General features: G+C 40.8%; 3 protein-coding genes across 3 annotated transcripts; all 3 read left to right on the plus strand.

Annotated features, from left to right (window-relative positions):
- Positions 1–5,217: 5,217 nt before the first annotated feature.
- Positions 5,218–11,352, plus strand: LOC308308220 (nectin-4-like; the record flags this gene model as incomplete). The annotated part of the gene is made up of 5 exons (XM_080753584.1): positions 5,218–5,336; positions 7,160–7,507; positions 8,438–8,753; positions 10,569–10,729; positions 11,327–11,352. The coding sequence occupies exons 1-5, from the start codon at positions 5,264–5,266 to the stop codon at positions 11,350–11,352; spliced, it is 924 nt and encodes a 307-aa protein (XP_080609710.1). The 5' UTR covers positions 5,218–5,263.
- Positions 11,353–29,291: 17,939 nt separating this feature from the next.
- Positions 29,292–52,808, plus strand: LOC308308221 (high affinity cGMP-specific 3',5'-cyclic phosphodiesterase 9A; the record flags this gene model as incomplete). The annotated part of the gene is made up of 14 exons (XM_080753585.1): positions 29,292–29,379; positions 30,132–30,293; positions 30,375–30,426; positions 31,154–31,256; positions 32,085–32,233; positions 32,386–32,445; positions 38,201–38,378; positions 39,322–39,444; positions 40,257–40,349; positions 40,447–40,514; positions 40,939–41,041; positions 41,448–41,552; positions 51,941–52,087; positions 52,587–52,808. The coding sequence occupies 14 exons, from the start codon at positions 29,292–29,294 to the stop codon at positions 52,806–52,808; spliced, it is 1,653 nt and encodes a 550-aa protein (XP_080609711.1).
- A 1,831-nt stretch (positions 52,809–54,639) lies between these two features.
- LOC308308318 (OX-2 membrane glycoprotein-like) lies at positions 54,640–59,765 on the plus strand. The gene is made up of 6 exons (XM_080753710.1): positions 54,640–54,725; positions 55,567–55,905; positions 57,642–57,938; positions 58,043–58,081; positions 58,934–59,004; positions 59,514–59,765. The coding sequence occupies exons 1-5, from the start codon at positions 54,671–54,673 to the stop codon at positions 58,990–58,992; spliced, it is 789 nt and encodes a 262-aa protein (XP_080609836.1). The 5' UTR covers positions 54,640–54,670; the 3' UTR covers positions 58,993–59,004; positions 59,514–59,765.
- Positions 59,766–60,948: the final 1,183 nt, after the last annotated feature.

Here is a 60,948-nt window from a genome sequence, read left to right on the forward strand (position 1 = left end):
GAGTCTTAAGCTCAATTAAAACAATGCTTTTTGAAAATTAAAATTATCATCTGAAAAATGTTTAAGTTTTTTAATTGTTAATTAAAAGAAGTGAGCATGCAAAGTCACCTTTCTTATTCAATACCTTTGATCTTTACAAGCTTATCCAACGCAACCAAACTTCCTTCCTCGAAACTCTCAGTCATGTTACCTACCGGTACCAGCATGAACTCTGCAGTTTCACTATTACTATTTTTGCAGTCATGTCTAACAGACTTGCCAAGGAAGCTCTACTCTCTGTGCATGTGCTGTCCATGGTCATCTTAATGCTCAACAAGTTTGCAGGTAGAGAGAGGGTTTCTATGTATGTGTAAGCTTTTGACGCAAATAATTGAATGCATTCATCATCATACAGATTATTCTTTTCATACCACTACAATTTTCTTCCATTTTAGGGTCTGCTTCTGTTTCTGAGAACAGAGATGCAACGGCATCCATAGGAGACTTTGTTATCTTCAAGTGCAACGTTTCTGATCCTCTACAAATCAACTGGGACAAAGACGGATTACAATTTCTTGCTCACCATATTTCAACTAATAAGACTGTGAGAGCTGAGAATGTTACGTCACACAGGGTTAGCATTAATCATGATTATTCAGAGCTGAACATTATTAATATCCTCCAAGACGATGCAGGGGTCTACAGCTGTAATGTGACTCATAGGAAAGGTTACTGGACAATAAAGTGGAATTTAACCATCACTGACCGTGATTTCACCAGAGGCAAGTAGTAAAGACTAACTATTTATATGTCCACTCCAAAATGTTAAACTTAAAAAATGTTTCGGGTTTTGAGGGGGACAAAGCTAACTTCAAAGGTTTAGTCCAAAATGAAACTGACATCAGCACAAGGCAACATTTAATATTGTTTTCTTAAACTTTTCACAGGTCGGTGGTTTCTTCCCTCCATAGTTGCTGCTGCAGTTGCTGTGGTTTTAAGTGGCATAATCTGTACAGTCTGTCTGTATAAGTGAGTATCAAATGATGCTGTCTTGTTCTTGGAACTGTAGCTTCATAGTAACAATTAGTGAGATTTTGTTGAACAATGGAGAACCCTATAATGATATTATCGTAAATAAAATAAAAACTCAATCCATGAGCATATATGATTGATAGTTCAATGAATGTGAACAAATATGAATCAACACAAATATTCCAAAATGTTATTGGCAAAATGGCAACACTTTGCTAATCTTCTCTATTGCTAACGTAAAATAAACATACTGTTTTTTTATGTATTTTTCTGCTAAATTGGCTTTTCTTCTTCTGGAGAAAAGATAGGACCACCAGAACGAAAAGCTGGTTTGAGTGCAAAAACTCTAATATTATTAGTCCACATCTTTTGACACTGGTTAGAATTGCAATATTACCTCAACAAGGAGCTAATTATGTTTTATAGTCTATGTGTAAATACAAATGAAGTCGTCATACAACATCTGTATGTTCTCTGCAGAAAAAGCCGGCATGTTCAGGCTCCTGATCACAATGAGGAAAGAGGACAGGTTAGTAGAATAACACATTTTAATTCTCTTTCCATTTTTCTGCAAAAGATCCACACACTGACTAGACTCCTGTCTGAAGGACTACAGTGACATTTTAACCACAAAGCTCACCTCCTCAGACAGGAAGTCTGAGGAAGAGGTTGATATTAGACATGTCTCTGTGTGCTATGTGCACCTGTTTGAAGACTTTGAAGTGTCACATGGAGTGTGTGTGGATCTATTTATTTAATTTTGCAATGAATTTTATTGGTGCAGAACTTTTCTTTAGTCATAAGAATGTGCAAGTCTGTTTTTGTATTCTTTCATGTTTCTGCCTTCCCATGACAATGAATGCAATACAGTAAGTATTTTGCTTCTCATGTCTGCAGGATATCACCATTCAATCTCTGGACAGCACAGACAGGAATAGAAGGATACGTGACCAGGGGGGGCAGTATGTTGAGAGACTCAATTCAATCTATGGACAGATTGGACACGTATGAAGAAGCAACAAGACTGCGCGTCAAATGAGTCAATGTTGGACATGCTTCAACAGACAATGTTTACGTGCACAGGGAAGCCACATTGATGTTTACAAAAAAGAAAAGAAAAAAAATAATAATACAGTGAGTGGAAGTTTGTGATACAGTAGAGTCTGATTTAGGCTATACTTTCAGAACAGTCACAGGCATCACATTAGAATAGAAGATTGTTAAAAGCCATTGATCAATATGACAGCTGTGAGATGCGAATGGAAGTTAGGAATTCTTTGTAGGATGAGTGAACTTTCATATTATCAAAATGTGCTCCCTCGTTCCTGTCACTATAACATCATCATAGCCATCTCCTGCTTGCCAAAATCAATTAGATTGATTTAGGTAAAGAAAAGTGAGCCCTATATTACTGGAAGATGATGACCAAATAATCTATGAGGTTTTACTTCACAAAGCACAGATGATTCCATATAGTTAAAATAATGTGAACAAATATGACTCAAAAACAAATATTTCTTTATAATCTGCTCAACCAATAACAGTAGTAGTTTTTTTATTTCTCTGGGAAATTGATGCATTTTCTTCTACAGAAAGTCACAAGAACCAAAAGCTGATTTGTGTGCAAACCCACATCTTTTAACATTGTTAATGTACTGTGCACAATTATCTCAATAAAATGTTTGTTCTATAGCCTTTGAAAATCTCCCTTGCTTGGTTTTGGGGTATGTTGTCATGTTTATAAATGTACTGTATATGTTGATGTTATATACTGTATGATAGAGTGATGTATGTATGTCACAAAACTCAGTTCAGTTCTGTTCCATTGCGTGCGTGAGATCACTGGTTACTGTACGTATATGTGGAAATATACACATTATAGTACGATATTATATTGCATCTCCCTATATTTATTACATATAGAAATTCTGGAGGGTAACAGCAAGATTCTTTCTCATGTTTTATTGTCTATTGCTACATTGAGCGTTGAGCTCCAGGTTGTTCTCAAATGAGAAAGTCTATTCTGATTCAGTTCTTGCAACTCAGATACAAAATGCTCTTGTTTCTGTTGTTCCATATAAAATATTTCTAGTGGATATGAATCACCTGACACATCTTATTTACATAATGTCGAACTTGTAGATATTTATAGAAACCCTAGTGGATATATTTTTATACTGAGTTTTCAGACCAGAGATACAAATGTTTTAAAGTTCCCATTATCATAAAGGTCATACACTTTTATACCTGCTCTCTGACATGCAATGTCAGCAATGCATTAATATTACAAAATAAAATGGATTACCACCACTGCACCACAGAAACAACACATGGGCCTAAAGGGGGAGACATGATCATTTGGGGAGGTTGAAGACAAAGCAGGCTGCAGCATTCTGGATCATTTGGAGGGGCTTCATGAGCATGCCAGGAGGCCAAGAAGGAGGGAATTAGTTAGTCAATACTGGAGATGACTGAGGCACAGTCTGGATAAGGAGTTTAACAGACTCCCCTGACTCCCCTCCTAAGGAAGGGTCTGTAAAACTACAGGATCGAGTGATCCACCACTGAGTGCCTTGAATAACAGCTATAGCTGACTATCCTAGACAACACCAAGGCCCTTGATTGATTGAATACTTTATTTTGGTATGAAAGTAAAAGTCAGACCCGATAAAATACATCTATGAAAAACATTATATGTAGTTACAAAAGAGATGAGAAATGTACATTTGCCTCCCCTTGTGGTCTCCTAATAGATGTTTTTCTTTTATTTTCTTTTATTCTTTTTTTCTTTTACAGGCCAATTTCAAAAGATACCAGTGTTACACATCCAGTTTAATCAATGGATGGTGTCAGGGAATTCCACATTTTGGTGGCAGAGTAGTAGAATGAAATTTTTGTTTGTTCTAAATCTGGGTAATCATGGTTGCTCCCTCCAGTGTTGTGGCTGTACGTGTGTCACTCACATTAGACATATAGTCCATGGGCCATACGAGTTGTCGGTATCAAAAAGGTGGCAAAAGCTCTATATCTGTGGATTATATTTTGGTATGATAACCCTTTCTTAGACACAGCTAAAACAACTTTACATTACAGGGAAAAAAAGCTAAAACTTAATCTGCTTTAAGTGGCATAGGGGGGGGTCAAACTAGGGGGTTTTCATGATGCTGAATCCATTGCAAGCATCTGTTTTGCACAAAAAACATCCGTGGGGTTAAAACGCCCCCCACAAAAGTGTGAAAAGTGATGACTCATCACTTTTCATCACTAAACCATAGTCTTGTGGGACAGTTTTTAGCACAAGGAATGTTTTTTTTGCAAAGCAGATGCTTGCAATTGATTCAGCATCATGAAAACCCCCTAGTTTGACCCCTCATACGCTACTTAAAGCAGATTAATTTTTTGTTTTTTTTCCCCTGTAATGCAAAGTTAATGGGACAACAAATCTAGCGGCTGATAACACCAATTTAGCTGTGTCTAAGAAAGGGTTATCATACCAAAATATAATCTACAGATATAGAGCTTTTATAAAATTAATGCATGGTACTAACCTTTGCCACCTTTTTGATACCGACAACTCGTATGGCCCATGGACTACTACTATAGACCCTTTGCAATCTTAAATACCAATCCCATTGATATTTGACCTCTTGAACCCTGAGCCATCCTACTAGCAAAGTGTGTTGACATTCGATGGGTCATCATGGGCAGTTGGAACTTTGAACAGTTGGAACAGAACCAGGCCAGGGAGTTTTGGGTGGAAATGCAAAGATCCTGCAGGGAGCAGGACTTACCTGGGAAGAAGAGAAGCATGTGATGGGAGTGAGAAGTTAGCCAGGCATGCAACATCAGCAGCAATGTGTACTTTAACCTGTATGGCAGAGGCACGATGGTGCAGGATGTGTTATTGCTTAGTCAATGGCTCCACCCTGTGGACAAAAAATAATAATAGGCGCTCCTCTTCTTCCCTATAGGCTATTTGCTATTAATGCACCTGTACAAACTACGTGAGGGATGGCTGGGAGCCTGGGATTCCCCCAACGAACGACTAGTCTCCTCGCAGCTGGCAGGCTGGGTGGGAACGACGCTAGTAGTGTTGGAGTTAGCAACTTAGCTGACGAATATTTAACGTCTCGTTGGTTATCTGCGAGAATATCTATAATTCTCGATGAACCGGGTGTGCTTGGCAGTGCCATATGTACAGGCAATCCGGCGGACTCTATTTGTTTTGATAGAATTCTCTGTGTCGGACACAATGCCATGCATGTCTCGGAACAATAACGTCATCATACTGCTGTGGCTGCTGATGCTGAAGAACACAGTGGAAAGTATGCAATGTTTATTATATCATTATCAAATACCTACTAGTTTGTTTGCTCTTTAATGCAGGCCAGTAGCCTACTAGTCTACTTTTATTATTTATATAGTATTAGCAGGGTATTGGCTAAAAGTAGCCTATATCTAAAACTAGGCAAAGACATATAGGAAACAGACAGTTAGCCATAGCTAACTGATTAGGCTGCCTATAATTATGGTTTCTAGGCTACGAGTCAGTGTCACTGTCACTGTCAGTGAGCTGAATTTAACAAACACGCCTAGCTGTCTGGCTGTGGGTGGCAACAGCCAACATCTCTCTGTAATTATTCTCAGCTATTTTCCACATTTATAGCCTACTGTAGTGTCATACTATTACTATTGTGTCACAATGCCACTGCCTGTGTATGCGTTCCAGATTTGATGATTGATTGATTGATTGAATACTTTATTAGAAGTTTGCATAGTTTTTTCTTTTTTTTCTTTTTCTTATTGGTGCAATCTAAGAAAAATATTGGCATACCTGCCAGAAAGGCGTTGTTTTCAAGATTGCTGCCTGAAGCATTGATTGTTGAAATTACATAATAAACACAAAACAGTCAAGTAATCTAGTAGTCAACCAGGTTTACCATCCTCCAACCCCACTGGAAGAAACGTATATAGATTTTCACATACCTCAAAATGACACAATCCACAAACAGTAGTCAATAGTCACAGCCACAGCGGAGAGAGCAGCGGAGAGTTGTGCAGACAGTGGAGCAATTCCAATGAATGACCTTCAAGAGACTGTCTGGACATACATTAAATGAGACAAACTTAGATTATCTTGCAGGTTCCTTCCAGCCCCAGTTCATGGCATCCATACACTATTATTTCCCCATCCAGTTCATGATCTGGTAGTATGCTCTACTGCAGTGAAGTTTGGTAGCAGATTCAGTTGGGGCAGACGTTCATGTGTTACAACATCAAAGATGGGAAAACCTTTTGCTGAAGGTGTTAGATTGCATTGCATTTTTGCACTTTCCACCAAAGGACAGTCATTACTTGGCACCCAAGGTCATCAATGACCTCTGTGGCCTGGTTTGGAACAGTGAATACATTGGTACAAGGTGAAAGGGGGTGACTTAGTTCCCAGAACTTTCCACAGGGGTGACTTCAGTTTTCAGCTTCATCCAGCTGCTGGCTGGGACTCCCACTCGCCAGTCCAACGCACAACCAGTCGTGCTAATAGGGCTGAGCCCGATTAGCAGGACTGTTGTCGCTGGTTCATGGCTGGGTGCTACATTCACCCCCCTGGTCTTTTGGAGCACGCCCGCCGCACACGACGTGGCACTAGTCCCTCACGCGAGGACATGACGCTCCTCATCCTGCCGACAACGCCAGATGTAGTGATACGCGGAAGCGGGGATTGAACCCGGGACTCCCACTCGCCAGTCCAACGCACAACCAGTCGTGCTAATAGGGCTGAGCCCGATTAGCAGGGCTGTTGTCGCTGGTTCATGGCTGGGTGCTACATATACTAATGCAGCTAACTAACTGCAGTATATATCCCCACCTTGTTTTAACATGGGTGGATTGTTTAGCTGTGCTAGGCTAGCTCAGATGGTTCACAGAGCATTTAGGGGGAGCGGTTAGGAATTAAGTACTGTATCTTGCTCATGGAAACCTTGACACATAGCTAGGTGGAGAATCAAACCTGGGACCTTCTGTTTCCCAAGCGGCCTCCCCACCCACTCAGCTATGGCCGCCTGGTCTCCTATTACAAGGTTGTTTGCACTTTGCAGACACTGGAAATCAGATAATTAAATCTTAATAAAATATCCTTTGTGTTGTGCAGGTATCAAGGTGATTGGAGGAAACCCAACAGCAATACAAGGACAGAATGTCTCCCTTCCCTGCACGCTGACTGAGATGCCTGCAACTGATGAAATCTCTCAGATCTTCTGGAAGAGGAAAATCGGACAAAACATGATATACAGTGACTTCTTCACCATTTCACCTGAGTATGGACCGGAGCCTGTTAATGGTCATGACATTAGATTCAAGTTCATAGGGAGTTTAAATGAAAACAATGGATCTATCCATTTATCTAATGTCACTCTGTTGGATGAAGGAGTCTACAGCTGCATCTTCACTCTCTTCCCAAGTGGATCCTACAGGACAGAGATGCCCTTGACAGTTCTTGGTATAATACACCTTTTTATATAATAGGATCAAATTGTAACTTCTTTTTTGTTATTGTTAAAATTGTGATTTGCTCACAATTGTGTTATATAGTAGTAGTAATACTTATACACCTGAGGCTGTGATATTTTGTATTATATCATGGCTCCAGGCACAACAACCATCATTCTGTGAATTTGATTCTGATGTGCTATACAGTGTGTATATGTGTAGCAAAGAAAAAGACCACAGTCATCTGTATCCATATGTCTATGACCTTGTGAATTTACCAGCATTTCACATCAAAGGAAACTGCTTTTTCATATATAGCTGGTAAACTGATGGTAAATAAGATTTTTTTGAAAATGAAATTTGTTTTCCTTTTTGTCACAGAATAAAGATGTGGGTGGATAACAATATACTAATCAAATATGCAACCCATTTAGGACGGGAACCTCTTTTGGGATTTTTACCTTTCAAGACTGAAACCCCTTATGCGGTATTTGTTACTATACAGTAATGGCAACTATAATCTTTTGTAATCTTTCGAATAAATATTAAGTATTTCAGAAAACTTCAGGATGTCAGGATTTAGAATGCATTTTGAGAATCGGCCTCAGTCCTAAATGGGTTAATATTGAGTACAGTATTTTCTGGACTATAAGGCGCACCTGACTATAAGGCGCACTGTCAATGAATGGTCTATTTTCGAACTGTTTTCATATATAAGGCGCACCTGACTATAAGGCGCACATAATAGACGCTACCGTTGCGTTATGCATCCAACAGATCGAGCTGTGCTAAAGGGAATGTCAATGTCAATGAATGATCCATATATAAGGCGCACTGGACTATAAGGCGCACTGTAGTTTTTTGAGAAAATTAAAGGCTTTTAAGTGCGCCTTATAGTCCGGAAAATACGGGTAGTAATTTGTTTGTGCTCTCTTATTAGTCCCTCCAGTTACCAGCCTGAAAATTGAAGTTCCTGTTCCTGTTGTGGGTGAAGATTGGGTCACATACGCCAGCTGCACAGCTGCTGGTGCCAAACCTCCTGCAGAAGTGACATGGGACACTGGGTCTTCTCAAGAATTGCTGAGGGTCGTCGTGTCCAACTCCACTCAACATGCCAACGGCACCACCACCACAACTAGCCATCTGGTTGGCAAACCAACCAGAGATCTCAACCACCTCCTTGTACAGTGTGTGGTCAAGCAACATGCCCTGGCAACAGACGACACCCTGCCCTTCACCATCGAGGTCCACTGTGGGTATACCGTTACCTCTTGCTCTGATAGCTGACACACTTTCATATTTGTTGCAAAAGGACGTCAAAATTAAAGTAACAACAATGCCCCCTTTCTTTGAAAGATAATCCTTTTCATACATCATATTGTGAAATCCTTGTTGAACCACACCTCAACACTAGCTGGAAGAATGTGTGTGTTGTCTCAATGAGTAGCGCATATTTTCCACAAGACATCACAGAGAAGTAATTGTCTTTCATAGCACATAGCCACAGGTTCACACGTGTGGGTAGATTCCAATTTTTTCCTGCCGACCTCAGTCATGCTCACCGCGCTGACCGCTCGGTGGCGCGGTTTTTGGATACTTGTAGGCTATTTGTTTTACTGAGGATAAGATGAGAAAGTTAGACAGTTTATAGTTAACAGCTAAGTGAGCCAGCCACTGCAGAATAGGACCTAAACTCCGTATAAAATAGCTACTTATGACATGAAGAGTGGTGTAAAGTAACTAAGTATATTTACTGATGTACTGTACTTAAGTACAAGTTTGAGGTATTCCTTTTACTTTACTTGAGTATTTCCAATTTCCAATACCTTTACTTCTACTCCACTAAATCTTGGATCCAAATATTGTACTTTTACTCCACTACAATGATTTGAAAACGTAGGTTTCAGAGACAGTACTCGGCTTCCTTGTGGATATTCAAAATAAGCAACAATCTTTAAAATCCATGTATCAGAATGTGGGTGTTAGTGACATTTATTTATTCGTTGGCATTTTATTGACAATGATGCTTATACAGGAATATATTTGTGCATGTTTAAAACACAGAAATGCTTGACGGCTTATTTCCACTGTGGTCCTTGGGTGCAAAGGTGCCATGTACTTTTGGGAGCGGTAGACATCATTCTATGCTGCCTACACTGTCTACTACTAACTACCTACGCTGACTACTACTGCCTACACTGCTATGTCCCATCTCATTTTCATTCTTGCAGATGCACCCCTGTCAGTGAATATCCATGAAACATCCAAAGATGTGTTTGAATGTGTGTCTGACTCAAGTCCAAAAGCTAGATACACCTGGAGCAGGTAGTTTCAGCAAACAAGTTTAAGTGCAAATGTTAAGTCTCTGCATACATACAGTACACACACACACACACACACACACACACACACACACACACACACACACACACACACACACACACACACACACACACACGCGCACACACACACGCGCGCACGCACACACACACACACACTATATATTTACATCACTTGTGGGGACATTACATAGACTTCCATTCATTTTTATGCAACTCCTGTGGCCTTACCCTAACCTCTATCCCTAAACCTAACCCCTAACCCTAACCCTAACCGTAGTGGGGACCTACTATTTTGTCCCCACACTGTCATAGGTCCCCTGCAGGTGACTGTGTGAACATGCGTTTAGTCCCCATAAGTATAGCTAGACAAACTCACACACACACACACACACACACACACACACACACACACACACACACACACACACACACACACACAGACAGAATGTTTTACATGACGATTTCTTGTTTATTTTGTAACCATTAACATAAATGTAACCAAATGCACACCACTTATGCTAGACTAGACTGACACACCATATAGAAGAATGGCTGTGTTTAGATGTTCCATGTTTTCATTGCACCAAAAGCCTATTTGAACCCTGGAAACACTATAGTATGGCCACTCAATATTGTTTCTTTTTCTCCAAAACATATTTGTTTATCATTTTCCCATCCTTTTCTGTATGGGATTTACTCATCCTAAGTTTTGCTTTGTCTCTGTTCTAGAGTGAGCCAGTCATGGCCCAGATCTGGGATCAGTGCAGAGGGAGGCACATTGCAGTTCATCAGCCTCACCTCTGACCTGGGAGGCCTCTATGTCTGTGAGGCATCTAACCCGTATGGACGAAAAGATGTCTCTCTCTATGTGTACTATGCCACAGCCACAGGTGAGCAACATGCATGCACTCTGTCCGTCAAGATGACAAAGTTCCCTGGACAACAGATACCAAATGGAAGGTCAAAGGAGAGCAACAAATATGCACTGATAGCGAGAGAGAGAGTGTGGGTGTTGTGGAGAGGTGAAGTGGAAGTCAATCTTGTACTGTATTTGTTCTAGTGAGAAAGCACATGCTAGCACAAGAAAATATACAAAAAAGAAACAAATATATACAGTAGACGTGGACATGGTTTTCATGTGGGCAGAGGTGTGGTTGTGATTGATGGCAGTCTAATGTAAGGGAAGGGGAAAGCTTCCAGGATCAAAATTGTGATTTATTATATAACGCAATCAACATAGTATAATAGACTGCCACTGCTCCCAATATGTACAGTAGGATGAGTAAATGCAGAGGAAAATTCTACATTATAAAGGGGACACAATTATAATATTATTATTATTATTATTGTGAACCGTAGGGAGCATTTTACTATCAAAACCAGCAGAACCTTGACTGTCATTGAGTCGGTAGGTACTGTAGGTAACGCCTCAATGTCAATAGCTGACCTGTTATGACATCACATTGTTGACTCAATGACCAAAGCAGCTTTACGCCTCAATGTCTATAGCTGACCAGTTGTGACAACACATTGTTGACCCATATTTGGCAATGCCCATATATGGACGCTCCATGTATGGCCAAGACAGAATTATTTTACAAATGCCTCAATGGCTTTAGCTGACCTGCCCATATATTAAGATCCCTGATGTCATCAATACTAAGCCCATAGCTTGGAATGCCCATATATGGACATATTGTGTGAGTCTCATGTGGTCTATAACATAAGACATCTATGATGTCAGACGTCAGTCATATCCATATTTGGGAAAATATTTTGTCCAGATTTTGTCCAACTTAAGCAACCAACCGCAACTCGAATCCCACTTGCAAATGAATCCGTCCTGTGCGAATTCCGTCCTATGCTTTAGGGCGAGGTCGCTTTTCCCCCTTAGGGCGTCTTACTGGTTATTATTATATATATATTTCCATGCATAGATATTTCAGTCGGCCAACTCATGTGATTATATGTGAAATATACTTACATTGTTGATATATGATGCATCTTTATGGTTTTCTGCTCTCATCACTGGTCAAGCAGGGAGAAATCAAACCCTTAAGTGCTGTTCGGGTCATTTTGACCCGTTTTACATTTTCATTTGGAAAAAAAAGGTAGAAGTTGAAAATGTTTCCACCTGAAACTCACTGGCCTTAAAGATTCTTCTGAGATGAACATGTAAAAAAAATATTTTTGCACTACACCCATGCTACACCCCCCTCATAGTTTTTGAACCTTAAGTGCTGTTCGGGTCATTTTGACCCGGAAGCACAGAAATACACAGTATTATGCCAAAACACAGACACACAGTCACCCCCACTTCTAACACCCCCCTTCCGAAGCCCCATTCCGAACCCTCCCCCCCTTCCTATAAGCATGAGCAATATTGCCCAGTATTAATTGAAGTAGTTTTTTTTACATGGATTTCAGCTAAATCAGTAAAAACGCCTAGCTCTTTCAGTGTTTAATGTGATATAGCAAAGCAGAAATGCAAACATTTACCAAATATATCATATTAATTGTTTGGTATTGAGTCAAAGTCAATGTATCATGATGATTTGTTAAGTTAAAATTTATATTAGTGTTGTTTTTTTTAAACCAAATATCCACCGGGTCAAAATGACCCGAACAGAACGAAGGTGTAGTGAATCTGAACAGAACGGAGAATGACAATGTTTTCTTTTTTACTTTTCTGTTCCTAGGAGGTTGCGTTACCTGTTGGACTGTATTAGTTTTTAGCACGATTGCGGTTGCTGTTGCTGTTGGTCTTGCCTTGTGGTACTACAAGAGAAAATATGGAGTTTTTCCCTGGTAACTATCAGCACATAGTATTTGTATTTTAAAAGATATCCATCCAAATATATTGTCGTTGTCGGGTGGAAACCTCGTATCTCCAAGTTTCAAATGTGTATGTTCTTTCGCACAAAAGTAGTGAAAACAGCAGATCTACAAGCACACAACGCCTCGCGGTGTGAGGCGTGTGCTTGTAGATCGGCTGTTTTCACCAGTTTAAATCATTTTTAAAACAAAAAATGAAAAACGGTTTTGGACATACAAAGTTTTCACCCGACAACGACAATATTATATTACGTCATGATTCCTAAAACAGGCGAGAAGAAGTGGTGTTTCAGAGGCCTCCTGGTGATGAGAACCAGGTTGTAGAAGAAGAAGAAGTAGACGAGAAAGAAGAACGAGAGACACAATCGTGTAAGCCATTTTCATCTTTGTCACGTACACATGCTTTCTATTTGTAAGGAATGCATTTGTTTTGTTGTTTTATTCAAAAGATACGTTGTTGGCAGTTTGTCCAAAAAAAAACATGCTTCGTAGACAGAGAGTTTCATTTGGTTAATGAATGCATTCATACAAATCTTTTGAAACATTTACTGATTTATCTTAGAGATCGCTGGAATGTCTAAAGAGATGAAAGAGAGGGGCCGTGCCTGGGCAGATGTCAAGGGAATCAGTCCACAGTTGGTCGGTGGGCAGCAGAAGAGGAAGGGCTTGGCCTCATAACACTGCATTATTTGAAGGAATCTGGCACCCACCTGGAGCCATATTCTGCTTGAGGCTTCTTCTTGTTAAAGGGAGTTTTATCTGCTTGGTTCTATAGCAACGCTATAACTATTTATTAATAATAATGCATTCCTTTTCTACTAAGACACTAAGACACACTATTGTTCAAAAGTGTGTTTTATTCAGTTGTTGTGGTTTTAGATTTGTTTGGGTCATTTTATGCTTTATTTCAGATAGTTAAGTGTAGAGAGACAGGAAACCAAGGGCGGAGAGAGGGGAGAGACACACAAGACAAGATGGTCTGTAACGTTTTAAGAGATTTGCCAAGAGGGTTATTTATTTTAACGGAAGGCCGGGCTTAGGTACTGTAAATCTGAATGTTGACAATGCAGCTCAGAACCGTTTCCCACTATTGTGGAATAGCATATATATATTTTTGGGGGGGGTGTATTAAAGTTTGAATTATATTTATTTTATGTTTTTAGTTAGTTTAGTTTTTGTTTAATTAATTATAGGCTGTGTCCATTAATTAATTATGCACTATGGCAGGCTAGTGGCTCAAATTATTTATTTGGTTAGTATTGTGCCTCTTAACTGGAGAGCTAACTGTCTTAAGTTGTAAGTTTGTTGTGTTAAGTTTTGGTCTGTTTGTTTAGAATTGTGAAGAATTACCTTCACCTATTGTTTTCTTGTTTTGTAATATTTAGGTTTATGGATTCATGTTATCCTTGTCCACCACTGTAGGTGGTTGGTAGTTTAGGTTGGTAGCAGCTTGAGATGTACTTGTTTTATTCATTTGTGAGGTGTCATGTAGTTATGTAAGCATGTCAGTGTGAAAGCACCCTTTTGTATTTGTTAGTTGTATTACTCTTCTGCTGTTTTTTGCAGTTCTGACTTAACGCTGCAGTTGGCTATCTCTTTCATTGCCAACGGACTGTGTAAACACAGCTGCAATGGAAACCTTTTCTCCCTCATGAGAAGAGAGACAATGTTTTGACATAAAACTTGATTTGTGAGAGTGCAGTTTTCCTAGTTTACCATTATCATTTCGTTTTTAGATGGAAATCCCCCCCCAGAAAACACTGTGTGAATAGCAACAACATTGTTTCATCCTTCATTAGGCCTAGGCTACTGCTTTGAACTGAACCCTCCATGTTCGTGGACTTTGAAATTGTAGCCTAATATTCAGGCCTTTGTTAACTTTAGGAATTTTGAGAAGAAAATCCAAATGCAAATGGTGTAGTAGAGACAGTAAAGGTCGATACAAAATAAAACTAATTCATCAGACTTTACAGTATGTTAAAATTCATGTAATATTGATAATAAAACAGTGTTTTTGGTATTTATTTTATTCTCCATTGTATTTTCTATTCTACATTAAATGACAGTTTCGTACAAAGCTTGATTCATGACGTTTGACAGGCAGTTCTCATAAGTGTCTTCATGGTGCTCGGGCACCACCTACACAAAGAGCAGATAGAACAAGAGTTGATGTTAAGTATCCATAATGTGTCACCAAAAAAATAATAATTATAAAGAAAGGGAGGGCAATAAATATAGTTGTAAATGTCACATCAAGCTGTACAGAGCATCATGTTGCTAACTTCTGATATTTACCCTTTCTGTAGAAGGAGGTGAAATGTCATCACTGAGGAAAAAGATAGTGGTTGTGGTTAGTGGGGGTTGGTATCTGTTTCAATATCACCAATCTGGCCTCTGTCCTGATAGTATCAACACTATGTGACTGCAGAGAGGGCGACCTGAAGCACATTTTTGTTTACTTGTGTCTGTCGGGTTGTTCCTGTGTGGTTTTGTTTTGCTTTGCGTCTTGTTTGTATTATTGAAGAATAAAACAAATGGTGACACCACATGTAAAAACATCCCCACTTAATATATATATATATATATATATATATATATATATATATCTCTACACGACCAGTGTAGAGTTCAAGAGGTCATGAGGCTAATAATAAGATGATTTCACTGTCTTTCTTATTATGAGTGCTGCTTAGAAAGCAAAAAATCGGTTATTTTGCAACACCGTCGTACAACAAAGTCTAAATTTTCCTTTTGTTAATCAGTGAGATTGGCAGTCAGCCTGTTTTGGGTGTCAGAGTGGAGAGAACACAACATAGGATCTAGTACTCACCCCGTTGGGCGGAAGCCGCTGCAAGGTTGTCTGTTGCAGGAAACCACAGTGGCTAAGAAGATCAGCAATACAACAACAGCTACGACCACCACAATCACCACTGTCTTGTCAGCTCCTTTTGCTGCTTCAGCAGGCCCTAGGTCTTCTCTATCTGCAAAAGTGTAGTTCACAATTTACAGTAGTTCATAAATCACTGATTAAACGTAACCCTACTAATTAACAGTGTCTCACCATAACCTAATTAAACCTCACCAACTCATTGCATTTAAACCTAAGCCTACTGACAGTGGCTGAACAAAACTAAAAATATATTAGTTAAACCACCAAACCCATGGCTAAAAGTGATCATACAATCAGTGCCTAACCCTAATATGCATACCTAATGGATGCATTTTGCGCATTTTGTATTTCCCTCCAGGAAGTTAGGGGTCACTTTCACTGCCCATACCGCAAACATAACCACATGCTTGATTGTATGTTTCAAAATCTTAAAAAAAGGAAAATAAAATATATTTTGCACGTGCGTGCAGAAGTATAGCATCATGGAGTTTGGACATCCTTTCAAAGAAGCTGAACGAGGCTATAGTCATCCTGTGTCACAGAATCTGTGTCTCAGTTCCTATTTCAAGCTCCCCTCCAGGCTCAGTAGAACCTGATAACAAGATATGCCAAAACGCAGCTACAATGGAATCTTACTTGAGTTGAATTTTAACTCTTTGCATGCAGATAGTAACGCACACAGTAACACAGCACAATACCAATGGACATAAAAGTCATGTTGGTAGGCCGACTATCTGTATAAACACTGATAGTTATTTATTATTCAACGCTTTGAGATTTGTATCAAATAGAAAGTGCGTTACAAATAAAATAATAATATTATTATTGTTTATGGAATGGATGCATCTATTTGTGAGGAAATTAACTTGTTTTGTACTTTGATCACATGCCTCCTCCACTCAACTTTAATCTATAAATAATGACTGATGGTGGTGTGTAAATCTGACTAAAGTGAAAACACCTATAACATAACATTGTAATGCCATTTAGGATTTCTTTCTTAAGTCAGGTTATTTTATGCCAGTTAGTTGCAGTCACATGGCTCATCATGACCATAGCATACCTGTGATAAGAAGCTCCCAGTTCTGCTCCAAGAGTCCTGTCCTGGTAGCTGTCTCACAGGTGTAGTTACCAGAATCAGAAATGGCCACTCTCTCAAATACCAGTGGATACAATTGAGTGGCATTCAGAGTTACTTTGAGGCTGGCACCATGATGGATACTTGAGTTCTTCAGCGGAGAAAAAGTGAACAGGTTAACCCCATTCTTCTTCCATACGAGCTGAACGAGGTTGCTCAGTGACTGGTTCCTGCAAGGCAGTGTCACTGTGCTTCCAGCCAGCTGTGAGATTGTCTTCCCATCTGAGAGGAAAAAGGGGTGTTTCAGATGATAATGACTCACTCAGAAATTGGAAAGTGAATAAATCATTAACATTACCGTTAATAATTATTATTATTGAGTTAATACTAATAGAGGTTGTTGGTAAACAAAAGACTGCTCAGATCTGTAAATGGCTTTTACCACTTGGTGAGAAGATCCAGATTATGATGAAGCATAAGACAGTCAGCGTTGTGTTCATGGCAGTGGATCTGGACCTCCATACCTTCAACATTACTGCAAGAAAGATGTCAAACTTTTTTTGAAACAATTAATTTGAATTGTCATTTAGTGTAGGCCTAGTTGACACGATTAATATTAGTGTCAACTGCCTTGTGTCTGTTTGCTTAAAGAATGAATACATATATTTGTTTTGGTCAAAGAATACATTAAGCTATATGTTTTAGTTACTTACCAGAATTGCTTTGTAAATCTCCCATTAATGCTGTCTGAAAAGCCAAGATCTTCTCTTTAGACTCAACCTTTGTGATAAAAGATTCACCACCTCACTACTGACAGATTTATAGCTGTTTCTAGATGTGAATAAATTCTTTAGATCCTGTCTAGCCCACCCACCCACAGACATGACATACAGGAAGTTCATTTTGAGAGGGGAAACTTGTGTGTCATTTTTGTTGTTGAGATTTGCTGCCCAGGGCATGTAACCTTTGGAGTGTATATGCAGGCTAGTTATCCCCCCATTTATAAAATAAATTATTCATTCAATAACAATTAATTAATTAATGAATAGCCTATAAAAAGGCTTTAAAATTAGTTTTTAGGTGCCCACTATTCTGATTACCAATCCAATAGGACTGGATCACCATACATTTAACAGTAGCCTACTGCCCCTTAGTGGTGAAAAAGAACAAATGCCATAGTGTGTTGAAGTATAGGCTAACTGATAATATTGAATTTGAATTGCCAGTAACTTGTACCATGAAGTGAACCTATTCAGGGGTGTCACAAGGGGAGGCAGGGAAGTGGGACTGAGTTACTAGGCCCCCTATGAAGAACATTCATGGGGGGGCGCACAGTGAATCCTTGTACTAAGGGCCCAGAATGTGGAGCTACACCCCTGAACCAAGTCGTAAATCATACAAACAGTATAACAGTGGCCTGGATGTGTAATACAACTAGTAAGACGCCTCAGGGTGACAAGCGACCTCACCCTATTAACGCACCAGCAACAAGCAAGGTAAAGCGGTCAGCAAAAAGTTTAACTTCCCCTCTTAAACACAGAAAACTTCTTCCTTTCATTCATATTCAGTTCCCACGCAGGTGAGCAGCTGTTTCTTTTATTTAAATAATTACTCCTGTCCTCACCAACACCTTGTGACTCAAACCCACATGGTGAAAGATTGTGTGACCATAACAATCCATTCATTCAACTGTCTCATCAGTCTGCGTCTTCCAAAAGTGATTGATTGATTGTTTGATTGATTGAAGACTTTATTAGAAGTTTGCATAATGTAGGAAAAGGTATGTGACAGTAGCCTACAGTTCACTGGTACAAGGTCAAACCCCAGAACAACAAGAATTGACACACAAGAATTTGTCTTTGGTCTCCCATTAGAACATGGGATTTAGAATCTTCTTGGATGAAGTTCGTCAAGATATGGAGGAAATCTGCATGAGAATGTGTTGATCTGTAAACATTGGTGACTATCAAGTTGTTTTTGTATCTTTTGGTAAAGTTTCGATTATGAAATGTGACAAGCATTGTACGCGTGACAGCATTACATAGAACATAGCAGGCTACAGCCAACGTCTAAAGTCAAGGATGAGTGGGTCTGGTTTTTTAATAGTGTGGCCTTGGATTTTGTGGGCAGTTGTAGCCCATACTAGTCGAAGAGGGAAATTGATTGCAGTGGCAGTTGAGGCGCTTCCTTTGTGGATTTGGAATTCAAATTCGACTAGTGCGATGGCAGTGGCATTCATTGATGGATAGTGGGTTTCAAAGTTTAGGTTTTGTCTTCTGTGTTTTCCTGAGTGTGGGTTTTGAAATTGTACCATAACATATTGTATTTCGTGGAGTGAATTGTATTGGAAACCAAAGTAGCTAAACTTTTTCGATAAATAGAAAAGTATTTACTTAACTTAACTTTCATTTCCCATCTTACAACATAATAGGTGGCCCGTGCTCCATGGCTGATGTGTACTGTAATACACGGGTGGGGTTTGCCACCTTGTGGGGAAACATGGGATAGAGAATGGCAAGAGCTGGTCAAAAACACTATAAAGTAAAAAAAAAAATTACAAAACACGTAACTCACAGAAAGAAAACGTAAGATATAGCCTAGTGCCAATACTTATTATTGAAAACTCTGCAACCACAAACTTGCCAACCAGTAGTATAACTCAATCAAAGCTTTTTTTAAACTTGAACCATCGACGGCTCCAGAAAATTTGGACTGGGGGGTCTATGGGGGGCTGGCTTTTTTTAGAGTGGGGGCTAACCCCCCGGCTCCACTGGGGGCGTCAAACGCCACGTCAGCGCCAACACTCGGAACGCTCCCGTTTTAATTAACGAAGGGTGCTCCACTGGTGACATTGCGCTCGGCGCCGGATGCTCAAATTCGCCCCGGTTCATTTTTTTACGCTGGGACAACGCAACACTCCCGGTGGAGCCCTAGCCTAATGAATTTTGGCAACAAACAATAATGAATAATACTAATACGACAAACGCAGTTCTCTCGCGTAGGGTATTGATTGTGGAATGTACTGTAGGTAATATGGTTTTTGTGAGTCTGAAGACGCTTTCCAGCATAGTGACATGCAGAACAAACTGTCCATATGGTTTACATAGAAGTCAGTCAGTCAGTTGTCTTTCACATATTAATATTAGGGCTTTCAAATGATTACTATTTTTTTTATCAGATTAATCACAGCTTAAAAATATATTAATCATGATTAATCACAAATCAAACTATGTCCAAAATATGCCATTTCTTTCCTTAGCCTATATTGTTGTGGGAATAAGGCATATATTTATCATACAGTATGCATGTATTATTATTATCATTATTATTATTAGGCTTGATATTCAGGATGAAAAATAAAGTTGCCCAACTTTTACTTATTAGGGTGCCCTCACACCAAAATACCTAGAGTGGAATCCGCCAATGCATTTCAATGAGAATGGAGCGTTTTTTGCAGAAATCCTCTACTGGCAAAAAAAACAAAAAAAAACGCTCCATTCTCATTGAAATGCATTGGCGGATTCCACCCAAGGTATTTTGGTGTGTTGGCACCCTAACAGAGTATTTCTATATTGCAGTATTGATACTTTCACTCAAGTAAGACATGTTAGTACTTTTTCTACCTCAGTATAATTCCATGTCAGTGAAATTAATTTACATCAGAGCAAACAATGGCCTATTTTAACACAACAAGAAGGCATATATCAATTCAATTCAAAGGGCTTTGTTGGCATGAAAAAAAACATACGTTTACATTACATATATCTCAGTTGTAAAACTAACAAAAGGTTTGAGGTAAATACTTTGCAATCCATAACAACACACATGGACACCATGTGACTACTACATGTGTGTTTGTTTATTTTTTGTGTGGGCAGAGTCTAGAGGGAAGAACCTCCTATGGGAGGGAATTTTAGGAGGAGTCGAAGAATGGTGATATGCAAAGCATTCTGGGAGTTGGAGTTGACTTAGTCAAACACAGATGTCATGAAATACTAAGATTTCTAAAGACACATTTTGAACACATAAGAACCCCAGGAGTATGTTTATTGTCTCACAAACAACATTAAAATAAGTCTAAACAGTCTAAACATTAAGGTCTAAACATTAAATGTTTAATTAATGAAATGCATATAACACTGTATACATTATAATTTCAGTTATAAGCACTCATGTGTTCAATTATATTTCTGTCATATAAAAGTTAACCATTATGCTATTTCTGCCAGATATCCATGCACCAGAATGCATGATGTCAGAACTAGCATTGTGGTGCATGGATTTCTGGCAGAAATAGCATTGTGGTGAATGGATGTCTGGCAGAAATAGCATTGTGGTGCATGGATTTCTGGCAGAAATAGCGTTGTGACGAATGGATGTCTGTCAGAAATAGCATTGTGGTGCATGGATTTCTGGCAGAAATAGCATTGTGGCGCATGGATTTCTGGCAGAAATAGCATTGTGGTGAATGGATGTCTGTCAGAAATCGCATTGTGGTGCATGGATTTCTGGCAGAAATAGCATTGTGGTGAATGGATGTCTGTCAGAAATAGCATTGTGGTGCATGGATTTCGGAAAGAACTAGCATTGTGAAGAATGGATGTCTGTCAGAACTAGCATTGTGGTGCATGGAAATGTGACTAATAATAATAAAAGATAATAAAAAGACTTAATTTAACATACTCGTTCATGAACCCTGTTAATTACTGCCAGTGATAAAACAATTCTAATTAAGCAGACTGGCTAAAGTGCTAAATGTTTGATTAATTCCCCCACACACAATACTTAGGCTGCCTTGAACCAAATAAAAATGTCAAAGCAATAGATTTCAAATATATAGCAATAGATTAAAAAAAGGGGGGGGGGGGGGGGGGGGGTCCCCGGCTGTCCCTCGCCACTAATATTTAATATTAAAAGTTATTAACGTTTTCTTTTTTTGTAATGTTATTTTCCAGTGTTGAATAATGGTTTGAAGAGGAATTTTCGGCAATAAGAATTAATGCAATACTGTTATTTATTATTAAAAGTTACTTTTCATTGTAAAGAAACGTTTTATTTTCTGTGTTCAATAAACCGCCGGATGTGCAGCGCCAAAAAGGCAGACAAGCCGTGGAACGCAGCTGCCTCTAAGGTTTTTGACCCTGTAGACTTTCCGTTGTACCTGAGACGAGAGGTCTGACAAGAAAGATATGCTGAGAGAGGTGACTCCACCCCTGCAGCCATACACTCTTGAAAAGGAAGGAAGGCAATCAGGAACTGGTTGGCTACTAGTGTCTGAATATCAGGGACACCAACATCATGAGGCTCAGAGGCTTTGAACATGTAATTCGTAAAAAGGTATTGCTGCAGTACAATTTGGATTTAATCAAAACAAACTTGTTTCATGTGTGTCAAAGATTGGAATACAAACCTGAGTAGTTACACTTCAAGTCTGAGAGAATAACGAACACTTGATATATGAAGGGTTCTAATATTATCCAGTGCTGGAGAAGACAATCAAAATGCTGATTGGGATTTGATTGGATAGGATGGCATAGTGTTTTGAAAGAGAACTGAAATGCAAATTTAGTGACAGTCATGACAAATTTGCACATGTAAATCTACAGTACAGCATAAAAACAAACAAAGTAGTGGCACTCCAAAAAACACAAATGCAAGACCTTTACTCAGATGCACTTTTTTTTATTTATTCATGCCTCTTCATCAGAGCATAGCAAAAACCTGATGGTATACATGGCATGCTTCTTTTAAAATTTTACAGTCATCCCTATCTGTGTAGGCCAGGGGTAGACAAGCTGTACTTATGATCAGAATACATTCACCAGTACAACATGTAGAAGAATATAGAAAAATAAGATCAGACAGAAGATAGGTGAGATACTCAATTTTAATCTTTTTTAAAACATTATTTGACCAAAGTCCTCAATACATTTGCATAAGGACAAATGAGAATATATACCACAATGATGGAATTAGTTGAATAGGCCTATATGTGAACTGGGCACTAAAATGAAGTGAACTAGGCACTAAAGCAGACTGGGGCACATGAAAAAAAGGAACATCTACTCATGATAAAATGTTCTCCCGCCTTTTTTCATTTCAACCAAACGTGAACAACGCTTCGCCCATGTACTTGTAAGAAACTGTAAGAAATAACTTGGATTATTACCCAGCATGGTTGAATGCTTGATTCTGATTGGTCAAGCGCTGAAATCAGCGGTGAATTACAGCCGCATAATGACCGCTCCGCTCTACTATATAACGGACCGCTGCCTAATCAAAGGCTCAGAACACCTGCTGCACTCAGGCTGCACTGTGTGAATTTAATGCCGTATCCAACATGTCAGCCAGGTAAACAAACGAAACAAACACACAATTGTGTCATTTACAACTAAACGTTGCTCTCAAGAATGTTTTTCAAAACATTTGAGGCGAGAAATAGACGACGCAGTATCAGAAAATGGATTCTATTTGATCAGCACTTCCTTGTTTTCCAAGGCGACCGTGTTGCGCTGGGGGGGACGCCCAGCGCAACACTTGTGGAACACTTTCAGCAGTCTGTAAACATGGAAATACTTTGTTTTGTTTTTAGTTTTGAGTCAAATTATTAATTTTATTGAGCTATCGCGTCGGTGGCATATCAACCTGTTGGGCTCTTATCACTCGATAATCACCTCTGAGCGAGATGTTATCCCTTACATATTATTTCATTTTGGAAACAAATTGTAATAAATACCCAATTGTTCCACGTACAACCTGCAAGCTGTTTAAGTACTCATAGGGTTAATTGTACCCCTGGTAGCGAACCAGAGCCACTGCTGTAGAAGGTGGTATGATGACACTATAGACTTGATCCTGATCCATAGTGGCTGGTTGGAGGCCCTGATAGATGGTGTCTGGACCTGAGGGCTGGCAAATATAGGAGAGGGAAAAGTTAAAGATAAACTGGTTAATTTGTACATACCCAGAATTTGCCATCTGCATTTTAACACATCCTAACTGTCAGCAGTGGGAAACAATTCACCCTTTGTCAAGTCCCGCCCATTGTCCTGCCCCTCTCCACACCCATTGGTTGCTTTGACTTGGAGGGACATTCCATCCACTGCCATGTTAATTCAGTTGCTTCATATTGTTATTCTGTGTGCTCAATTCTAATTTAAAACTTTGTTTCAGTCAATTGGAGCTGCTCAGTGGCAGCATAGTGAATCAGCATGTTTTTAAATGTTTTTATTTCTCCAAAAATTATGTTTTAGTTAATTCAACATAAAAAAGGCGGAACCAGGACGGGACAAGGCAGATAGAGCCTGCTGGTTGGTCAGTCAGGGACCAACCAGGAGGCTAACAAAGGGTGATCCAGAGACAAGTTAGGGGTTCAGTGTCTCAAGATGGTGTGTCTCTTCTCATTCCCTGGCAAAATGTCTCTGCTATCATAATGCCTTTAAGGGTATGAAACCACAGGCAGAGAAACAACACACATTGATGAAAATGTAACTGCAGAATTAACATGCTTGTCTCTCAAGCTATTTTAGTAAACCATAATAATTAATAGAGTGTGATGTTGAATTGATTTCATAGGGAAATCGATTATTAAAATATATATATATATATATATATATATATATATATTAGAGCTGTCAGTCGATTAAAATATTTAATCGGATTAATCGCATGATTGTTCGTAGTTAATCGTGCGATTAATCACAAATTAATCGCATATTTTGTATTTGTTCTAAATCTACCTTAAACAGATATTAATACTCATATCAACATGGGAGTAGACAAATACTTGCTTTATGCAAATGCAGCATATTTATTATTATTTGGAATAATAACAAATACTGTCCATAATAGGCCTAATCTATGACTAAAAGCTTGCATTTTATTTAACTGAAAATAAAGAACATGATTTTGCACACTTTTGAGTGTGCAGAGGCTCCCTTAAATCTTTCATTAGGACAGATTTAAAATAAACGTTTATACTTGGCATTCAATCACTAAACCCCAGCATCCCTATTCTAAGGGGATATTCACCAAAAGTAGCAGATTTACAAGCTCACTACAAGATGCTACAAGAGCTTGTAGATCGGCTATTTTTGGTGAAGAGAGTTGGTGTGTGGAAAAATAACTCAAGTACAGTGCAACTCAGGGGTGTTTTACAAAGCAAGCATGAGGCATTAGAGGGTCTAAAGTGGTTTAACTGAAGTAATATTGATACATTCTAAATATTATCAAAGTATTCTGAGGCACCATGGACTGGTGTTATTGGGCACCCTAGTTCACTATGAGAAACCCAGCTGTTATGTTATGATGTAGAGACACTGTGATGACTTGTTTTTCGGATTTGGGCCAGAATCGGGCCAAACCTGTTTGCTATGTGGGTTCTCTGGCCGTTGTGGCATGCATTCAGTGGTCACTGTTAGCGTGTTGGTGCGGGGGTACTGTATAAAGGACATAGGCTACTATTTGCTCGTGTACAAGGTGGAGCCGCTCATATTCTTGGGAGCATGTGTCTGGGGCTCGCACTGTCTGCAGATGTGCCGTTTCAACGCGGTATTTGATGCGCGCGACTCCGGTAATATTGTGGGTGTCTGCTGCTAAAATCTCCGCTGTTCTGTCTGTCTCACTAGCCCTGCTGCTAGCCGCATCTCACACTGACTGTCTGTTGTCACTCGCAGCCATAGAGTTGCTCGCAGCGCATTCGCTTCCTCACTCTCTATACTACGGAGCGCACCGAGGCTCAAACATCAGCTGCGTTAATCGCACGTTAAAAAATATATCGGCATTAAAAGGATTTTGAGTTAACTAGTTAATAGCGCGCTAAATTCGACACCTATAATATATATATATATATATATATGTTACGGTTAGTTTGGGTAACTCGGTTAGACTGTGGTAAGAGCGCTTGTTTTGTCGTTCACCACACACCAATCACCACCAGATGGCGACGACAGACATTCACTAGTGAAGGCGCTGACGTCACTCGTTTGCGACTCTCTTTCTTTATTTACTAGCCTAGCCTAGCCTAGCCTAGCCTAGCCTAGCCTAGCCTAGCTTGCCCAGGCCTTACGGCCTGGGCATAAATATAACGATTGCATTCACCACGGCCATTCACTCGCGGCCACTCGCGCCTGCGGCGCTCGGGGGCGAAGAGCAGGACCAAGGTCCGCTGGCCTTCGCGCCGCTTGCAATGTCGTGGACAATCGAGCGGCTCCGCCTGGAGGACGTTGTTGTGGCGACCGCTTGTTCCGCCCCGTGCCGCACGGCAAGCGCTCCGTTTCTCTATCTAAACGTTTCTCTATCTAACCGTGACATATATATACAGATCTACATGCCATGTCAAAGAGACCTGACCAGTGTAGAGTTCAAGAGGTTATGAGGCTAATACGATGATTTGATTTTCTTTCTTATTATGAGTGCTGCTTAGAAAGCAAAATCAGTTATTTTGCAACACCGTCGTACAACAAAGTCTAAATTTTCCTTTTGTTAATCAGTGAGATTGGCAGTCAGCCTGTTTTGGGTGTCAGAGTGGAGAGAACACAACATAGGACCTGGTACTCGCACCGTTGGGCGGAAGCCACTGCAAGGTTGTCTGTTGCAGGAAACCACGGTGGCTGTGAAGATCAGCAATACAACAACAGCTCCTACGACCACCACAATCACCACTGTCTTGTCAGCTCCTTTTGCTGCTTCAGCAGGCCCTAGGTCTTCTCTATCTGCAAAAGTGTAGTTCACAATTTACAGTAGTTCATAAATCACTGATTGAGGTGTGTAAATCTGACTTAAAGGGATAATAGTCAACTTTTTCTTGAAAAACTGTCGCTAAAATAAAAATTACGTTTCGAAAATATTTTATAGAAAAGCTTAAGCTTCATATTTGTGTTTCTATTCAAAAATGACCACAAAAAGCATAAAAAATGGTAAAATAATCATTTTGGCCAATGTCATGCCGACTTTGTTTACATCCCTTATCAATCCATGCTTTATGTGGTCATTTTTGAATAGAAACACATCTATGAAGCTTAATCTTTTTTATAAAATATTTTCAAAACATTCTTTTTATTTTAGCGTCGGTTTTTCAAGAAAAAGTTGACTATAGCTTGTAAAACACATATAACATAACATTTTAATGCCATTTAGGATTTCTTTCTTAAGTCAGGTTATTTCATGCCAGTTAGTTGCAGTCACATGGCTCATCGTGACCATAGCATACCTGTGATAAGCAGCTCCCAGTTCTGCTCTATGTGTCCTGTCCTGGTAGCTGTCTCACAGGTGTAGTTACCAGAATCAGAAATGGCCACTCTCTCAAAGACCAGTGGATATAATTGAGTGGCATTCAGAGTTACTTTGAGGCTGGCACCACGATGATGGGTATGGACACTAGAGTTCTTCAGTGGAGAAAAAGTGAACAGGTCGACCCCATTCTTCTTCCAGACGAGCTGATGGAGGTTGCTCAGTGACTGGTTCATGCAAGGCAGTGTCACTGTGCTGCCAGCCAGCTGTGAGATTGTGTTCCCATCTGAGAGGAAAAAGGGATGTTTCAGATGATAATGACTCACTCAGAAATTGGAAAGTGAATAAATCATTAACATTTCCGTTAATAATTATTGAGTCAATACAAATAAGACTGCTCAGATCTGTAAATGGCTTTTACCACTTGGTGAGAAGATCCAGATTATGATGAAGTATAAGACAGTCAGCGTTGTGTTCATGGCAGTGGATCTGGACCTCCATACCTTCAACATTACTGCAAGAAAGATGTCGAACTTTGGTTTGAAACAGTTAATTTGAATTGTCATTTAGTGTAGGCCTAGTTATAAAAATCCAGTTGACACGATTAATATTAGTGTCAACTGCCTTGTGTCTGTTTGCTTAAAGAATGAATAGATATATATTTGTTTTGGTCAAAGAATACATTAAGCTATGTTTTAGTTATACTTACCAGAATTGCTTTGTAGATCTCCCATTAATGCTGTCTGAAAAGCCAAGATCTTCTCTTTAGACTCAACCTTTGTGATAAAAGATGCACCACCTCACTACTGACAGATTGATAGCTGTTTCTAGATGTGAATAAATTCTTTACATCCTGTCTAGCCCACCCACCCACAGACCTACACAGACATACAGGAAGTTCATTTTGAGAGGGGAAACTTAACTTGTGTGTCCTTTTTGTTGTTGAGATTTGCTACCCGGGGCATGTAACTTTTGCAATGTATATGCAGGCTAGTTATCCCCCCATTTATAAAATAAATTATTCATTCAATGACAATGAATGAATTAATGAATAGCCTATAAAAAGGCTTTAAATTTAGTTTTTAGGTGCCCACTATTCTGATTACCAATCCAATAGGACTGGATCATGATACATTTAACAGTAGCCTACTGCCCCTTAGTGGTGAAAAAGAGCAAATGCCATAGTGTGTTGAAGTATAGGCTAACTAATTTTAATTACCGTGAAGTGAACCTAGTCAGGGGTGCCACAAGGGGAAGCAGGTAAGTGGGACTGAGTTACTAGGCCCCCTATGAAGAACATTCATAGGGGGGGGGCCCACAGTGAATCCTTGTACTACCGGCCCAGAATGTGGAGCTACACCCCTGAACCAAGTCGTAAATCATAAAAACAGTATAACAGTGGCCTGGATGTGTAATACAACTAGTAAGACACCTCAGGGTGACAAGCGACCTCGCCCTTTTAAATCACCAGCAACAAGCAAGGTAAAGCGGTCAGCAAAAGTTTAACTTCCCCGCTTAAACGCAGAAAACATCTTCCTTTCATTCATATTCAATTCCCACGCAGGTGAGCAGCTGTTTTTTTTTAATAATTACTCCTGTCCTCACCAACACCTTGTGACTCAAACCTACATGGTGAAAGATTGTGTGACCATAACAATCCATTCATTCAACTGTCTCATCAGTCTGCAAAAGTGATTGATTGATTGATTGAAGACTTTATTAGAAGTTTGCATACTGTAGGAAAAGGTATGTGACAGTAGCCTACAGTTCACTGGTACAAGGTCAAACTCCAGAACAAAAATCCAAACAAAAATCCACTTGTCCTAGACAATTCGCCCTCCTGGCCCCCAAACTGTAGAATAAACTCCTTGTCGCACTTAGAATGACGGACTCACTCCCTAGCTTCCGCCGTGACCTGAAGACTCACCTTTTCAGACTCCACCTAGCTAATAGCACGTACCATAGCACTCGCCTACCCTCAATGACCATACATGAAAGCTAGATAGCATTTTTAGGTGTGTGTGTGTGTGTGTGTGTGTGTGTGTGTGTGTGTGTGTGTGTGTGTGTGTGTATGTATGTATGTATGTGTATATATATATATATATATATATATATATATATATATATATATATATAGTTTCATGAACAATTCAGTAAAACAGGAAACACATTAAATGGGGATTAAGAGCCAATTCCCCCAAAATGTAGACAGTTAGATAACATTATTGATTTCAGAAATGAACGTGGTCAAAGTAAAATAACTCATACTACATTTGGACAAACACAACCTGGAGAGAGAGGAGGGAGGGGGTGAGAGAGGAGAGGAGAGGAGGAGGAGGAGGAGGGGGTGAGTGCTGAGCGGCGCTGATGCTGTCACACAGTCACACAGTCACACACAGACCTCCACTGTGTCTCTGAGATGGCAACCAAAACCATCTACTTCACAGTGAACGGACGACCAGAACAGGCTGAGTTCCCCGTCGATTGTCCTGCACAGGATGTCAAAGGTAGGACAAACATTTTCCTACAGTTTACATTATCGAGTCAAACAAATACCTCACAGACACACCTGATGTCCTGAAGTCCTTTAAGAAAGCAGCGTTGCTCGTTAATTGCATGGCATCAGTTAATGAGAGCAGGTGTCATTGTTTTATGTAATGCAAAGCTTGTGATGGACAACCTTGTTTTGTGTATGTAGAGGTGGGGTGGATACATAATGTTGTGTACAGTCTAGTATATGCCCATTTTACGGGGGATACTGATGCAGATATAAAGGCATACCTTATGCCTTTATATCTGCAAATCTGCCTATATTTAAATCTGCTAATTATTCTAACCTGTGTAAACATGGTCAGTCCAAGTGTAGAAGGCCCCTCTACTGGTGATAGATTGCACATGATAGCTACAGATATAGATCTATCTATCTATCTATCTATCTAGAAGTGGACACACTTGTGTTGTGTTTGTCGAGCTGCACCTACAGGTGCTGCTGACAGATCTTAAGTGTTTTGCGTAACGTTACTAAGGTTTCTCTTGAAGGACTGTGTGAGTCAAAAGAATGGATCATGAATCTCATGAATAGAAAGTACTATTGTTGTTCGGTTGTTCAGGTCTGTGTGTGTGCGTGGACGTGTAGTGTGCGCATGAGCGTGCACCCATGCGTGTACGCACGCATGTGTATCACTTTGTATTATAGTCACTATAATAGTGGTTTTAAATCTAAAAAGTGGTGTTCAAATAATTTGTAATCTTCCTCCAGATCTGTTCCGCTCGGCGGCTGAGGCAGGACCCCATGACATTCTGAAACTGTACAACCCCAAAGGCAACATCATCAACATCTCACCTCGGCTGGAACCAAACAATCCAAGCTCCTCCTACAAGTTGGAGGTGGTCGCTGCTGACTGCAACAGTGAGCCGTTAGGTATCTCCAACATGGCATTGTGGGACAATGTGCACCACAGTTTAGTTCTGTATCTTTGATGGTCTCTGGTGTTTTTTTCAGGTGTGGGGCTTGCTGTGGCACTAGGATTTGACCTGTCAGCCATGGAGAAGAGGTAGGGTGGAGAGAATAACGCTTAACAACTTAAGCCCCCTCGTCATATGACAGGGAAAATAGACATTCTACAATCTCAGTGGTTCTCAACCTGTGGGTCGGGACCCCCAGGGGGCGGCCGGTCACCAAATTATTTTGGGGGGTCCCCTGATGATTAACATAATGTGCAACATTGTTTTCTTACTCAACAGTAAACAAACCAACATGCGGTATAAGTGTATATAGAGGGTATCTGCACATTTCCAAAGTGGCAATTTAAGGACTTTTTAATACCTCTAAAATGACAAATTAAACAGTGGCCAAATTGTCAAATATTAGAGGCAGAAATTGTGAAATTAGACGATCTACATGCTGCGAGGCGTTGTGAGCATGTAGATCTGCTATTTTCACAATAGAACCGTGTTATACAAAATCTAATGCCTCGACTCCAAGTGCTCGTCAGGGTGGGGTGGGGGGAGGTCCCTAGTTCAAATATGATTATTTTGGGGGTCGCAGCGTAAAAAGGTTGAGAACCACTGTACTATCTCATTATAGTACATTACCGAAATGACATACCCAAAATAGGCACCAGCTGGGTTGAATGTTGTTCATCTATACTCCATAGAGAACGACAGTGTCGCTTCTTTAATATAACAAGATATTTTTGGCAAGTGAGACTGTGAGAGTTGAACATTTAGGCTTCAGGATGTTTGGATTGGAGAGAAGTGACTGAATGTCACTGTGTTCAGACTGCAGGCCCTGGAGAAGAAGATCATGAATGAGGCTGGGGAGACTCCTGCAGTCGTTTATGAGATGAAGAAACAGGTGGATTCATTCAGGGAGAAACTAGAGGTACTGACACAAGGATAACAAAGTTGAGGACAAATGTTTGTCTGGACAGATTATTATCAATCAATCATTCATTCATTCATTCAACCTTTATTTATTCTCGAAAAGACATTGAGGTTGCCCTCATTTGCAGTGCCATCGAGATACATCACAACAAAACATTAATATTTACAAAACAACAGACAATATAAAGTAAACTTAAAAACAATTGCAGACATTTGTTGGTAGGTTGTCAATTAAAGATTTAAATTGACCGTATGTTATGGGAGAACATATCTTAAAATGTAGTTGTAGCTCATTCCAGGTGGTTGGGGCATTACAGCAAAAGGCTGTCTTCCCCAGTTCTGAGTTTGCTGTGGGGACCTTTAATGTGAGCCAGACACTGGAGCGTGTCCTATATGTCACAGGCTTCCAATCCAGCAGAGACAGATCAACAGACAATTTTCTGTACTCTGCTAATGGGTAGCCTAATGGGTAGCGTACAACAGGTTGCTTCATTCTCGCGCTGCAAGGCGTTGTGAGCTTGTAGATCGGCTATTTTCGGCAAAGTGGTTTGGTGTAGAGGGGAAAAAGAGCAGACCAAGTACAGAGTGAAAGGTCAAGTTTATTCATTATTGACCGTTCAAGTGGTTAGATATTTGAAAACACACATTAACATGAACCCAAAATACACTGATGATTGTGCTGTCAAATGATGAAACTACTGTATATGGAATCTATGAAAAGGTTGTGGGGGTCCCTGCTTCATCTCTCTCTCTCAACTAAGGGGTCCTTGGCCTAAAAACGTTCAAGACCCCTGGTCGAGATAGTTTGATTCTGTGTGTCCCACAGAGCGTAGAACATCTGAGCTGGTTGGGGCTGTTTAAGGAGCTCTCAGAATGCACTCATAAACCCTCGCCATTCTACCACAAGAGAACGCTGCACAAAACACGAGATGAATGTGAACACGTCAACAACAAGTTCCTCCACATGAGGCAGGTGTAAACACAAGTGCTCACATGTCAACTTAAACAGCATGTTAATGCATTATATGTTTAAAAAATATATTATCATTATTTTTTTCTGTCATGTTATAATCATGAACGTGAAATTAGGCATCTTTTGAATATAATGTGTTTTGCTGTCTTTGAAGTTCACTGGAGGTGTCTGAAGAGGTGAGACAGTACCTGAAGACCCCAACATTTGACAACTGGTGAGAGCTAACACAGAACACTGGAGATTTTAACACTAAATGCCATTATGAGTTAAGCAAGCACTGCATCCGTGTCTGACACTGTAGTGAAATATTGAACTACTAGCTCACAGTAGTCGAGTGTGTGGCTCCTGTGTGTGTGCATGCGTGTGTGTTTTGATGAAGATGATGTTCACGCACACAAACATTCGGGCTGCTTGACGTCTCTATTTGATTAAAGTGTAGGCCTATGCCATTATACATGGGCAACTTCACTTAATGCGGCCCTCAGGTTAATACCAGAATACTGTTTTATTATTGATTTCAGCTGTTACAATTCCAAACATGACCTGTTTTAATTCCGTCTGTCTATATTAGTAGCTTAACTCATTCTGTGCCAATGACGTCTCATGACGTTTTTTTTTGCAAAGGCGTCTCATGACGTCTTTTGATTTTTTTGTATAAAAAAAAAAAAAAAAAAAGAAATCATTTTTTTTTTTTTTTTTTAAAGATGTCAAAATGACCTGGGATCAGAGAGATGCTTTTCTCTGTTTGTGTGTTGGCTCCCTCGTTTAGCTGATTGAGAAAATGTGTGTTCATTCTAGTGGATGGACACTTTTTTTCATTCAAACAGCTCTATCTCTGGAACCATTTGTCTGATTGACAAAATTGTTTTTGCCACTGAATCACAACAACTGTGTCTGTTTCTGTGGGGGGAAAAATTATATAAAAAAATAATTTTTTTTTGATTGCGCAATAAAGAAAAACATACAAAACCGTGGCACAGCTACCTTGGAGCCATTTTGGCATTTGGCACAGAATGAGTTTGACTGGTATAGTAGTATTAAAATGTATTTCTTTTATGTCCAATGTATTTGTATTTAGGTCCATAAAGTTAACATGAGTATATAACTATATTCGTTTGAAATTATATTAAAATGTTAGATTTCAGGATTCCAATAAAAAAATAACAAAATATAATTCAGGATTCCAATTCAAAAGAAGAACTGCGATGCGTTTTGAGCTTGTAGATCTGCTATTTTTGCTTCTTTTGTATGAGATACTAGAATGACAAAGTAGGACGTAGCAATATGCAATGTGGCCCTCTGGAGTGAAGGTGGAAATATAGTGGCCCTCACCATCATCAAAGTTGCCCACCCCTGGTGTATGCTTTCATTCTCATATATGAATATGAATAGAGCTTCTGATGGGAACTCTAATTAACACCCCATGTTTGAAGTGTGGCGCGGCATTCATCTCATTTGTATTGCAACAGGATGGATGTCTCTGAAGCAGACTCTTATACGTAGTAGGTAAAAGAACTGTAAAGAGTGAAATTACCATTATAATGAGTAGTCATATTATGATATATGTTATGATATTACGTACTTTACTTTGAAAGTGTTGTGTGATGTAGCAGGTGTTCTGGTTTCACAGGTCTGTGATGTTTAGGGTTTGATCAGATGTGGTTGAACATGGCTGCATGAAGGAAAGGTATAGCCCGCACTCACTTTTAAGAGTCTTTTTTTATTTCAGCAGCAGCAGACATCATCACAGACGCGTTTCAGCTCACGCCATCATCAGTGTAACATTGCTGAACATGGCTGCACTCATGGGTCAAACATGTTTGTTGCTGTTGTCAATTACAGTTTTGTTTCTGAATTGTTTACACACTAAAGAGCCTTACACACAGCAGAGGTGTCTTTTCTGTGAGTATAATTGCCTGAAATATGTTCCATTACATTTTATCATAAACATAAAAACAAATCACAATTCTCACTCAAAAATCCCAATGGTTTTGTATTATGTTGCCATTTCAGGGCCGGGTTTGAACATATTCCGAAGGGTGACCAATCCATTTAGCACATTTTTGCACATTATCAAAGTATCACGAAAAAGGGCAACCCTTACAAAAAAAAAGAAAAGGTTGTTTACCTTGAGAAACGTCACAGCTAGACATGTAGACGTGTATATGGTCTATGGGCAAACCCATAGACCGTAAAAATATGTCATCATGATGTCATCATGCTCTGATGTCACTGTGATGTCAGGGGAACCACTCTACCAGAATGGGTTTGCCGCATCACAGTGAAGCCAGAGCGTGATGTCACACTAACAGAATCCCTTTTATGCCCATATATGGAGTTCCCTGATGTCATCAATATTAATGATACCCCAGAGAGATCCCTGTGATGCCAGGGGGAACAAACTCTTTATGCCCATATATGGAGACATGGAAGATGGACGACAACCTTCACGTGGTCTTCTCTGTGAGTAGCAAGGTCAGGGTGAGAGACCCGCTTGTGAAACCAATGTCGCCAACTAGTCATCACCCAGCTGGCAGACCGGGACGCAAGAGGCCGGAGGGACATCGTACGTCCACGTCAGGACGGGTGGCCATCCCGACCGTCGAGCACCAGGTTCTGTCAGTGCTCCAGATCAATGTAGAAGGCCTCACCATCGCCAAACTGGAAGTCACTCGCCACCTCGCTGACTCCCACAAAGTAGCAGCCGTCCTCCTTCAGGAGACACACTGTGACACTGATAACATCCTCAAGCTGCCAGGATTCCAACTTGCTGGGTCCACTCACAGCAAACAGCATGGACTTGCAACCTTTGTAAGGAACGACCTTAGCTGGACAGCCACTGGCCAATCCCCACCAGGCTCATCCATTGAATGGCTGTCTACTAAAGTGCAGTCCACATCGGTCATCAATGTCTACAAGCCCCCACCATCAACGCTGACCTTGGCATCGCTCCCGCTGGCACCTGCACCCGCCATCTACGCAGGGGACTTCAACTGTCAACATACAGATTGGGGTTATAGCCATACAACACCAAACGGAGAGACATTAAGCCAATGGGCCTCCAGCGCCAATGCGTTGCTGCTGTTTGACCCAAAAGAACCGCCAAGCTTCTTTTCCGCACGTTGGAACACCCACACCAACCCGGACCTGGCCTTTGCCGTCTGTCACACGGCCCAAAAGCCCGAGAGACAAGTTCTGGAAAGGTTCCCCCGCTCACACCATCGGCCATCCATCATAAAGGTCCCATCTCTGGTGCAGCCAGTCGCAGGGAAACCCGTTCGGAGATGGAACTTTCGAAAGGCAAACTGGCAGTCATTCACAGAGGAGACAGAAAGAAAATCAGTCTTCCTCCCAGACCCAGATTCTGCTGATGTGGACGCCGGATATGCAGCCTACTGCGAAGTACTCCTTGGGGCAGCAAGAAAAACCATCCCACGTGGCTTTAATGCAAACTACATCCCGGGATGGGATGAAGAGTGTAGCCACCTCCTGCATGACCACCAGCAGGCAAGCTCCAGGGAAGAAGTGGATGAGTCTGCAACTGCTCTCCTGCAGAAGCTGGACGCTACCCGAAGGTCAAGGTGGACTGAAGTTGTTGAGTCAATCGACTTCACCCATTCTAGCCGCAAGGCGTGGAGGACCATCAACCAGCTGACAGGCAGAACACCATCGGTCCCCAAGTGCCCAATAACAGCAAATGCCATCGCGTCCCAACTCCTCAAGAACGGCCGCTTCCCAGGTGCAGATAAAAACTTTGCCCGTTCAGTATCGCACAAGGTATCCTCCCTGTGTAGAGCAGCCAGTGTGGATGCCAACATGTCTGGAGATTTTACAACAGCTGAGCTCCAGGCGGCTATCAAGAAGCTCAAACAAGGGAAGGCACCAGGCCATGACTACATCCACCCTGAGTTTGTGGTCCACCAGAGCGCAAGTACGTCCGCATGGCTCTGCTTATTCTACTCCGCATGCTATCGAAGATCCAAGCTCCCGAAAATCTGGCGCCGTGCCGATGTCATAGCCCTTCCGAAGCCTAACAAACCTGCCGAGGACCCTAAATCCTACAGGCCCATATCACTGCTCTGCGTCCCATTCAAGGTCTTGGAGAGAATTATCCATAGCCGCATCGAGCCTATAGTGGACCCACAGCTCCCACGGGAACAGGCCGGTTTCCGTCGCGGACGGTCAACAGTCGACCAGGTGACACTGCTGACTCAGGATATTGAGGACAGCTTTCAGCAAAAGGAGAAGGCTGGAGTAGTGTTGATAGATCTTACAGCCGCCTATGACACTGTCTGGCACCGTGGCCTCCACCTAAAGCTCCTAAAAACCATCCCCGACCGGCATATGGTGAAATTCATCATGGAGATGCTCACAAACCGCAGCTTCACCTTAAAGACCAGTGATGGACAATGCAGCAGGCTCCGGAGGCTGAGGAATGGAGTCCCACAGGGATCTGTCCTTGCACCGATGCTATTCAATATTTACATCCATGATCTACCGGATACAACATCCCGGAAATACGGCTACGCCGATGACCTGGCCATCATGATGGGGCGACCAACATGGGAGGCGATGGAAACTGGCCTGAACCAGGATATGGAAATCCTGGCAGCCTACCTGTGCAAGTGGCGCCTACAGCTGAGCATTGGCAAGACGGTCTCAGCAGCTTACCATCTGAACAACAAGGAAGCAAGAAGGGAACTTGATGTGTTCGTTAACAACAATCGTCTGGAGTCCCAGCAAGCACCGCGGTACCTTGGCGTACGTTTGGACAGAGCACTCACCTTCAAACAACACCTTGAAGAAGTGACGGCCAAAGTAACATCTAGGGTCTCACTAATCCGACGTCTCGCCGGTACCAGTTGGGGAGCATCCGCCAACGTGCTCAGAATCTCGACGCAAGCCCTGGTCTTCTCCGTAGCCGAATACTGTGCCCCTGCCTGGTGCAGGAGCCCACATGCCAGGAAGGTTGACGTTGCCATAAACAACGCTCTTAGGACCATAACTGGCTGTCTGAAGCCCACCCCCGTGTTCTACTTGCCAGTACTAGCAGGAATTGCCCCGGCCGGCCTCCGACGAGAGGCTGCTACCCTCGCCCTAGCAAGGAAAGCCAAGAAACACCACTGGCATATCCTGCACAATACCACCACAACAGCACTGCCTCCAAATAGACTCAAGTCCCGCCAGCCGTACAGCAAGGCGGCTCAAGATCTGCTCGGGTCCACCCCTGAGGACCAGTCTACAGAGGCATGGTTGGCGGCAGCCTGGAAGCGGGAGTGGGAGTCGGCTGGGCCAACACGCATCCATGGCTACATCCAGGACCCAGGAGGAGGTATCAGAGGAGAAGAACTGCCACGCCGGCAATGGAGTCTGTTGAACCGCCTGAGAACTGGTGTCGGACGCTATAAAGCATCCATGCGGAAGTGGGGCCTGGCGGACGGAGCAGCGTGTGAGTGTGGGGAGCCGGAGCAGACCGCTGACCACATAATCACCACCTGTCCCCTGTATAAACCACCATCAGAGGCCGGCCTTTTCGATGTGGGACCTGAGACGAGGGCGTGGCTGAACACTACTGATCTGGACATCTGATGATGACACACGAAAGAAGAAGAAAGAAGAGACATGGAGATCCCTGTGATGCTAGGGGAACAAATCCCTTTTATGCCCATATATGGAGATCCTTGATATCCACATCCCTGATGTCCACATCACTGTGGCACGACCTTGCCCTTTCTTGTCGCCCTGAGGCGTCTTACTAGTAGTGGTATTGAGAGAGAAAACTATGTTTCACATTAAGCCAATCATCTGGGGACCCCCCAAAATAATCTTGGGACCCCCCTGGGGGTCTTGACCCACAGGTAGAGAACCACTGTGTTATGGTAAGGCGTGGCGTGGCGTGGCGTGGCGTGGCGTGGTGTGGTGTGGTATGGTATGGTCTATCATGTGGTGTGTTGGTGTGGTGTTTGCAGGCAGTGGGAGGATGCAGAGATCATGGTGCTGCTCCAGGTCATGTACACAGACCTGGACTTCTTGGCGACATTCAACATTGAACAGGAGGTTCTCCAGCTGTTCCTGTATGAAGTGTACAGACGCTACAACAACATCCCCTTCCACAACTTCAAGCACTGCTTCTGTGTCACCCAGATGGTGAGAGAAGACGTGTCCGTGTGCATGTGCGTGTGTATGGGTGTTTAGTAGGTCCAATCAATCACAGACAGCCCTCATCGCTGTCGGGTGGAAACCTTGTATGTCCAAAACCGTTGCTTTTCAGGAAAGAAAATAGTAGATCTAGTTTGCGATGTGACACGTGAGTAGGGATGGGACGATATGAAAATGTCATATCACGAATTCACGATAATTGTGACAAAAGAATTGTGATTTACAATATTATCGCGATAATCAAAATCCATTATCCTGGGGCGGAACATTTGCCAAAAAATATCAGATCTAAGAGCTCACAACGCGTACTGCAAGTCTGTATATTATACGTTTACCTTTGACCAATTACAAAGGGTTTAAGTGGTACCGGATATGCAGCTCGGCAAATAAAAGGTGAATTGATAACAGTGCATGATGGAGGACGATATCACAATAAATTAAATCTCCACGATCTGACTATCGTGAGTGTTTTTTATCATGATAAACGATAATATCGCTTATCGTCCCATCCCTAGTTGTGAGCATGTGTAGATCGTCTATTTTAAACAATTTTTCTTGAGACTCTGGTTTAAAAAAAGAAGCAGGGCATTGAGTGACGGAAAAACATCAAAAATTAAAATATGGAGATCCGAGCTTTCTGCCCGGCAGTGACGTCCTGTTCCTTCACTGTAATCATCAGATGCTTCAGTTATTCTGATTGACGAAGGTCGACTGCTCTGGAGGTCAGAACGAAGGATTTGTTGACAAATTGTCTTGGCAACAAACGTGTCCATGTTTCTTCTTTGATTCTGTGGTTGATCTTGTCACTAGAAAACTAAACAAAACAAAACTTTTTCTTTTCTTTTTTTCTTCTTTTGTCCCCCCCTCCCAAAAAAACAACAATGTTTTTGTCTAACTAAACACGATGCATTTTGATTGGTGTTTCTTTCAGATGTACGGTCTGATCTGGTTGACTGACCTGAGGAGTAAAATGGACAGCATTGACCTGCTTATTATGTTGACCTCTGCTGTCTGCCATGACCTTGACCACACAGGATACAACAATGCCTACCAGGTACCAATCTGAGAACCCATTCAGTAAATAGAAAAAGGAGGGGGAAACCTTTTATTTATTTTTGCCTCTGGGGGCACCGACTCCTTTTTTGTGTTGAAACAAAATGGGTTACAAAATTGTGGGATAAAAATGTAAAAAGAGAAACAATTATATTGCTATGATTTTTTCTCTTCAATGTCTCGCGTTGCCATGGTTACCATAGACTTCCATGTAATTGTGCAAGTGTGTAAAAAGTGCACGCCCATGCCTAGATGATGCACCACGTGTGTAGATGCTGTTCACAGCTTTCAAACAAAAAAATCCGCTTGGAAATCCGTTCAGGCATTCATGATTTATCAGCCATTATGTTTTCTTCAGATGTAAACAAACATGGCTGCCATGTTTGAAAGAATGGGTTGGTATGGGGGTTAAACATGCAATTTCGCGATCGCGATCATGCCTAATACATTTCTGGAGGTCCAAAACATTTTTTTGAAAAAAAATGTTTTGAATTTTTTTTTCTTTTTTTTTCAAAAACGGCCCAAACTCGTGAAACTCGGGGTTGGCACAGCACTAGTACCAATACAAACTCGGGAAACTCGGGGTTGGCACCATATGTGTTAACTTGGTTTGTATCCACCTCTTTCTTAGTCCATTTTCTCTTGGGTGCTTCTGTGTTCATTCCTACTAAAAACAACACTTCATGTTTAAAGCAGCGATGCTGACAGATTCTGCTGTACTAACAGACCACATAACGGGAAGAACAAAATAAAGTCAATACAGTAAAGTAATACGGGTAAAGGAATCTTGCATAATGACATAATATCTTTCAGATTAATGCTCGGACTGAACTGGCTCTTCGTTACAATGACATCTCTCCCCTTGAAAACCATCACTGTGCCATAGCATTTGAGATCCTGGAGAAGGTAGAGGCTGCTGTGTGACTTGTCCCACAGTACCTTCAGCAATGCTTGTCATTGAAAGTCTTAAACAGAAGTCAACAATTGCCTTTCTCTGCTGCAGACGGAGAGCAACATCTTCAGAAATCTGACCATAGAACAATACAAACGGATACGAGAGGGCATGATCAAGTACGTTTCCTCAAAACTATACACGTCACTACATGTACTGTACCCGGTGGTGGAAAAAGTACCCACATGTTTTACTCAAGTAAAAGTATCAATAATGCAAGGTACAGAAGTAATCTCTTACAAGTAAAAGTCCTGAATTCAAAATATACTTGAGGAAAAAGTACTAACGTATTGGCATCAAAATGTACTTAAAGTACCTAAAGTAAAAGAGTGTTTTTCAAATAAATGTTGTGGAGTAAAAGTGCAATATTTGGATCTGAGATTTAGTGGAGTAATCGCAAATTTGAAAAACTTGACAAATACCTCAAATTGTACTCAAGTAAATCTCTTATTTACGTTACACCACTGACTAACTCACATCACTAATAAGAGAAAATCAGTAACAGCACAGCTCTTAGCGACGTCCATGTTCTCCTGACTACAGGTGCATTCTGGCCACTGACATGACCAGACACAATGAGATTCTCAACAAGTTCAAGGCCATCCTGCCTGTTTTTGACTTCAACAACAAGGAGCACAGAGATGTGGTAAGGACGGGTACTGCACATTTTCATGGGTCCCTTGATTTTTGTTACCTACATTTTGTTTTGAATTATTACTATTTCAAAAAACCTTCCCCAAAAAAGCTAAGATTTTCTAGGTAATTTAATTACAAATCAAAAAAATTGAAGAAATCCCATGAATTAGAAAACGTAATGTCTAAGAAGTAGTGAAAATCAGTCGAACTATGAGCGAAGCGACGCGTTGTGAGCTTGTAGATCTGCTGCTTTCACTAGTTTGGGTCCCGGGCAAAGGTCTAATGTCTCTTTTGGGTCACGGGGTAAAAAATAATGTACAGTATGTAGGCTACAGTATGTATCACACAATGTCACCTGTGAGACGACGACGGGTTTCACATGATGCCAACTTCCGACTTGTATCTTTTTTTCTTAGTTGATGATGATCCTCATTAAAGTGAGTGACATCTCCAACGAGGCACGGCCCATGGAGGTGGCTGAACCCTGGCTGGACTGCCTGCTGCAAGAGTTTTACAACCAGGTAACTAAAGCCCCCGCAGAACATTCTGGAGGAACACTGGTAAAACCAGCCAGGATGCAGGTCTGTTTTTGGATTGATTTGAAGACTTTTTCACTGATCGATTTTACTGGCACTTCATAGCCTCGACCCAAATCCCAATAATTTTTTTTGAGATATTAAGGTTGTAACATTAAAACACAGGGATGCCGAGCATTGGAGGAGCAAATAAAGGAGCCAAACACAGTTTTGGAACGGTTTTTGTTTTTTTTGGTTTGGAGAGTGATGGAATGGATTATTATATTCCATATGAATAGACAGTTTCCCCCAAAATGATTGAATTCACTCCCACACAATAATAAATGAGACCACACAGTGCAAGTCCGGTTTTTCTCTTACTGTATATTAAATCAATGAGCATACAAAATAGATGTCCAGTACAGTACAATAAACATGTGTCTCTTTTCTTTCTCAATCTGAATCTTCATACAATGTAACATCAGTTCACAAATATACTTCAGTAGGTACAGGGAAAATAGATTTGTCAAGCATTCATTGGACAGTTAAACAATAACAATGGATCATGAGATGGTGTTGTGACTGAGTCTCGTGAACTCAGAAAGGATGTAGAATGTTTTGGCTTCTCATTATCCAGTGTCCGGGACACTTTGACATTTCGCTGGTCAATCTTTCTGTCCCTGTAGTGGGGCAGATTCTCATCACGTGCATTAGTTAGTTGATCAAACCAAAATAACCTTGTCACTTGTAACACTGAAGTTGGTGTTTTAAATATAATAGATATTAAAATGTTTTTAACCCATCAAATTCCCCCCTAAAACAACAGCTGAAGGAGTTAAAGTGTCGACCCTAGAACCCCAAACAAATGCTGCCAAAGGGACAGAGAACTTATGGTTCACTATCAGCCAAATATTTAATTAAACTCTTTTCGATAGCAGAGTCAAAGAACTGTATATTTCCAAAGGTATTTAAATCAGAACATCTAATAATTGAATCACAATAGGTACAAATATTTTGATAACTTTTAAAAGTAGAGCTAAAAGAAAAATATAGCTGTATTTTCTTAATTATTAATTATTATTAATTATTCATTATTATTATTTATTATTTTTTTTACAAAGGTTCAATGTCCCAAGGTTTGTTGAAAAATTCCCCATGCGATCAGGCGAGTCAAAACACATCAACACGTTCCCAAGTCATAATTATAATTTAGGGCTTTACAGTCAAAACAAGACGAACTTGACTCTTCATCATTTATTTACTTTAACAAGACAAAAGAATTTGGGTTAAAGGAGACAGCATTCTGGTTTTGCCTACCCTAGTAAACTAGACTCCTCTGGTCTGTCTACAGGGCTAGGTTTGACCCAGAACCAGCATTGGGGGCCATAATTCCCATCCACCCCCGATTACCTTATGTAAGGTGTTCGTCCCTCTAGATATGTGGAGATGTCGGAAACCGGAACCTCCTTAAGCCAAGTGTTCCTTCCTTTTTACCCTTAAGGTTAGTTATTGGCTGCTTTTGTCCGAGTCAATTTCTGTAAGAAAACACTTTACAGCGGGAAAAACGTGTGTAATGTCTTTTGATACTCACGAAATACCATATAGAATTTCAACTTCCTTTTGACATTTCTCCTTTGGACAGACAATGGCGGGTGTCTGTCAAATCATTCTCAATTATCATCGAAATATCTTATCTGTAAGACAAAGGAAAAGAAAAGACAAGACAGGAAACAATCAATCAATACTGTAAGTAGTAGGTTGTGGGTAATAGAGTTTTTTTTAAATGTTTAACATCATAATGATTCCCAGAACAGAAATTAAACAAAATACTTTATAAAATACTTTAGACCGTATCAAACATTAAACAAGGGAATGTTGTTATTAACTGGAAGAGAGCAGGTCTAAATAATCTCTCACACACAGACCATCTGTCCTTGAAGGCTACAAATGTCTTCTAGCCACACATACGCACACGTACGCACACGCAAGCAGAGACAAGAGTTGGAGAGAAAGTGGGAAGTTGATAAGGTAGTTAAAATCAATTAATGTTATAGAAAATCAAGTTAAATTCAAAATCAATGTAAAATCACTGTAAAATCAGACAAACAGATAATAGGCAATCAGATAAACTCCCCCCTTGAACACACAATGTCCATTGTGTGTGAAAACATTAAAGCATAAATGAACTTTTAAATGAAATGATTTTTTTTTTATTTTTTTTTATTTTTTATAATCAATAATCATACAATTAATTAATAATTAATAACATTTTTTTTTTTTTTTTTTTTTTTTATAATGAATCCAACTACTGTACTGTATAATCCTAACATGGCCTAAGATGGGCTGGCCAAAATAATCAAAAGTGGGCCGTCTACTAGGGCCAAACACGATGTGCCCGTCGTCCCCGCAGACAGCCATACACTACCCAAAATAAATCAAAGAAGGTAAACTGACAAATTAAACGCCAAAACTATACTAAACCAGCCCATTTTTTATTATTATTATTAACAATAATTAATACTATTAGAATGAAGGTTACCGCCCTTAGAGACTTTGTGGCTGCAGCGATGTGGTCTGGTTGCAGCGGGCGTGTCACACCATAGAGTTCCATCAAGGGTCAGAAAGGCCAGGGAAAGGCAGCCATGGTTCTGCTCCGCCCTGGACTCCAACAACTGCAGGCTCTATGAGTGGAGAACTGACAACAATACTAAATTAGGCATGAAATACAACTACTAGGGTTGGCACCGTGATCAGCCGATCAACGGGGTGCCACACATCTGAAGTGTCAGTGTCAGTAGTAAGTAGTCTGGTGGTGGTGGGAAAGAGTAGTCATTATCATAATCATCAACAATAGCCAAGTTATCTGGGTGGCATACGTGGGTGGCCCAATGGGCCTTTATCTAGTCATGATTGTACTTGTACCTGACCTGACTCAGTTGGGGGACCGGGACCCTGTGTAGCAGGGTTCTGCTGCTGTTGGGCCTGCCACTTCTTTCCACAGCTGAAACAGGTGATTGTGTGTGTATTGTTCTGGGCCCTGTTAGTGTTTGTGTTGATGTTGTTACCTTGACTCAGTCCTTCAGGTCCATTCCCGGCTGGGGGATCCCGCTGATCACCACTGGGACCCCTCTTCGGGTTATGTGTTCGGTGGAGTGTCATTTGTCCATCATCCGACATTACGGCTCGCAACTTAACTAGTGGCTTGGGCTCTGGAACGATGTCGTTGTAATACCTGGCTAGTATTGTGATCTTATCTGTCGTTCTCACTCTCCATAGCGGGTCATGCATAATGATCGCCTGTCTCAAATGGGGGCGTAAAGCGTCAATCAAAAGCTGATTAAGCACACTAGCATATCCTGGCAGCCCTTTTGTGAAACCAGAGTGGCGGTCAAACTGAGTGGTGAAGTGATGGACGAAATCAGAGACGTCCTCACCCTGCCTCATCTTAATGTTAGTGATTAAGGAAAAGTCCACGTTACCCCTAACAAGGTCCTTAGCCTGATTAATCATAACCTGTACTGCGGCTTCATGTAGGGAGTTCCTGACCTCACCTGCAGGGTTACTACCTTGGGCCGGCACGGGCCGCATACACTGGTATGGGTGACCGTCTGCCTGTAGCCAATCTAATCCCACAGAAATCTGATAAGGAAAAGCGTTAGGTGTGCAACACATAGTAATTAGTTTTTTAACTTCCCAGGTGTCTAGTCTTAGCTCCACAATTTCTGCCTTTACAGATTTTTCCCACTCATCAGGGTTGCTGTGGATATCGGGTAAACGTTCAGCCATGTCTCGAGCATCCACTGGGTACCAATTACGGTACACAAATGTAATTTTGCCATCCTCTGGGTACGCACTCATCGGGGCCAAAAGAGAATCGCTAATTTGACTAGGTGTGGGTGTGTGAACCTGTTCCCGATGCTCACCTGTGTAAACCTTTTCCTTAGTGAGTGTATGGCCATTCTTAGTGGGTGTTGGTTTTGGCGGTTTGCGTGGAACGCCGGGGAGGGGCGGATTCGTGTGGTCAGCGGGATCTCCCAGCTCGACCTGATTACAAGGAGGAGAAAAAACAACTGAGTTATTTAAATCATTGTCACATCTTTCTCCTTCATGTTGCCTCCCCCCTCTCTCTACCCCCTTCCTATCAGATAGAAGTGTAGGTAATGAGGTTTGCATGTCAATGTGATGTCGTGCATTGATACCCCCCTGGCGTGGAGGCCCGTGAGTCACAGCCACAGGTGGGGGAGGTTGTGGTGATGGTGTTCGTCCAGCCGGGCCGAGCTCACTGTTGTCCTTCACCTCTGGTGTGGCACGGTGTCGTCCAGCCGGGCCGACCTCACTGTTGTCCTTCACCTCTGGTGTGGCATGGTGTCGTCCAGCCGGGCCGAGCTCACTGTTGTTCGCCCCTGTTCTGGCACGGTGTGAGGAAGGCAGAGGCTGGCTGTCCGATTCTGAAGGCCTCTCCTTTTCTTTTCTCTCCCTCGCTGCCTCTCTTTCTGCAGCCGCCCAGCGCAGCTGCGCCAGAGCGAGAATCCCAAGCCTGGCGACCTCATTTTCGGCTTTCTTCAGACTTTTCCGTTGTGAGATTTTATCGATATGTTGATACAGTACTCCAGAAAATCTCGTCAAGTCCTCAGTCGTGAGAGAGTCATCATATCCGAATTCCTTTCTCCATATGGGCAAAAATGGTGCAATTGTTGGGCACCTAGAAACAACCTGTTTCATTTCCTCATTGTCTATCTTAGCCGTTAAAGCTGTTATCAGTTCATTCTCCAAGCTTTGGAGAGAGGCTTCAAACTCAAAGTTGTTGTTCAGTTTGTAAAGAGGTTGTTTAGATTTCGGCAGGTGTTCTCTGCCTCCCTGTGCATTTCCCATTTTTGAAGCTGGTCGGTTAGGAGGAGGATGAAATCAAAGCTAGTTTGCTTGCCACCTCAGCTGGCGGAATAGACGGAATAAAAAAATAATAAGACTAAAAAAACGAAACACACTAGATAAGACACAACAGGTAAGCGTAAAGCATGAAGATTTCCGTCAGAACGTTCTGTTCTGGAACATAAAGGAAATCTACCAATTAAAATAACCACGCTATTTCTTATGTGATTAAGTGGCTTGAAACAGCCGTATTGGGTTATGCACTGGCCAAGAGATTCTCCCTTCAGAACAATTGCTTTTGTTCTGGGTACACTAAACAAAATCGTGTAAAGATTTCCTTCAGGACAGAAATAACTTTCGTCCTGGCAACACTAAACTGGAGTCTCGTGCTAAATAACACCAACTAATAATATGGACAAGCATGAATCTGTGACCAACAGTCTGCTATGTCCTCAGAACAGGAAACCGCAGTCCCTATTCTGTTACTCAAACGTGCAACAAAAAGCAACAAAACAATAGACTAAAAAAACATTAAACAATAAAAACGCAGCTTGGGCTAGAGGTAGCAATTCTCTAACTTAGCAGGTACAAATCTTTAAGTACTTGACCCATCTGTGATTTTCAGTCCAAAAAGGCATGAATAAAATCAAAACTTACACTGTGTGCTTTATACACACTTCTCAAGTCCCATGGTAATTTCTCCGCGCGCAGGAGGAAAAACGAGTGGGAGAGAATCCTTTCAGTGATAATCCGTGGGAGTCAGGGGAAATGTCTGATAATATCCTCGGCTGGTTGTTTCTCTAGCAGAGATGAACGAGGACTCCAAAACAAACTGTCCAGCAGTTTATCGAATCCATAAACGTCAACTCAGTAGAAATCCGCAACTGGTTCTAGCAGCGGAAGAGACAAAATGAGTCCAACAAAGTCCCCAATATCTCCTCGGAGCTAATCCGGCAATCGAATGGGCCAATTGATGGAATGGATTATTATATTCCATATGAATAGACAGTTTCCCCCAAAATGATTGAATTCACTCCCACACAATAATAAATGAGACCACACAGTGCAAGTCCGGTTTTTCGCTTACTGTATATTAAATCAATGAGCATACAAAATAGATGTCCAGTACAGTACAATAAACATGTGTCTCTTTTCTTTCTCAATCTGAATCTTCATACAATGTAACATCAGTTCACAAATATACTTCAGTAGGTACAGGGAAAATAGATTTGTCAAGCATTCATTGGACAGTTAAACAATAACAATGGATCATGAGATGGTGTTGTGACTGAGTCTCGTGAACTCAGAAAGGATGTAGAATGTTTTGGCTTCTCATTATCCAGTGTCCGGGACACTTTGACATTTCGCTGGTCAATCTTTCTGTCCCTGTAGTGGGGCAGATTCTCATCACGTGCATTAGTTAGTTGATCAAACCAAAATAACCTTGTCACTTGTAACACTGAAGTTGGTGTTTTAAATATAATAGATATTAAAATGTTTTTAACCCATCAGAGAGCATAGTTTTAACAAACTTTTAGGGGAAGTTTGTTTTTGTGGTGGGCGTGTTACGTTCCACGTACTGTAGGTCTGTCTGGGATTTTTGTGTCTTCCTCCCCTCCTGTTTCTCCTTCTCATATTCTCAGGTCTTATCAGCTGTCAATCAAACCATTACCTGGCCCCACCCTCATCCAATCACCACCACCTGCTGTCTATAAAAGGCTGGGCTCTACTTCAGCTCAGTCTCTCCAAACCAGTCCCCTGTTTTGTAGCCCTGTCACTTTGTCTTGTGTTTTTAGTTATTTTGAATCCCAGAGCAAACTTTAGTCTTATGTTATTTCTCCTACTTAATGTAAATTCTGTGCTATATGCCGCTGCCTTTGGACAGGGAAAGACAGAGGCCTCTATACACAGGCACCACGTAGGTAGAACTTTGTTAAGCACACTAGGTAAGGGGTTGTTGCCACTTATGTATTTTTGAACTTGTTCTTGGATACACTACACCACTATGATACCCAAGTACCTGTCAAAATACTTTAAAAACGTTAAGGATGTCCATAATTACAACACCAGAGGCAGTGCCACAGATCACGTTCAACCCAGAGTCAACTCAAAGAAAGGGTCGAACTCGTTCTTCTGCTACACCACAAAAATGTGGAATGCCTTACCGAAGGCCATAAAGGAGTGTGGATCACTAGCATCCTTTAAAATTGCCCTAAAAAACCACTTACAGGCAGCAGCCGTTCACAACTGGTAAAAACCTAGCCCAACCCTACCCTCCCTGCCCCTTCCTTGTATATACTGTACATACTGATTGTTTAGACTTACTGTTACCTGCCCCTTCCTTGTATATATTGTATATACTGTACTTACTGATTGTATAGACCTACTGTTTTCTTTTTTTCTTTACATATCTACTGCATAGTACTGTGTTCTATTTGTCTGTCATTCAATGTTATATGAGATACTTTAATGGTTTCCTGTTGAAATAAGCTTAGTCTTTTCATGGATCTCCTTTTAGTAGACCTTGTACCAGTGAACTGTACCGTCATGAATCTGTACATTTTCCTATGCAAACTTCTAATAAAGCCTTCAATCAATCAATCAATCAATCAAAGGTTAGAGTAGTTAGGGAGTGTGCGATTTTTACGCGCGGTTGGTATGGCCCATAATGGGGGGGGGGGTTATCAAAAAAGATTTTGAGCACTTGGGGGGATCATGATTTTTTTATTTTGGCTTTAGGGGGGGCCTTGCAACTTTAATTTGTCAAATTTTGTAATTCCAAATGTTTAGCTTTGTTGTATATCTAAACAATATCAAGTTAACAAATGTATTAGGTGTCCCCTACTGACTTGGTACATTCCACTTGCTGCTTCCCCCCCGCTTCCCCCTCCCACCTCCTGTTCAGCTCAGCTCCGTGAGTCCGTGCTGCTGCTTCAGTTCAGTTCGCGACGCGTTGTGTTGCGCTTCAGAACAGTCAGAATGCACACAGACACACACACGGAGTTTCCTTCCCTCCTAGCAGCAGAACACAGGCTAAACAACTATAGTTGTAGCCACAACTCCAAAATGTCTCTTAAGAGAGGAATATAGGCATACTACTTGATGTTTTCCCCCCAAAAGAGCATGTAGAAAGGTAATTGCTCTCTCACGGTCATCTCTCTCTCTCTCACACACACACACACACACACACACACACACACACACACACACACACACACACACACACACACAGACACACACGCTGCGAAGTGAGAAAGCAGTCGGAGCATTCTTTTCACTGCATTTTCTTCTACTGTTTGTGTGAATATATAAAGGCAATGGCTTAATCCAGAGTGATCATCTGATAGGTCGCAGCCACCACATTGAATCATACCAAATCAGTGGTGGAAAAAGTACCAAGTATCAATATTGCAACATAGATGTACTCTGTTACAAGTAAAAGTCCAGAATTCAAAATGTACTTGAATAAAAGTATGAAAGTATTGGCATCAAAAAGTACTTAAAGTACCAAAAGTAAAAGTACTAAATGTTTGAAAATAGCCGATCTACAAGCTCACAACGCGTCGCGATGCTACGCGTTGTGAACTTGTAGATCGGTTATTTTCAAATAGCCTAGGTATAAAATAGGGAAATAATAGATTAATGTATGTTTTACAATATAATCATTTATATCTGCAAAGTAGCTAGTAACTAAAGTTTTCGAATAATTGTAGTGGAGTAAAAGTACAATATTTGCCTCTGAGATGTAGTGGAGTAGAAGTAAAAGTACTGAAAACTGGAAATACTCAAGTAAAGTACAAATACCTCAAAACTGTGAAACAAGATGAGCCGAGTGCTTCAGAGTTTAGCATGTGTAGTATCTCCAGTCTTGTCGTGTTTGAGGTGCTAGAAGTTAATATAGGATCAAATCAGCATGGGGTCCCATCGGGAAGTTCTTCTCGCACACTCGGAGCCAAGGAACGCATTAAAAAGCCTTTATTTGACAACTAGGGCTATTACATATTAAAACAATAAAAAACCTCAAAACTGTACTTAAGTACTGTACTTAAGTAAATGTACTTAGTTACTTTACACCACTGTACCAAATACAACAAGATCGCGGGAGAGTGAATAGAACGTTCTGGGAACTAGCAGCAACAAGGGAAAGCCGGCAACGCACAGATTTGTGGCTCATCATAAACGATATAGCAGGAATTATGTTAAACTAGCATGTAGAATAGCAGGTGGCTCTGAAACTAGCCACTGTTTTGGGAGTTTCTGTACCCAGAGAAGGCACAAAATGTACCATCGAGGCTGTAATGGGTCCATTTGGTTACACTGATTTGAAGGCTGTTGGCTGGGAAGGAGGTAGGAGAAACGGCTTGGTTTTAAACTATGATTTTAGATTTAATATCATGGAAAATTGTTCACAGTTGCTCAATCTTTCTTTTGTTTGGAGTGTTGTTGTAACCCCAAGAGGCCACCTATGGAACCAAATGGACCCTTTCTGTATTAGTTGAGTACAAAGGGACCCAAATTTAAGCCCTAAAGCTTTCTTGTGGTCCTTTTAGTTGACCTTATCATTGAACTGTTCATTCTATACCCTCAATCAATCGTCAAATAGGGTGCAATATTAATAGGTCAGCATTCATTTTATTGTCTCCTCCTACTGTTGGTATATATATATATATATATATATATATATATATATATATATATATAGTTTGTTGGGAAGGGGGGTCATGCATTTTCCTCAAGTCACACAGGGGGGACCACAAAAAAATATTTTAAGGGTTTGGGGGGACCAAGGAAAAATAAAAAAAAGATATCACCTGTCAACCAGCACCCCCTAGTGGGTAAATAACGTACACTCCCTTAGGTAGGCAGGCTTTTGTTTTACTAGACTATTATTTGGTAGTTAGTTAGTTAGTCTGTCTTTTGTTTCACTTAGCTGCTTTGTTTGTTATTTTGGCAACGCCCGTGTCCCTAGGTAGTGGCTTATGTATGTTTTTGGATCGTATGCTTGTGCATATTCTATGTAAATATGTAAATACTAACTTGACATTAATTTGAAGAGTAAACACACTCAGCACTTTGTCACTAAAACTGTGTTTGGCTCCTTTATTTGCTCCTCCAATGCTCGGCATCCCTGTGTTTTAATATGTTACAACCTTAAACCTTCTAGACCTAATTGGTTTCGTAACATTACGTGGAACGTAACAGTGTGCTATTAGATTTTAAACCAGCTTGTTTAAAGGCCTAAGTTTGATTTTGAAAAAAACCTTAAAAACCTAAGTAGCAGCTAGAAACAAAATTCCCAAACTATTTGATACACCTTTGGCTTTCATAGAAGATTTTTAGTTTCAAAAGAAAGTTACTACATACTATGCATGTACTCTACTACGCAAAAATGTGTTCCCGGCCTGAGGGGTAAAAGCATAAAAATGTGTTCCCGGCCATAAATTAACAGATATTTATGGCAAAGACACTGAATTAATAAATGAGTTACCAAACCCATGTTTTACCTTGTTGTTCATTGTTTTCAGAGTGACATGGAAAAGTTGGAGGGTCTTCCTGTTACACCCTTCATGGACAGAGACAAGGTCACCAAACCGTCCTCTCAGACAGGATTCATTCGCTTTGTCCTGTTCCCTCTCTTCATTGAGCTGGCCAACCTCTTCCCGTGTCTGGAGGTTTTGCACACATACTTTACTCTACGTTGTATCTCCAATGTGACATATACTCTGGGTACTCTGTCGGTAGTCCTGAAAACGTAGCTGGCCTTTAACCCGAATCCTATTGTTCCATTGTAACAACACAGTAAAATCCACTGTGTTCATTCAATTCTGAGTTAAATTGAGACTTGCATAAAGGTAAATTATCACTGGTCATTTTACTGTGGAGGACATTTGGAAAAACGTGTCGAGAGCACACAATCTCCTGCATGTAAAATGTGTCCTATCGCATTATTTTCAAGTCTCTCAACACTTAGAAGACAATGGAAAGTGTTGCTGCCTCAGATCTTCAGATCCCCCTCAAAAGAGAATGATAGGATCCAAGATAATGCAGAAGTTGCTTCAATTTGCAATACCATTTCACGTTTGATTTTCTCTGCACCGCATGTGAAAGTATTTATATGTAATCAATACTTCTAAATAAAACATTTGACAGATTCTGTGATCCTCCTTGCAGCAACATATCATCAACCCAGTGAGGAAAGCTCTGGACTACTACACAGAGATGGAGAAAGCTCTGGAGAGAGAGAAACACGCCCGAGCTCAGAGCGACCTGCAGGCGGCCAAGAGCAAAGACACACCTCACACCTCAACACACACACAAAACACACCGCACACATCAAATACAGCAGAGAGCCGAACAGAGGCTGGACCTGATGTCTCCAAAACAGCTCCATAACAATACTGTATATAGTTAAGCATTATATACTTTGTCGACGAATAGCGAAAATAGCTCATGTACAAGCTCAAGAGTGCGTCCATTCCATCAGCACAAGCTGGACGTTGGAAACCAAATTGATTGATTCATCATTGAAATAAACATGCTCTGAAAATGCTTTTGAGATTTTCAATCCACTAAAGTTTGAGAATCACTGTTCTAGTTCTAAGAGATCATTGACATAATTTAAGGCCCTGACACTGAAAGCATCAATTACGTGAAGGCCTGAAGCTTCAAGAGCAACAAAGATCTCCTTTTTTCCATTTAGCACCCCCTTATTTGTGGCATTTAGGGGTTTCTGTCTTGCTTTTGTCACTTAATAAATATCCTTAAATATATTTCCTTCCGTAGTTTTGTTTTGATACTAAACACACCTTTCTGCAGAAGCAGCTCAGGAGGTATTTGTATGTTGAAATAAATGATGTTGTAATGTATTACAATTTGCCGTTTGATTTGTTATCAAATGGCTTTGGGGCTGCACCCTGAAGATCTGATCCTAAAATGATCTTTGGTTGAAAGCATCCAGACTGTCAACAAATTATTCAAGGGAAAATGAAACATCATAAACCAAAAGGGCATTAAAAGAAAATCCAGGAGCAGGCACATTGTGTTTGAAAAATATAAAAGGCATTTAATGCAATGAGCTAGATACATTAAAATACACCAAATTAAGTATAACGTTAAATTATTCAATTCCATGAGGTGGCTGAAACCTTTTCACATCGGCAAATCAACAGGAGGCACCACCTTTTTTGTGGTATTTGGCATGCAGTAATCCCTTGTTTGTAGGATGTTATAATTTAACATGCCAGTCTGTGCAGTGCAGATATTTCACTTTGGGCTTCTTGCAATACCTCTTGTGAACCATTAGGTGTCCTACCCAATCACAGGATCTATTTCTCAATAGAAGAGCAGGTAGACCAACTACAAGCACATGTTACTTGTATTACTGTAACATATTACGCCGTAACATATATGTACAGTAAAAAAAATACACAAGAACTATGAAACTATGAAAGAATATTAGAGAAAACTTTGGGAGAAGGATGCTGAAGATGGAACTGCCAGGTAAGAGGAGAAGATTAGCCTAAGGCCAAAGAGGAGGTTTGTGCATGCGGTGAGAGAGGACATGCAGGTGGCAGTATGGTCAAGACACGGAAAACAGAACCAGATGGATACACATGATCTGCTGTTGTGACCCATATTTTTTTACAGTCTACAGTATGGCAGGGCTGGACTGGGACATAAATTCGGCCCTGGCATCTTGGCCCAGACCTGCCCACCACAACCGGCACAAACCGAACATAGAAGATCTACAGTACAATCCCACAACACACCGAAGCAGCTTGTTATAATTATGTTTGGGTGGGGCTCTTGGGCCACAATAGCCTGTGATTGGGCTACTAGGCTGGTATTCAGATGATGGACAAGCCAGTGGGCCAGTCATGTGATGTCTCTCTGCTCTGTGGGCCGGTGCTATACTGAAGTATTGGCTCTCTCCACTTAGTAGCTGCCCAGACCAAAAAATACTGTAACTATCCTAAAATGTAACCAAAAATAAATTGGTTTAGTCCATTAGTGGGTTCATGCCTGGTATGCCAGATCAGATACCCAGTCCACCCCTGTCCATGGTTATGACCCTGGGAATTACCCGGGGGCAGAGGAGGAAGAGAAAGAAGGAGATTGAAATAGGCAGGGAGTGTTTCCCTTTGGGATAGATAATGACAGGAAATAGCATTAAAACAAGGGACTTTCTGTAGAAACATTCTACACACAATGTTCTCATATGCACCTCACCTCAGCTAGAGTTTTCTGCTCTAAAAATGGATTATCTCATTCACACCAGTTGTTTTTTTCTACTGGTAGTTATCTCAGAAGGTAGGTTAAAATACATCATCTACTACGTAGATTGGCTAGTGTGTTTAGGCCTAGTTAAACATTTAATGTTAATGTATCATCGTAACTGTAACAGTGGGGTTTCATACCATGGAAGATGCACCACCACAGGTAATGTTAGTGGGTGTACAGTAGATAATGATAACACTCAGTTTATATAGCCTCTAAAGTCTAAATTATATTGGTGGCCTACCCATAATTATTGAAAGTAAAATAATTGATGAATTCTGCCATCAGACTATGACAAAATGTGAATATTATAGCTGTCGAAACTACAAATGGTTTGTTTCTTTAATTGTGGCTGTTCACAATACTATAACTATAAAGACATTGTTTAAAATAAAATAAAGCAGATAGCAGAGCCCACATCACAACTGTAACAATGATAGTAGTGATAGTTTTAGTGCTGGAGAGAACAGCCCTTTAGGATGAATAACTCCCTAGGCCTAGATCTTTATAACCTTTTCTAGTTATTACAAATCTAGATATCAACCACAGATTTTAAATGCTAAATAAACTGATTTCTACATCTATGGCAATAGGGGTAACCTATTGATTGGAAATTGCTAGTCTATCCAAAAGATTTTAGGTGGACTTAATTTTCCAAATTTGAGATTTTATCAACCAACCAACTTCATGGGTTGGTTGAGTTAAATCCTAACGAGGAAGAATTTGGCTTGATTTGGGAACGAAAAAAACTAAAGAAACATCATGTTTCTCTTGAAACAGAACTCTGGACTCCACTAGAATGGACAATTTATGTTTTCGTCCCTGTCCGTCCGTGTGTCTGTTTGTCTGTCGTCAATCAATCCCCCAACTCTAGGTATATCAGAGATTATCCAAACACAGGATCCTGTAAGGGTGATGGTGGGAGAGAAGGCCCGTTTCACCTGCCAACTCACCCAACACAAGAACGTCCTTCAAGTTACATGGCAAAAAATGCTACCAGGAGGAACAAAGGATGTCGCCACCTGTAACAAGCGCTTCGGCACCAAGATCAACCCTCCCTATCAGGGGGAAGTGGAGTTTGAAGACACAGGCCTGCAGAAGAGTTCCATAGTGGTCAGAAATGTGACCAAAGCAGACGAGGGCTGTTACAGATGCATATTTAATGCCTACCCTGAAGGAGCCATCTTTAGGAAAACCTGCCTCATAGTTTACGGTGGGTGTGTGTGTGTGTGTGTGTGTGTGTGTGTGTGTGTGTGTGTGTGTGTGTGTGTGTGTGTGTGTGTGTGTGTGTGTGTGTGTGTGTGTGTGTGTGTGCGTGCATGCGTGCAGAGGAACAGGGGATACTTTAGCCAGTTCTTACAAATGTTTTATGTTTAAAGCAGTTAATTGTCTCCGCCAGGAGAGTATGTTTTTGCCCATGTCCGTGTGTTCGTCCGTCCGTTACCAGCTAATCTCCGGCGCCGTTGGCTTGGTCTTTGCCAAACTATGCACACACACTTCCTGTCCCTGGATGCCAATTCAGAACCTCTGCCCCAAATGTCTCACATGGCCCTGTTCTAGCGCCACCATGAGGCCGATGTTTACACTACTCCTAGAGCTTTTGTCCCCAAATCATGCAAATTGATAGACAGTATCTCTACAGTCATGTGGTCAACATGGATCTGTCCATAATTCCATCCTGATTGGCAACAATTGACTTCCAAACTTTGCAGGATTGCTCCGTTTTGAACAAAATGCCTCAAATCATGAACACAGGGTGCAATCTTGGTGAAATTGGAGCATGCACGTTCCCACTAGGCAGAGGAAGAAATGCCACTTCAAATTTCTCAAATCAGCCTCATGGTGGCACTATAATAGGCCAATTTGTGTTTTTACCTTTAACTCCACCGATCAGTGGAAAACTGTGTATGCGCACTCCTTAGAGTCTAAGGAAAAACCCTGCATTTTTGGCATTTTCCTTTTCTTGCGCCACCAGGAGGCCAACTTATGTAAAACACATTCTTTGCAGATTTTCTCCAACAACCACGGAAATCAGTACACAGTATCTCTATAGTCATGTGATCAAGACTGATCTGTCCGATATTTCATATTCCATCCGATTTGGCTTATATTGGCCTCCAAAGTTTGCAGGATTGCTCCGTTTTTGAACAAAATGCCTCAAATCATCAAGGCAGCTTGCGATTACCGTGAAATTTGCCACACATATTCCCACTATAGGTCAAGGAACAAATGCCACCCTTTTTGGAGCGGTGAAAGCGCTCCCAATAGACAGGTATGTCTGTGGCTGGCTATGTGGCTGGCTATGTGGCTATGTGGCTGGCTATGTCCGTAGCCTGGCAATACCTTGAGTGGCCACACATGTTAAAGGAGGGGCGCTGTTGTGCAGGCACACACACACACACACACACACACACACACACACACACACACACACACACACACACACACACACAGTATAGCTGCTCAGATTCACCGCTCCACTTCGAACCGAGGTTTGATTTTTCTTTTTCTTTAGCAACATTTTGGAACACAATGCGTCAAATCACGCATGCAGCGTCCGATTGCCATGAAAGGCTTAAGATTGGTGAAGAACACATGCCACCCTTTTCACATTGGCCTATTACAGTACAGCGCCACCAGGACACCTGCCCTGGCGGAGACCTGTGCTCGGAAGAGCACTGCTCCTAGTTGGTGAATGAATGTATACCTACTGTTGTATTGTCCTCACAAGTATGACAGAGCTACGACCTTTAATGATAACGATAATGATCTTTATTTATATAGCACCTTTCATACATAAAATGCAACTCAAAAGTGCTTTACACAAAAAAGAAAGATCACAAACATACTAAATAAACCTTTGTGTCTAACCTTATGCACCTTCTGTCTGACCTCATGTATTAACAAGGATTATGATATGCTTTGCTATAATTATTGATGTTTTTTCAGAGCAACCTGAGCCCATATTACAAGTCACCAAACCCAGCGGCACAGATCTGGTTGTGTCCTGCATGGCTGTGGCCCGTTCTGCTCTGAATGTAACTCTGGAGGTCCCCACACATGTAGGACCTTCAACCTACAGTACCATCCATACAGCCAACGCTAATGGTACCATCACAGTGACTAGTACTGTCACACTGGAAAGGTGTTGCAGCAACGGCGCGACAGTCCGCTGTGTGGTGCGTCTATACTCCGGGGTTGTCATTGAGGCATCCTCATCCAAAGTCATTTATTGTGACAATCAAGGTGAAATATGGCTTCATGACTTTCATGATAATTATTCGTAGGTGGATAGATTATTGGATGGAGAGACGATGGATGGTGTTAGTAATGATGTTTTCTTTTCCTAGATGTGTTTAACAAATCTGAAGCTGATCACTGTTTTTTCAGTAAGTTCTTGTTCATCAAGTCAAGTATCTAGAAAATATGTTGGTTTCTATATGTATCATTATTACAGGTGACTTCCCTGTGGGGAAATCCACTGATGGCTTAATAACACAGAAGAGAAGAAAGTTAAAACATTTTCACTTTGAAATCTCCACATCATTCTCATTCTCAACAAAGGCAACAGGAAGGCAGGAAGGGACTCCAGCCGTACAAGGCCAGGGGGAAACAAAAACAAAGACAAAACATAAATCTTGCTAAATAAATCTGGCTCCCTGCAGTCCCACTCAGCCCCTCTGTATACTAAACTTATGAACTTAATGCAACTTAATGACACATATCTCTCAAATTATGGTGTGATTCACATTTATATATAGTTCAATATGAGCATTACCCTGATTGAAGCAACTTATAATTTATTTGTATTTTGTATCTTATTTTGGGTAAATTGTGTCAGAAATGTTTGTATCAAATATGTACAGTGCAGGTCTATGAGTGATGTAAAATCCCACTGTTTCAAGGACGTAGGCTCACAATCATGCCACATTTTTTGAATTTTGCTGAATGGGCATGACAAAAGATTAGACACATATCCATACCTACAATGGATAGCTTGATTTGATCATTCGTTTTTGGCAATATTCTGCGTTTCTGTCTCTCAGTGTGACCGTCAGTGGTCGATGGAGACTTCGGGAATTGGGCTATTTTGGGCATAACTTACCAACAATTCTTAATACACTACAGTAGACATTGTATGTGTATACACTACACGTACATTGGAAAACCTACTTATAATTTAAAAGCAAAGCCCAAATTGTTGCTCCCATTAATAACATTTTCATTGTAATTTATTCCAGGAGGTGTAACTCCTCTGATGATTATAGCCATAGTGATAGACAGTCTAGTGCTATCCTGATCAAGATAAAAGGTGAGCTGTCGCATGATGTTTCACTTTCAAAAAAACTTTTGGTCATTTTATCGTCTAATCAGGTTTTTATGAACACCCTGGAAAGATTTTAATTTGCTTCATTCAGTTTTTCCCTTTAAGATAAGAGTTTACCAGACATTTTGGACTGTAGTTTTCCCATTCACTCTGTTGTCCAACTGTTGCACTCTTTGTTTAGGATTTTTGATTTGATAATAATGATTTTTACTGATACAATTTTAATACCAATATTGCTGTTGTAATAAGCATTAATTAAAAGGTAATAAGGCCTGTAAATCCGATGCTTTTGTATTAATATGGCTATATAAATGTTAATTATAGCATCATGAACACATTTATTGTTCGATTATAAGACATTTATAAGCACTTATAATGAACAGGTTGAGAGTTTATAGACCACTAACTAGCAAGCCTATTCTGATCATTTCAGTTGTATGTTCATGGATATGAATATGGGCAAATTGTAATGACATATTTTTATGTTTCCACAGCTTTACATAAAAAGAAAGATCATACAAAGCCCTGTCACTCTACAGCCTACTGGGACTTTATTCCTTTTGAGTTATTTTTTCTCAGCCCAGGATCAAACCTGGGACTTGACGACTTGGCTAGCGGCGGAAGGATCTACTGTAATGTTAGCTATCTCCTAAGCTACCCTGTACAAAGCAAGAGAAGAATAATTACATCTTTTATTAGGAAAATGCAGCATGAACACATTTCTCTGTGTTTCTACAGTCCACTTTGTGCATTTCCACAGTTTTCTAATTTTTTTGTGATGCCAATTTACATATATCCGTTCAATTGTAAATGTCTCTTGGTGTCGATTATGTATGTAGTATGGAGTTTTCTCCTCTTTTTTATTTTATACTTTGGGGATTTTAAACTTTTTACTTTTTATTTGTTCAAGATAAATAAAGATCAAAAATGAAATTGAATATTGGAAAAAAAAATCTGAATTTTTGAAGGCACTGACCCATGTGTTATTTAATTGGTGTTATTATAGTTTCCCGTCAGATGGTGTCACTCAGATAAGGGACTGTCTGTCATTTGGGAGCACTGTGTTAAAGACGCCTCAGGCGTCTCCTTTGTTTTCTTTACTGGCTAACAAACAACAACCCTTTTTGATATCCTATTCCTCCACTCTGTCATGTTTTCCATCTCAGTTCCCACTGGAACCTGTCTTTCGGGTCTATTGCATCATGGGCTGTTGCATCTGGCAATAATTTAAGTGCTGAAGGAGTGTAATATGTGTTTGTGGTGATCATCTGTTCGTATGGTGGTGGTCAGAGTATAATTAAGTAAAGGACATATACAAAGTTAGATACAGCAAGGGAGACAAAGCATGCCAGCACTGGAGGAAATAAAAGAAAAATAATGCAACATATATGCATGCCCTTAATTATTCCAAACAATCATCAGAGTGATTGTTTGGAATAATGTTACAGAATGTGTTCCCAGATTTATACAGGTACTTAGTTGTTCACCGGTGGCGCTCAACGAAAATAGCCAATCTACAAGCTCACAATGTGTTGTGCTAAGACCAGTTATGCGTTATGAGCTTGTTTGGGGGCCCACTTGGAATATCCTCACCGCCCAGTCACCCCTGCACAATAAAGAATGAGCAGACCAGTCGAGTGCTCCAGTATCATTATTTGCGTAGTTTCCCGAAGTGCCCAGAGGCTCAGATCACCTCTACTGTCACTGACCCTGATTATGTTATTTCAACTCAACTTTCATGTCTCAACTTATACTTGGAAAAATACAATTCACTCTATCCGTGCATGTGTCCCAAATTATCTATATCCCACAACCTTAATTAGAATCGCCCCGTGTGTTTGTGTGTTTGTGTGTTTGTGTGTGTTTCCATCTGTAACTCCACGTTCAGCAGTTGTTCAATTGTCTAAAAAACATAATACAAAAATCAAT

This window comes from Nannobrachium achirus, assembly GCF_963921795.1.
Source record: "Nannobrachium achirus genome assembly, chromosome: 22".
NCBI classification, from domain to species: Eukaryota; Metazoa; Chordata; class Actinopteri; order Myctophiformes; family Myctophidae; genus Nannobrachium; species Nannobrachium achirus.

Bases quoted from the DNA above. Each gene is read 5' to 3' on its own strand.
- LOC308308318 (XM_080753710.1), top strand. From the start codon at position 54,671: ATGGATTATCTCATTCACACCAGTTGTTTTTTTCTACTGGTAGTTATC. The intron at 54,726-55,566 runs GTAGGTTAAAAT...CCCCAACTCTAG, and splicing joins ACTGGTAGTTATCTCAGAAG to GTATATCAGAGATTATCCAA. The intron at 55,906-57,641 runs GTGGGTGTGTGT...ATGTTTTTTCAG, and splicing joins AACCTGCCTCATAGTTTACG to AGCAACCTGAGCCCATATTA.